The sequence below is a fragment of the Manacus candei genome, unplaced genomic scaffold (assembly GCF_025592945.1).
Source record: "Manacus candei isolate 608988 ecotype Guabito, Panama unplaced genomic scaffold, ASM2559294v1 h1tg000017l, whole genome shotgun sequence".
NCBI lineage: Eukaryota > Metazoa > Chordata > Aves > Passeriformes > Pipridae > Manacus > Manacus candei.
Window position 1 is genome coordinate 16,219,406 of NW_026138065.1, and position 72,089 is coordinate 16,291,494.

A 72,089-nucleotide genomic window follows, 5' to 3' on the forward strand; every position below is an offset into this window, starting at 1 on the left:
GAGATCTCATAGAGATGAATATGACACTGCCATTTTGTGAAGGTCTTATTCTGCTGATCATTACCTCAGATACCTCACACCAGAATACTCCTCTGCTGAGATCTCATTGAAACTGTTTGTCAAAATGGGCAGAATATGTAGAAAAGGGTGGGAGAGGATCACCAGGGCATATGTGTTTCATGACACATTGTAAAGGTCTTTGGTCTTACTATAAAAATCTGCAGTTTCAAAATAAATCTTAAAATTCTTTGCATATCCTTAAAAAGACCCGTGTGCTCTGTCAGATAGTGAAGCCAATGCCAGATGGGAATCTGTAGGTTGTGGCTTTATCCATTGATTAGCAATATGAAGGAAGGCATGGTGTTTCCTGACTCTCAGTTTCCTTGTGTTGAGGCCATACTGTTTAGTTGGCTAGGTGTTAGGCACGGACAACTGAACATCTCAGCACTGCATCACTTGCATTGCTGGTGTTCTCCTGCCAAGTGGAGTTTTAAACTTTGGTTTCTTAACCTCAGTTAGGTGAAAATCCCTGGTACCAAAAGTCAGGTGTCCCAGAAACTGTGACATGGAGCCAGCGGATGGCTAAACTAGTCAGGCAGAATTATGAATCAAGAAATAAGGCAACTCAGAAAGACTACCTCAGAAACCCATCTCCAAAAGACAAAATCTAAGGCATTAAAGGAATTAGGACTTACCTAAGTCACTTGCTAGAGGGTTGTGGCCCATCCAGTCAGAATTTTTTTCCTTAGGTTGGACTTCTGTCACATGGAAGTAGAAGGGTTTTCTATGGCTAACTGTGGTTTGGAGTAAGAATCAATGCTGAGGTTTCTCACATTGCAAGAGCCCATGAAGGTGGCAGTATTTTTAAGATGATAAATCACTACCCCCCAAGTGAAGTCCTACACTTGAGCTCTGGAAAGGGATGCTTGACCTGAGGCATTTGATGGGCCCAAGGCCCAAAGTTTCTTGACGCAATCAGACAATTGCTGTACACTGTGTATCAGCAGTGTGAGTGTTACGGAGGCTTTACTGGAGGAATCGTAGGAACCTGGGTCACTAATCTCAAACCTCAGTAGTTAAGTGATAGTCAAGACCTCAGTGGATCTGCCCCAGGCAATCTACAAGTGGAAATCATAAGTATTACTCTATCAATTTCTCCTAAACATACATTCTCTGAAGAAGTTATGTATATGGTATGATTTTCATGGGATGAAATTACTAGAAGGTGTCATTATTTCAAATCAGCAGTCATTTGGAAATAAACAGACAATGTGAGATGCTACCTTAGGAAAATGCTGCTGCTAGGAAAACAAAGTACTTTCTAGAGAAAGGGTTAACAAAACACAGATAAAGCCAAACTGATATTACTTATGTAGTATGGCACACCTCCTACCATATTTTGGGAGTGGAGTTCAGATGGATACTGGAGAGGGAAAAGGGAGTGGGGAAAACTTTGGCACTGGCTGCCCTTAAATATGACTGGTAATGATACAGGATATGTAAACTTTTTTTCCTGCAAACAAATGATTGTTCTTCAAAGAATATCTTATTAGGATCTCTTAGCACCAAAAATATGAAATGACTGCCTTGTTCGTATAAAGCCACCTTACACACAGAGCTGGAGTCAGCAAAGATACATGCACATGTTTAGTTCCAAGTGGTGAGTACAGCTCCAGTAACTAAAAGAGTAGTCATTCCCTATGCTTAAAATTAATGGCGTATGCAACCTCCCAAGTGCCACTGGAGACATTATCATGGTTTTTCCCATTAGGTGCATTTCCCACTGCACCTAATAGACCATTTTCTTCTCGGCTGTGAGAACAGAGGGAGATTTTGGGGATGAAGGGCTCGCTCAGAGCCGTGTAACCAGTAGATGGCAGCAAGAACACACTGAAAACGCTTTCCTCGACCAGCCGCGCAGCCTAGTAAGCAGTACAACTTTAAATGGATTCAGTATTTGTCTTCCATATTTGGAGAGTGAAAAGTATATGTGACAATTAGAGGGTAATGCAATATTACAGTGCAAATAGGAGAGTGAAATGACTGTGTAACCACTGAATAGTTCCCTGATTTAATTTGTTTGTACTGACCTAACTTCTCTGCAATTGCAAGTTCATCTCTGAGAGACTTGAAAAGAGGGATGGAGATCTGACTCCTGCCAGTCACCAGAAGCTTCCTCAGGCCTCCTTCTCTGTTACACTTTCTGTGCAGGGTAGAGGTAATTAACACTGCTTTTAGACTGAAAAGTCACAGCAATCTGCAAATGAAAGAAATATCTCTCTTTACAATTACTCGGCCTTCATAGGGTATTCTGCTCTCCGCTACAGACCCTTCTGGGGAAAAAAAAATTAGTTAAAGCATAAACACAAACCCCAAATATGTACATACACAAGTATGACTTTTTTTGTGGTTTTTATCAAAGGGAGCTGGAGTCTGGGCTGACTCACCATGTATCGTAGTAATTGCAAAGATGGAATGCAACAGCTTCAGAAAACTGCCAAGAAGCAGACACAAAATCTAGGCATCCGGGAGGCAGCTGGGCTTCTTAATTATTGGCAAATATATTTATATATAAATATTTTGCCAAGCGTGATTTGGCTTAAGAGTTCCTGTGAAGTGACCTTTTGCTTTCCTTTGTTTTGTGTCTGTACACATGTCCTAGATAGATACATGGGGAGAGAGACAGAGACGCACAGACAGAGATAAATGAGCGGATTTCACACAGCCCTTCGAAATTCCAAATGATGCCTAAATTAAACAAAGAGGGATATGAATCAAGGCATAAGTGCAAGCACAGATTTCAGAACTGTGAAAATATGTCAGCAGAGCATCATTTTTTGGTTCAGGCTGATAATCACTCCCTGCTCTCATTATAAGATCAGAAGGGCCATCTGTCCTCTCTGGATAATTTGGATCTCAGATACAGTGAGCACCCTTGTTAGAAAATGACCCTCCTACTCTCTGTAATCACAAGCGTTTGCAGCCCTGGGATCCGCATGAAGCTGGGGAGGAACAGATTGATTCCAGATCAGTATTGATTATGTATAGATTTGTGGTTTATTTAGTGCTTTATTCTGGTGAGGAGGTTTTTATTTTGAAAATGTGATGGGTATTATTTTCTGCCTGCATTTTCCAAACTCTCACCTTTAGTTCTTCGGACTTTCCTCTCCCTTCTCAAGGTGTAACACTAGGATGTTGCATGAGATGGAAGAGTATCTTGATTTTGTAAGGAGAAAAATAAACATCAGTCTGAACAATACAGCTCGGGAAGCTATTTCCTAATATGCAATCCCTATTTGCAGGGAGTTGTTTCCCCTCTGATACACGATAATTCTCTAGTGAGCAACTGACTCATTCACAGCCGCAGCAGAGAGGTGTACAATTCAAGAATTCTTCCATGTTTGCTCTGGATGTGCAGATAAAAACAAGTCTTAGAGACTTCACTGAAACAGGACAAAGTCCTGAAGGGAAAGGTCTTGCCAAGGGAGCATAAGCTGCCTTTCTCTTCTGACCCAGATTCAGTGACAAAGTCCTGTGTCCCCACCATGTTTCCAGTCAAGAAGACAACTTGGTCATCGGAAGGGCATTACCGGAGTGAAAGTACCCCTTTTCGGAGAAGGGTCTTTGCAGGAATTCATTCGGGATGAAATCATCCCATTATTCTTGTGGGGACCGGTGCGCATGATATCTCTAATAGCCGAACAAGACGGACAGTTTCAGGACATCAGGACGCAGAGAAGTCGCAGGTGGGAGGAATCCGATTTTAGAGCTAAGAGCTTCGTCGTCTCTAATGACCCGCTGTAAGAGACTTGGGGTTTCAAGAGGTAGTTTATTCTGACGGTAGCGGTTTCTCCTCATTTGTAAGACAATGATGTTTAATATTCACCGAGGAGCAGTGAGGTGGCATTTGAACACCCCCACCCGCCTCCTGCCCCGCGCCGGGGGCAGAATTCCCATTCGCACAGAGATGCTGCTGGCAGGCTGCGATGCGCCCACGGGGGTCGGGTCGCCCGGCTGGGTCGGGCCGGACTGGGGAGGCTGAGACCCGGCGGCAGCCGTGGAAATGATCCCTCCGGGCCCGAGCCGGGCACCTTGCTGAGCGGCTGCAAAGCCATCCCATCCGCGGAGGCGGACAGGTACTAAACTACATTTGTAAACTCAACCGAGTTTCAGACCACAGTGTTAGCTCAGTCGGTGGGGACAGGCGCTGCCCCACCAGCGCCGTCGTCCCCGGCTTTCCTGCGAAGGGGGAGCCCAGTGCCCCCGGACTGGGAGCGGGCAGGGTCTAGGTACGCTCGGGGGGAGATTTAGCAGGCATCCCAAAATCGCTTTGTTTTGCAATTGACGTCCATAAAACATCTACGCTAAAAATCAGAACAAAGCAGAACCCGGGTAACTCTCTCTGTAGACGCTGGCTGGCCTTAAGGACAGGTACGCTTTTGGGTGATCAAAAAAATGTCTCCGTTGACTCCAAGTAAGTCTCTTTGCCCAGCAGATAAATAATTTCAAGTGTTGTTTTACTGGTTTGGGGGGGACGGAGTTCTGTTTGGGTTGGATTTTTTAAAGACTCCGGAACTACACAATCTTTCGTCTCTAACAACAAGTAGCCCAGAATATGTGAATGGTAAGTATATGCTTCTTCATCTACTAGGCAAGGCGTCGGGTTCTGCATCTGCCCACTTCTGTGTAGTTCTGTGGAAGAAAACCCAGTGAAAATGCTTTACGTGCTTGCATATGTGTGCGTACGGCCATACAGATAGATAGGTAGATAGGCAGCGCTCACGTAATCTGCCCGTGTCTACCTAGCTGGGAGGATTAGTTATCTCTGCATCTATTGAGAATTAACAAGGGCGAGAGATTATGTATCAACGTACAGACAACGGCTATGAATATTAAACCGTACGTACATAGGTAAGACGGATTCTGTCAGCCACTCAGCTGCAAAGCTCGTCTTTAAAGCTGCTCTGTCTTATCCTCCCAAAGCCCTCAGACAGTTTGCTCTGCGTACCTCCACCAGGGAATAAGGAGAAGGCTCGGCCCTGCACGTCCCTGCTTTTCACATCCGAAAATGACAGACATGTCACCGCCGTGCCTGGACTTTGCTGGAAATGGAACGCCTCCCCCCCACACACCTTTTGTTCCAGGCAAAATAAACAATTCAGATGAGCTGGTAAAGGGTGTTATGCCAGAAGGTGAAGGACGGAGAGAGGGCTCACTGTCGCCCCGTCCCCGGGGGCGCGGCTGTCTGCTGGATCCCGGTGGGAAGGGCCCGGGGGTGCCTCAGGGCAGCCACGGTCCTCGCCGCGCCCAGCCCAGAGAGCGGTGGCGGAGGGCAGGGCAGGGCAGAAGGCTGTCAGGCCGGGCCTGCCGCACCTCCAGGTGCAGGGAAGGGGCCGGGGTTCCAGCCGGGGGGCAGCAGCGGCAGACGGGGTCTGAGAGGCGGAAGAAGGGTAGCTGTGCGACCGAGGAGGCCGGGACGCGGGGCCGGAGCCGGGGCAGGGGTCGGGGAGGCGCACGGCGAGGTCTCTCCGCCGTGCAGGACTGTATTTTGCGGCAGAAACTCTCTTGAGCGCAGACAATGGAGCGGGATGTTTACTGCGGGCGGGAAGACAATTAGCAATTCATCGGGAGAGATGTGTCACCCAAATGTCACGGGGAAGCTAACATGACATCTGTTTTAATGGTTCCGTGCTAATAAACTCCTCTCGAAGGGCGGCTTTGTGGGGACGTCAAAGATTATTTACAGAATGAGTCAGTTTCCAAACGGGCTGAGGCGCCGTCGGTGCCGGCGGGAGCGCGGCGCGGCGGGGATACGGCGCCCGGGACGCCGGGGAGGGAAGAACCCACCGGGAATGGGGGCACCTGCGGGCAGCGCTCCGGCACGGCTCGGCTCGGCTCGGCACGGCTCCGGCAGGGCCCGCCTGTCTGGAGGCGGTCCGAGCGGGGCGCTCCCCGAGCCCAGCCTGGCCCGGAGCCCCGGCCCCGCGCAGCCCCGGCGGTGCCCGGCCGAGGGGAGGCGGCAGCCACAGGAGGGTGTCATTCCTTCCTTCCTCTCCCCTTCATGGCTGGCTGTGCCGGGCGGGAGCGGGGCCGGTGCTCCGCAGGGTACCAGCCAGTGCCCCCGAGGGAATGAACGTCCACCTCCGGGGCTTGCCTTCTGGCTTAGCTCTGCCCGGAGGATAGGGGAGTCCCAGTCCCGGGAGAAACCGCGCGGTGCGGAGAGCCTCGGAGCAGCAGGGAGAGGGCTCTCCGTCCTGGGGCCTCAGTCGCGGGGCACGGAGTGGCCCGACCTATGAGATGGAAGTTCCTCGACACTGGGAAGCAGCGAGGCCCCAAAAGAGCGGCCGGATTTTCACCGAGTGTCACATCCTGCGTTATTGAACAAGACACGCTGCAGTAAAACACATGAGTAGACAAACTGAGAGAATCCATTTAGAAGTTAACACAGTCTGACTCTCTCACAAGCACACAGTGGGGGGAGACAATTTAATTTCCCTCAAATCCATCCGAAGATTTTTATGTTTAGATTGTTGTTTAGATGATATAAAAGGGTTCTTTAAAACACGAGAGGGGGAAAACCTATCGAGTCTCTGGTCATTGGTTTGTGTTCCTGTGCCTCCTATAGTTTTGTGTTCTGTAAGGCCAGACTAGGGAGGGTGTGTGTGGAAAATACGCAACTGTCCTTGCAAACACGTATGTGTATAAAGAGAAAATGTGCTTCTGTCTCTCTCTGTATACACATATATGTGGATCTCAACTGCAGAGAGAGTGGATACTGCACCTTTTTAAGACAGGTAGAGCAAGCCAATCCGAAAGTCTTTACTCAGGCAAACCCAACACTGAACGTAATAGCAGGTTATTGCAAACCTGTCCTCGTTACTTATTAGTCGTCCAGATCAAACAGATTAATGGATAGTGAGAATGAAAATAGGCTGAGAACCCTCCGTCGTCCTTTCAAGGGCAACAAAAACTCGGTACAGACAGTGGGTTTGAATGCAACAGCATGCTCCATAACCTGGAGAGGGAAAGGAGGTGGGCCAGGAAGTAGATGGGTAAGAGGAAAATTGCCATTGTCAGGAAAACTAAATGCAATTTTATGTGGTCCACACCTGAGATGAGTAAATAAGCCATAGATCTACTTTGCCTCCTTCTGTCTCTAAGGCCGCTGTAATCTCAAAGAAACGCTAGGGCAGGCGGGCGCCAGTCCCGCACGTGTGGGATGACCCAGGGGACAGAGCTGTGGGAGCAGGGGCTCATCCGGACGGGGACCCCGGTGTCCCACTTCCCCCACTCCCACCGGGGTAATTCTCTCGCAGACCTGAACACATCCTCACAGTTTAATAGAAACCTCGTGACGCAGATCTGCTTCCTCGAGCTTCGACGGGAGCGTCGCTGTCTTCCGGGCCTCCGGATGAAACGCACCAGCAGCCTCCCGGGACGTGGACCCCGGAGGACCGAAGGGGTGAGAGAGAGTGTGGACACCGAAATTGTTCCTACTTGTCCTTTACTGACAGGCTGTTTGTACCCATCTACCCGCACACGCCAATTCTGTGTAGCTGTCCCTCGTGTGTGCATCTGTGCCACCGACTTTTGGGAGAGCGGGGAAGAGCCCCCCTCTCCTCTCTCCGCTTAAGCCCTCGCTGTTGCGCTTCCCCCCCTGCGCGGAGTGCCGGGCAAAGGCTGCCGGCTGCGGCCCAGGGGGACAACGGGGCAGCCCCTGTAAGGCGGGAGCTGCGGGGAACGAGCCCCGGGGCGCGGCGAGAGGCGGGGGGAGGCCCTGCTTTGCACAGCCTCCCCGGCGGCAGAACCTCTGGGAGTAGGGGGAAGCAGGGGAGGGATCCCGCTCTCCATCCCAGCTATTTTCAGAGCTTGGGAGGCCAGTAAACAAAACCGTCTTCCTATCTCCTCGCGCAGATAAGGCAAGAAGTGGCTTTCTTTAATAATATGATTGAAATGTTAGGTGTATGATGCCTCCTCGTTAGTAATATTGGCTTTGCATGCAGAGCACAATCCCATCCCTCTAGACTGCTTAGCCAAAACAGAGCGTAAACTCTGTAATTAGTAATGTGTTCCATCATTAAAGAGCCCTGCTGAGAATTTCTATTTAATAATGGTCTTAAATTAGTTATGATGGTAAATACTCATCTGGAAATTCAACATCTAAAACCATCTACAATCTGGAAATGCTCCAGTGTTGCCGTAATCTCCTGTAACACAGAAATGACTATCACATTCAACCATCGCATTAGAAATTCGCCGTACCGCTTGGTCCACTAGTATACAGTATGGATGTGTTAATTAGGTTAACCCATAGACTGTCTGCTTCACAAATATTTAGAAATAAACAATGAAAGCTCCTTTTTAATACGATACAGCCAGGGAAGAGAGGAGGAGGGGTGGATTTGACTTGCAGTTGGAAAGTCTTTTGTTTTCAGATAAGGTGGAACTGCAACGTCAGGCCTAAGAGTTGACCAACACACACCCACGGATACACACTCACGGGCACGCACCCACTCCCACGCGCACACACCACCTCGGCTGTGCTCAGGAGCTCCCCGTGACAGGCAGCAGCAGCACCCACGGCTCCTCCTGCAGAATGTGGCTTTTATCATTCACCTCCCGGCTCAGGCAGATCAATTCATACCACACCCTTTCTGTTTGGCTTTATTATTATTATTATTATTTTTCCATTTTAGAAAACAACTCGCTCCTTATCCGCCATGTGCCTTATACAGCAGGGCTTGGCTCCAGTAGTTTTCCCGGAGAGCTCTAAAAGCGTTCAAGGAGGCACACGGAAGAGGTAGCAAAAGAGTAAATAAATAAATAAATCTGGCTTCTTCCCAGATGCAAGTGGAATAAAAGTTTCACAGGCAGACTGTGATGCAGGTATAAATAAGTCATTCAGGTACACTTATCCCCACTGGGGATATAAAGGAAAGTTATTTGCAATAACAATAGAAAATCAGTAACTGAGATAGTTGGGGGTTATAGTAGGAGTGAAGGGAGGCGAATGAAGAATATTTCTGTATTTACCTAGACATCTAAACGTTTATCCTTTCTAGCACTAACCTTTCATGTTTAATGAATGAATCTGCATTGCAGGTTTTTTTTTTCCACTCCATGTGCCGGCTAGTTTTAAATCTGCAAGCACCACAAAGAGGCCGTGATCCCATCTGCCTATGATTCCAAATTAAAGTTCAAACGGATGGCTTACACACTGCTGATCCTGTATCATAGCCTCTCGCGACCCTTCAATTACTATTTAATAGAATTACAGTGTAAAATCCCAATAGTCTTAAAGAATGTTTTATCACAGACTGAAGAGAAAGAATATACAGACACCTCCAATGTTATTGAACTGTATTACTGACCTATTTAGATACTAAAAGGGAATATTTAGTGTTCTACAAGATATTACAAGAACTACTTTAATCTGAAAACATGCATATGTGTGTACACATATACATGCCTCTCTGTGTGTGGACATTATATACATCAACTCCATCCCATAAGCGAGTGCACACAGCCACACTGTGTGGATGTGTGGGTTCACCCTTGTGCACACACCCACGTGAATACACGCACTCCTCTAGGTCCATCTCCAAACTGGGGTGTTCTGGTAAACAGCAGCACTACTTTATTTTTGCCGGATATTTGTAGAGCGGTTAATCCAGTAGGAAAGCAATTTTTCCTTCACTCATTTAAAAATATGCTTCAATTGACCTTATTATCAAAAAAACTTTCCCTTATGTTGTTTCTATGGGGACAAAAAAAAAAAACAACCAAAAACAACAACAACAAACCCCACCAAACCAAACCCAAAAAAACTCCACAAATATTTGCAGTATAGCTAAAAGTCCCTCTAATAATTAGGACTGCAATTAAGGTCAGTCGCAGTCTGTATTTGGATGTTGTAAATCTTGACTTCTAGTGTAGTTCTTGTCTTTCTTTTCTACCTGTTCGGCAAAGGACCTGTCTGCTGCACAAAGAGATGATTCTGACGCTTCAACTCGCTTAAAGCGAGGTGATTCTAACCACACTTCCAGGTATTTACATCTATGTTTTCTTTATTCGATACTCTTCAGCAGCTTTCTTCTCTTGCAGAATCACGAGGTGCCAAGCCGCTTTGAAGCCTCCTGGTCTGAAAACACCTTACTTTCAAAATAAAAAAGAACAGCGTCGAAAACAAAACCTCGCAGCCGTCCTTCCCCCAGATACGGGAGCACAAATCCCTTTCGTATCATTTAATCACAGCTATAACCCGACAGCCCTTGCCTTTTGTCATTACCATGCTAGAAGAGAACATTTAGCATGATTGTCGGTAATACCCTTAGTGCTTTCTCTTCCCAACACTTTCTTGCACACAGAGAGACGCAGAGACTCCCCCGTCCCTGACTTCTCCATCCCTTGGTCAGTTTACATCTGGATGGTTTGGTTCATTTCTCCCTTTTTTATACACCCTTTAAAAACTTCTGTGTATCTGGGCGCTCTGCAGGGTAGTGATGCGGCTACAGGCCACGGGTGCCCTCTGCATTTTGGATTCGTGTGTGTGTGTGTGTGTGTGTGTGTGTGTGTGTCAGTCTGCACATCCATGTGCGTGTGTGTACTCTAGAAAAAGGCAATGTTTGTCTATCCTCTCCCTACACGCGGAATCCAGGCCAGTGCGATGTGGAGCTCAATAAGAAACTGCATGAATAAACACGAATAGAAAGTTGTGCTCAGCTAACCGAGGAAATCAGAGCAATACTAGGGCACCAACGTCCACATTTCTTTTCACTTCGAGCCGGGGCAGTAACCTCATCTGGGTATGCTAAAAATTAAGGGCAACGGGCAAGCAGATTCAAGTCCCTCGAAAAGGCTGGTGTAATTGATCGGACAGAGAGAGTTGGGGGTCACCGAAGCCCACGCCTGACCGTGGAGGGCCGGCAGCAGCCGCGGTCCAGCAGGCACACAAAGGACCCCCAGCCACGCTAAAGGGCTAGGGCTGGCCCTCGGGCAGCGACTAAGGGGAGGAAGGGAGGGAGGCAGACAGGTGGCTTCGGTGGTCCCCAGTCCTCCCCTCCGGTGAAACCGCAAAGTGGAGTTCGTTGGGGCTGAAGGCAGTGTTATAGCCCCACGGCGAGAGAATGGGCGGTGAGGGGGGTAACTACCGTCTCCAAGCTGCTCCGGAACCAGCTGGTCTCGGCCCGACTTCCGACGGGCGGGGCTGTGCCCCCCCGGCGGTGGGCGAGAGGCCGCGGTGCGGGACTTGGGGAGCGGGGCCGACGGGACCGGCTGCCGCGGAGGCAGCGCGGTGGGCGTCCGGGCTCCGGCCATCTGCCTCCCGTTCTCCGGTTTTCTCTTAAATATTGATCAAACGCACTTCAGCTTCCCAGTAATTTCATCTTAATCAACGGCCGGTCTCGGAGAGGATAACAAACTAGTACTGGAGAGGGGCTGTGGATAATGCCGGGCCAAGGGCAGGAAGGAGGCAACCCTCCAGTTTGGCGGGGCTCGATAGGCCCTATCTTCCCGGGGCAGATGGACTTAGTGGGTGAGAAGGCTTAAATGCAGCTTTTCATAGATTTACACCTCAATCAGCCATTCAGGTTTCTAATGCAAATCCTAAAAAACCATCATTTATCCATTACGAAGCCCGGCTTTGAAACGGCATATCATTAGCTGCACCCTTGGCACCCCGAAACCACGCAAGCACAGGCGTCCCCCAGATGAGTGTATGTCTTCCCCACTCGGCCGCCCCGCACAAAGATCCGCGGGCTCCCGGCAGAGGGAGACACCCTCAGAGAGGCTGAGGCAGCTCCCTCCTTCGGGACTGGGCTGAAGATCCGACCAAAGGAGCAACATTTTGGGGATGGGGGTGACAAATGGCTTGGGAGGAAAGGCCCTGCCCTTAAGCTTAAGCTGTCCTAAAGCTTAAGTCTAGGTACTGGTAGGGCGAGGCTAAGGGCGATCTCTGACATCCCCTAACTGCCACGGCACGACAGGGCGATCTTCTGGAGGGTTAATCAGAGAGAAGAAAAATCCAAACCTATCAGTGTGAGGCTGAGCTGAGGTAGATTACTGCTGCCGGCTTGACGCCTTCTGGCTGCAGCTTCGAGACGCGAAAATGAAGAGAAAGAAAAAAAATATATCCCAAACTTTCATGCCTTCGAATCCTGTCAGGTATTAAATTCCGTTTAAAATACTGCTGGATAAGAACGACATTGCTATCAAGAGGAACAGAAATACTGTGCTTCAAAACAATGTACCGACACAGAAAATCTTCCTACCGAAACCTGGGGGTGACTGGGAGGCCGGAATTTGTTGTTCTAAAGGCCTCTCCACTGCCTCGATGCCAGGGAAGGCGGGGGAGAGAAAAAGCAGCCCGAGCTCTAGGGTGAGACTCGGTAAGGGTGACGGCTACTGGGGAACCTTTTATCCCCTCCGGGGTAATATTTCTCCCCTCTAAAAAACCGCGTGGGGGAGGGGACGAACTAGGTCCATCACACCACCCACGCAGAACACGGGAGCCCTATTGTGTGTCTGCCTCCAAGCAATTCCCGTCCATTTCAGTTCCTATTAACTCCCCACTCGTGTTGGTGGCGGGGCAGTGACACCGCAGGAGGTGTCCGTGGGGAAGACCCCGCCTCGGAGCCGCGCGTTGAGCGAAGCCCATGGGGCAGGGCAGGCGACCCCCGACGCGGCGGGCGCTGCCTCGGGCCATATGTGTCCTTCCCCGCGGTGGCTCCCGCCACACGCGGGGCCGTGTTCCGTGCGTGCTGGCTGCGCGCACACGCACGGCGTGTCCTCAGGAGAACCAAAGGTGTATGAGCGTATTCGCACATCAGCTTATTTCTTAAAACTACCCATTAGTGGCTTGGTCTAAGATCTCACACTCCATGGGGGTTCTCCCAAATCCACAGGTAACCTCTTGCGGCGGAGGGGTAGGGGGTGGGAACCCAGGCACTTCCTTTGGCTTTCAGTAGACCTAGCTTGGACTTCACTAAAGAAGGGGGAGGAGGGAAGAGGGAGAGAGAACTCGGGCAACACAAAGGTAAATCGGAAGTCCAGAATAGTTTGGAAATGGTCAAGAAATTCCAGGCACGTTTCTATCTAAATCCCTGGTAATATTTAAAATTGTGTTTTCAAGTAAAAACAAGTTTAGAATTTACTTCTTGTTAATGCACATATGAATAATCTGCCAAGGGCAAAGAAAAAAAAAAAGAAAAAAAAGAAAAGAAAGAAAGATGCTGAAATACTGCTAGTCATGCAAATAAAGGCTTCTTTCAGCACATTACAATATACTCTGGATTCGAGGGGAGGAGCTGCAGCCCGCTTAGGGCGAGGAGTTTTTGTTTTTGTTTTCATTTAAAGCTACAAAACAAATCCCGAAATGTTTTAACCGCTCTCTGGAGACACTCGGCCCTACAGACAGGCGGTCGGGGGAAACCTTTTAGCTCACAGTGCACAAAAAAATGACCGAGGTGGGGGGAAACGATGGAGTCCGCGGCAGCGGAGGGGACACGGAGGGACACAACCGTGCCCCGCGCAGCCGTCGCTGTCGCAGCACTGTGTCCCCGTTGCCGCCCGCAGCCTCCTCACAGGGTCCCTTCGTCCCTGCCAAAATCCCTCCAGGGTGTCCCGCCGAGCCGGGAAAGGCGGGGACCGGCGGGGCGTAGGGGTCGCGCAGCGCTGCGTGCCCCGTGGGATCGCGGCGGGGCAGAACGCGGAGCGAGGAGCCCACGGGGAAGGCATGATTTCCCGTGGCGGACAGAAACACCAACATCGCTGGATAGATAAGAAAATGGAATACTGTATTTGATTTAGAAAGTTTGTACATATAGATAAACACGCAGTTAAGGAAACAATAGTTTAAGCGTCCTACGTGGAGTTTAAGAAGAGACCCCCCAAAGCTGCTATGAAATACTCAAAATAGCTTTTGCATAAGATAACTACAGTTGCACCCTAAGCTTTTTTTTTTCTTTTTCTTATTTTTTTTCTATCGCTGAGGTCCCTTTTGAAAACCTAGCCCGTCAGATTTTGACAGCTAAGTTTGTGCAAGGAACACCGAGTCAAGGAAAATAAAAAGGAGAGAGAGAGAAAGAGTGGGAGGGAGATAGACAGAGAGAAGGGAGGAAGAAAGAAGAGAGCAAATATCATATACAAGCATTTCTACACATATATTACAAACTGGGAAAATGACCGCATCATTAAGATATACATAATTCATATAAAATTTTGAAATAAAAATAAAAATCTGTTACAGTCATAACTATTCTTTTTCCACATTTATAACCAGTACCCACACAGGCAGTGACAGAAGTGTAGAAAAAAAGGTGCTTACGAATAAAATGATTGTCTGCTGAACAAAAAAACAGAAAATTGCATCTTGGCTGGACCATCACTTGGACTAAAAAAAAAAAAAAAGAAAAAAAAAGAAAAAAAAAAGAAAAAAGAGAGAAAGGGAGAGGAAGAGAGAAAGAGAGAGAAATAGGACCAACAAAAAGGCGATAAACGTTTGTTATTTCCCTCTTCAAGGAGTTCCTTTTAATTTTTTTTTTTTATTTTTTAATTTTGTACAAATTCGATCGGAGTTTGCATTTGTTTGTCTGGTTTCTGTTTGTTTTCCTTTACTATAGAGAATATTTTTTCCCAGATACAAATTTAATCATCATCATCATGCAAGTGGGTGAAATGCGTCCATGGAAAAGCGCAAAGGAGAAATCGTGCTTGTCCTAAAAAGAATACAATTGTCACTTTTGCTTTGTTTTTTTTTCTTTCTTCTTATATATATAATAATTATTATTTCCCTCCCCCCCCCACCCCTCCCGCTGCAGCACCAGCGTTTGTGACTGTTGAAGTTTTAGCTCCATCTCTTGGTGGTGGTGTTGGCTGACGGTGGTGGTGGATTCTCTGATCCCTGTCTGTTTGTTTGCTATTATGTTTGGGTCGGGCTTGGCCTTTTCTTTCCTCCCGGCTGTGTGTGTGCGTGCATGCGTGTATGTGTCCTGATTCTAGGTTGCCTCGGTTTGTTTTGCTCGGGACGGGGAGAGGGTGCTTGGCTGTTTGGATTTGGATTTTTTTTGTTTGTTTGTTTTCCGATATCATACATCACATTCCGAGTCGCTGGAGGTTACCGAGAGGATGGAGGTGCCCGTCTCGGCTCTTTCTGTCAAACTGGAGACGCTGGTGGTCGGGCTGGCCGCCGTGGACGGAGACTCGGCCGAGCTGTGTGTCGGGCAGCCGGGCTCTGCCAGCGACCGCATGCCGCTCTGTCCTATCGCCTGGTGCTGGAGCCTGCATCGCGCCGGGAGACAAAACAACAGCACAGCTCCGCTCAGACACCAGCAGCCGCCGAGGGGACGGCACCCGCCCGCCCCAGCGCCCGCCCGCCCGGGGATGGGCCCGGCCCGAAGCGGAAGGGAGTGGACCCCTCGGCTGCAGTGCTGCGAACCCTGGCCCGGCCCGGCCCGGCCGCTTTCCCTCAGCGCCCCGCGGAGCCCGGAGCGGTGGCGGGATGCAGGACCAAGCCTCTCGCCCGGGCCGCGCTGCCCTCGCTGCCGGGTCAGGCCGCCTCGGGGGGCACAGCACCCAGCGTAGGCACAGCTAGAGGGGCCACGGACGGAAAGAGGATGGGGAACGGCGGGAGAAGCAGTTCCTGTCCCCAGGTTTGGAAAACACGAGCATCGCCTTCTCTTTCCCCGGACTGCCAATCATTCCTCCCCGCAACACTGCAGGCCTAGGAGAAACCGTGTGTGGGTGAGCTCCTTAACACTTGGCCACCGCCATAAGCTGCAAGGAGCATTCTGTAGTGGGCAATAATCGTATTGGATCCCCATTTTGTGCTCTGGACAATATCTGCCTAAATATTCCCCAGTGCACAAACACTCTGGGGTCTGAGGCAGGGCTGGAGGGAGGTCCTGTCCCAGGGACGTGGCGCTATGGGTAAAATAAAAGAAGGAGACTGTGGAAAACAGTGCTTCTCTCCGTTCAAAATTTTAGTCCTTTTTTCATCTGAAAGCCAAAATCACCTTTAAAGTGCTGGTCCTTTCACCGTCAACGCTTAAGGAAATATTGCCTTTAAACATTTCTTTAAGAGGCAATACATAATTTTTAGGTTCCCTAGCGCGTTGCGAATATTCCTCTGGGCCCGCTTATTCCGCTTGAAACCCGAAAAAAGCCTGATTCAGGGACAAGAGCTAAAAGTCCTGGGTTGAGCAGCCGGCCTCAAACCGGCTAGCTAGCACCTAGCATTGCAAATGTGAATTAAAATACACTCTTCGCTCAAATGCTTCCCACAGGGGAATTTTCTATTTAACTGCCTGCAAAGAGCAGAAAAAAAATTATAGCCGATTTATTCTACATTTCTCATTATTTTAAGTTGTCTAATTTCAGAGTCTTTGATTTTTTTCTCCCATTTACAAGTCCTGATGCATTCATTTGCTGTCAAAAGCGTTGAGTCAACAAAAGCATCCATAGGCAACTTCTGTTTATTTACAGTCCTAAGCTGATCTGTTTTCCATTTAATGGAAATTAAATAGCGAGGCACTTTTAGGTTGCATTTTTCCTACAGACTTGTGAATCAATAGCACCAGTGCTATAATTAGGAGGAATTTAAGAGACAGCATTTACAAGAACAAGAAGTTTTGTTTACACGCTTACAGTGGTAGCCAAACTTAAATTAAAATAAAACCAATGAGTCAAGCTGGATTAAGGGTTCATTTTCATTTGCAAAATAAGTTTTACGGAGACTGACAAGAAAGAAAGAAAAAAGAAAGAAGGAAAGAAAGAAAGAAGGGTGCCCCGCTTTTATCATGGCAAAGCAGTGGGGAAAAAAAAAAAAAAAGACACCGAGAGACACGCAAATAAATCCAAGCATAAATGCACAGGAAACACACGACCAGGAGGCCAGGTCGCCATGTGGTGTAAACATGGGAATGGAGACGGTGGGGAAAAAAGATTCTCGGTCTCTTAAATATTTTTTCCCTTTTTCTCCAAGAACCAAAGAGCTCTGAGGTATGCGTGTGCGTGTGCTGGTCCCGCCGCGCATGCAGAGCAGCACGAACAATTGGAGCGGAGCCGCTGGCTCTGCCGAAACACACTCTGAACCGCACCGCCTGCCTCGGCCCTTCGCCGGGGGAACTGCGCCAGAGCTCGGCCAGCAGCAGATCCCGGCAAGCCGAAAGCCAAACTGGAGCCCACCGACCCGGGGCCCTGGGGTTTCCCGTCCCCCGCGACAGCTGCCGCTGCGGGGATGGAGGCCGGGAAAGCCGGGCGCTGCCCCCGCCGCAGCCGATGCGCCCCGCGCACATCCGCACACACACGCGCGGACGGAGCTACCCGCGCCTGCCCTGTCCGCACCCCGGGAGCCTGTGGGGAGCTGGGGCACTGCTCGAGGCACGTCAGGCAACTTTGAGCCTCGCCTGTCCTCGTCGCATCCCTGCAGTTGCCTAGAGGAGACATACTCGCCCGGCGGGGGGACCGATTTCTCCCGGTGGCGGTGACGGAAAAGAAGAGGAGGGAGAAAGGGGAGGCAGAGGCGCGCTGCCGCCCAGGCGGCTGCCGAGCCGCGGACTGAGGCCGTCCGCCCGCGGGGTCCTGCCGCCCACCTCGCCTCCCGCCCCGAAGCTTGGCACCGCAGCCCCACTGACCTGTTTTTAGCCGCTGCTGCTCTGTCTCTTTGCCTTCGGTTTTTGAACCAGTTGCCTACTTGCGTGGGGGTGAGCCCCGTGGCCTGAGCCAGTTCCCTTTTCTTGCTGGGGTTGGGGTAAGGGTCCTGCAGGTACCACTCCCTCAGGAGGCTGCGAGTCCTCTCCTTGAAGCAGTGCGTCTTCTGCTCACCATCCCAAATGGTCCTGGGCAGCGGAAACTTCTTCCTCACCCTGTATTTATCAACCGGCCCCAGCGGGCGACCCCTTAGCTTCTCGGCCTCCTGGTAGTGTGCTTCGAGCCACATGGCCTGCAACTTGCCGTGGGACTCCTTGGTGAATTTGTGGTTCTCCAGGATGTGGTAGAGGTCTCGGAAGTTGCCCGTGTGGAAGGCCACCACCGCCCGGGCGCGGAGGATGGACTCGTGCTTGTTGATGGCCTCGCATGCCCCCGGCGCCACCGGCAGCGACCAGAGGAACCTCCCCAGCCTCTCTATGTCTCCAGTCTCCTCCAGCGTCTCGCAGACACTGGCCACTTGCTCCGGGGAGAAGTTGAGTGTGGGCAGCTGAAACATTGACAACTCTTCGTGGGGTGCCCGGGAGCTGCCGCCTCCACCGCCGCCGGCACCGGGGCTGCAGCCCGAGCCGCTGCCGCTGCCGCCGCCGCTGGCGAGAAGGAGGGAGCGGTGGTGCGGATCGGCGGCGAAGTTTGGCAAGAAGAAATGGGTGGGATAAAGCTCTAGCGGGGACCTGAACACCATGGGATGACCGGGGAGAGGGGGAGATAAATCAAGGAGAAAAGAAAGAAAGGGAGGAAGAAGGGAGGAAAGGGCACACGCACCGCGCACGCATCCACACCCGCACACGCACACACAGCCACATAGAGGCACGGGGGCACACACACTCACACGCACACGCGGGCACACGCACACGCGCGCACACACCCCCCCCACACGCACACACACTCACACACACCCGGCCCCGCGCCGCCGCCGAGTCAGGATTCAGTGATTCAACAGCGATCGCCCTAATGACAACAGCCTCATAATATCTCCCCTAAATCCACAGTGAGTGCAGCGCTGAAACATTTTGTTTCGCTTTTCTATTGGTCTTCTGAGTGTCGTTGTGGCGTTGCCATGGCAGCCGCTGCCAATCACTGTCAGCCCTGCCAATCATTACGGAGTACGTAAGGAAGGTTTTTACCACTTCGCCCAAATGCACGGGGGGGAGGCAAGCGGGGCGGTTGGTGGAAAAGCCCGGTTTGTTGTTTGGATTTTTTTTTTTCCTCCTTAATCTTTGCAACTCCTAATCTCAGCACTTCCCCTTCTCCCTGTCTCTTCCCCCTCCCTCTCCACACCCCTCCTAAATAAGGGATCAAATAATGCGAAAAGCAGTGTGCACATATTTGTTGAATGGGATGAGCAATTAGAGGGTGGAATATTATTGTGATCTTAACGAGCCTCGTTAAAGCTAAAGGAGATATGGGGGAAAAGTAAATGGGCCAGGCTGGGATACACGTTCGGATAAAGGGCTCCTAACTGAGACAATTTACACATGATTTGCACGTAGTTTCACTTCATTCTGCCTATCTGAGCACTAATAGTGCCGGGGAAGAAAAGAAAGATGAGATCATTAGACCCATCCTCATGCCGGTGACCCTCCCAGAAGCAGGCACATACAGTACAAGCTGGGTTTAGCTCTGGTTCACCGAAGAGTCTCTCCTCCCCTCTTCTCTCCCTGCCCCTCTCCGCGAAAGGAAGGATCCGCTGGCCGCGGAGTTCCGCGGCTGCTCCGCCGGGAGCCGCCCAGGGCGCCCAGCCCGGGCCCGCTCCGGCCGCTCGGCTCCGCGCCCGACCCCGGCGGCGCCCCGCTCGCTGCCTCCCTGTCCCACTCCTCGCTTCCCCGCCCTCCCACTCCTTCTCGTCTTCGCTTTCGTTCTCCTTTCTCTTCCCTCTCTCCACTTTGTTTTATTTCCATTCTGCCTCTCCTCCTCCCACTCACCTCACCTCCTCTCGCCCCTTCCTTTCTCCGGAGCCCGGCGACCTTGCGAGGCTGCTGCTCACCCCCAAACCCGTCGGGGCTTGACACAGGAGCTCTCTTTTTCCCCGCAATTTCTACCCCGAACTTGAAGGGCTCTTGTGCGGGCACGAGGAAAGAGAGGAGAGCAAAAGCGGGTTTGAGCCCAGATTTTTTTTTTTTTTTTAATTGAGAGTAGGAAAATCTCCGTGTTGGTGGTGGTTTGAGTCCATCCCTCAGTAAGACATAGCTGGATCGCTAGACCTTGCTACCATGCAACTATATTTATTATTAGGTGTGTTGCTTTTAAGAAGATTTAATCAGCATCTTGAGCTGGTAACTCTTTTGTTTGGTTTCTGTAGCTATGGAAGTGTGATTTACAGAGATTTGTACGGGTCATGGACATCTTTCCAGACTTACTGTGTATATTTAGACAGGACTTTGCTTGGTGTTAAAAAGTGTATATTTTGAATAGGTTCACACACAGTAGCAAACAATACCGACATTGTAAAGGCATGTACAACGAGTATTGAAACGCAGCATCCAGACTTCAACTAATCTGCCCTCAATAAAGCTGAAATAATTATCCTAAGCCGCCTTTCTAGAAGAAAAATCATTGAGGAATTCAAAACTTTTTTAAAGATCTTTTCTGCATTCCGATGGAGATCGAGGGGTGAGGCTTGGAGCCCAAACTACTTTCAGACATCAATGGAGGGAAGGAGGGGGGGAAGTGAGATATTACAATTAAAATGTGAAAACATAGCGTGACTTGCCCTATCCGAAGGATAATAATAATACTGCTATGGGTGGTAGAAGTTCTTTTGCTGCGCTCCAAACTGGTTGTGATCCTTTCACAGCGCACTCCTCGTGAAATAATTCCAAGTGGCAGATGAATAGGTCCAGTTGGAAGAGCTGCTGGACTGGAAGAAGCTCGCTGTATTACACATTCATCTGATTTCCACTAAACTGTCATCGGTGTGCTACATGGCTTCATAGTCCTAATGGAAATAACTCGCCCTCTTAATTTTTAGTGATCTGGTTAAGCACTTCTGTTAACAGACTTGGGAAAAACTTCTTTTTACCCTCCCACCTTCCCTGGCTCATATTTCCAGTTGTACAGCTAAGAAGGGAAAGAGACTTCTCAGCCCCTCTACAAATCGACTTGGAGGTATTAATTGGACAACAATATGTTTAGCCAAAGATTTTAATACACACACACACACACAATCTTTTTCTTTGTAATCCTTTCCTTTTATGTAAAGGATTACAGAGGGGAGAGTGGGGGGAATTCCTGCGGGAGTTTCTTAATATTTGATTCCATTTTTCTTCAAGCTGCAAATTAAACCCCCTTAAAATGTATTTCCAGAAAAGCATCCAAACTGCCTCTGTTTTTTTCTTTTTTTAATCTCACGGACTATCATACACTGGTCATTCGCCTATAGGTTGCGACCCCTCTATGAAGATTCCTGATGAATCTCTCAAAGCTTCTATATATATTTTCTTTCTTTCTTTTTCTTTCTTTCTCTCTCTTTCTTTCTTCTTCTTTCTTTCTTTCTCTCTTTCTTTCTTTTCTTTCTTTCTCTCTCTCTTTCTTTCTTTCCTTCTTTCCCTCTTTCTCTCTTCCTCCCCCTCTTTCCCCCCTTTTTTCCTTTTTTTTTTCTTTTCTTCCCTCAGACATATGAAACATGTAACAACTGTATTTCTGGTGAAAATATTTCTTCCAAAATATCCTTTTGTAGGGTATTTCAATGCTTCTACGCCATGCACTGGCAGGTTTAAAACCAACCAAACCCACAACCTTGCCTATTAGCTAATATCAAGGTCTTCCTGAAACCCACTCTCCTCTCTGCGCCGCGAAAGTCCAGCGCATGAGCTCTGCTAGCCAGAAGCTTTTGCAAGGACGGAGTCAGCATCCTAAAATGTTTCCGCCGGCTCCCGCGGCTCGAAGACGGGGGTCATCGAGGCGCGGTCGTCGTCAGCCAGACCTCGAGGAGCGGATCCTGCGCTTGCCCAGCCCGGCCGGGGATTCAGCGCTCCCCTAAGCCTGTTAGGGACACACTCTCATGTCCTGAAATGTGCAAGCAGATAATTGTTGGCGCTCCAGCTTTGTGTGAGGAGGCCAGGGTGTAAATGGCTTTTAATGACTGCAGCTGCTGGCTGCAAACTGTCAATGGGATCGGCTAATGCCGAGCCGGGACCCGCCGGGCGGGCGCAGCCGCCGATCCCCGCGGGCGCGGAGCGGAGTGGAGCGGCGCGCGCAGCGGGGCGTCCCGCCGGGCGCGGAGCCGGGAGCGGAGCCGGGAGCGGGCGGCGGCGGCAGCGGGAGCGGCAGCGGGAAAACGGCGGCAGAGGCGGCGGACGGGGCAGGGCAGAGCAGAGCAGAGCAGAGGCTGCCCTCTCGGCTGGGGAAATCCTTTCCGGATCCTGTAAGTTTGTTACGGGCAGGCGGAGGTCCCGCGGGGGATCGCCCAGGGGGTGCGCGGCCTCGGTCCCCCCCTCCCCCGGCCATTCCCCACCCCCGCGCTGGGACCCCGGGGTCCCCCTGTGCTGACGATAGCCGCCTTCTCCAGGCCGGGGAACCTGCCGTCCGTTTCCAGTCAATCTTACTTGGTCCCACATGATTCATTGTTTCAGCTGCTAGAATGACATGTGGCTCTGCAGGGCAGAGGAGCAGCTCCCCCCCAGTTCCCTCTACCTCCCCCTGAACAAACCCGGGCAAACCAGTGGTTTCTTATGGAGGGAGCCCTACGAAGTTGTGAGCGTCTGTGTGTGTCGGGCTGCCAACCTGGAGGACTTTTCTGGGGAGAGGAAGGGAAGCAGAGAGAGAGGCTCTTTTATTTCACTGCTTGTTTTGATGGTCGCTCCCAAGAGGCTGCGATTTTCTGCTGCCTAGTTAGTGCCCCTTAATCCTGACTCGGGAGTGACTCAATCGACGCTTGCAAGCGCTGATTATTTTTTTTATCGGGGGAGGCAGGGGTTCAGACGGGGCTGGGGCGTAGCGGTCGAGGTACCGGCGAGAGGAAAATACAGCACTGCGGCCGCGGCGAGGGGGAAGGCGAGGGGGGGGGAGAAGGGGAGAGCCTGGGGCAGGTAAAAGAGAACCCATCGTGTTGGTCTTATTAGGCTTTTTGATATTGTTATTATTATTATAACGATTTAATTCAATTTTTGTCAGTCTTCAGGGGCAAGCGCTGACTAATTTTCACTGATGCCATCTTTACAAACACATCTATCTTCCCCCTTCCTTCCCTCTTTCTTTCTTCTTCTCTCTCTTCAGTTACGATTTTCCGGGATAAATGAATGAGCATTTGATGGGTGTGTAAGATGTGGCCCATCCGGCTGCCGTAACAGAGCCCTGTGAATGCGGTGCGTGCTGTACCGGTCGTGATAAGAAACAAGTGGGCAAGTGATATTTTTTAGCAGTTTGGATTGGCTTAAAAAGACGAGAGGGTATTTCATCAGTGGTCCAAAATAGTGCTCCAGCTTCCAAGTTAAACTTTTGGGGACCCCTCCTTTACTTAATTTTGCATAAGCACAGAGGCTGGAGGAGGAAAACGTGAGATACTTGTTATTATTATTACAATAATTATTATTATTTAAAAAAGGGAGAAAAGGAATGCATCTCGCCTCTGCGGCGAGATGCCCGCTTGGGAAGCAGTGAACTTTCCGGAGGAGGTGAGGGAGCCACAGCAGCCTCCCGGCTGAGCTGGGCTGCTTCCCCCCATCCCTCCGGATTTGCCGGCAGCTCCCACCAGTCGAAAGTTACCTGCTCCTCAGCAGCAGCAGCCGTACAGTCGCTTGCTCCTGAATTAAACACAACTCTTAATGATGTAGCATTATCAACAAGGGACACTTGATTGACTGATCTAGGTATGATATATGTGCTGGGCGTCTAAATTAAATATTAAGTGAAATACTTAGCTCTAATTAGAAATCGTAACCTAGCAATGAAAACTTGAAGAAACAATTTGCGGGGGGAGGAGGGGACAGCCTTTAAACGCGGCAGCGAGGAAAGTAGCAGTGATGTGTACAGAGTCTGACATATTAGCAACAAGCAGCAACTTTGAAATGATTGACGTATCATTAAAGCCATCAGGCTGATTTTAATAATTCTTCTTCAAGGAAAAAAAAAGGATAGAAAAGGAGAAAAAAAGCGTGGAACCTCTCAGACAAGTTATTTATTAGGCAGCACATTAAACCCGAGAGAAACAATATTAAACCGGGGGAGAGCGAGGGAAGGCGGGTGGAAGTCTGTTGACGAATTTAACAAATAAACGTCCATAAAGCAGCGACCGTCCAGCTCGGTGCTTCTTCGTGAGATGGAGATGTCAGAGCTAGATGCTTTCTCCCCCGAGTGTGCCTTCTCAAGGTAAACATGCACACAGTTGCTTCAACTTTCTACTTTAGTACAAAGTTCCTGGTGCGACAGAAAATTTGAATATTTTATCAGTCTCTTGTAGTGACCCTCATTAGGTGGGCATCCTGCTAAGGCCTTGGCGTTACAAGAAAGCTGCCCAATCAGAGCATTTGCACGCCTTGTTAGCGATGGTTAATGAAGCTTCCCCATGCACTCAAAGAAAGGCCCCCTCGATGTAGATTTACCTTATGTCAACTCGTTACTTCTAATGAATCGCATCAAAATTCTTCCCTGAATGGGGCCGAGACGCCCAGACCGGGATCCCCCTCCCCGCCCGGTGGAGCCCACCCCTACCACCGCTGGCACTTCAGCGGAGAGTCCGGGGCCAAGGTGACCAGGCGCAGTTTGGCGGTGGGGAGGGGGAGAAGAGGCCGAGGGAGGGGACGGAATGGAGCGTGCGGCCGGCAGCGGCGGGGGCACTGCGGTCTGCGGGGGGGCCCATCCTGGCCGCGGCTCCCGGCGAGGGCAGTGGCTGCGGAGGCTTCGGTGCTGGCAGGTAGACGTTTGCTCTTCGCCTCTAATTTCCAGGCTCCCCCCACCCCAACCCCCCACCTCCCCGTCCCTCCGGGCTAGCATTTTAAAATCAATTAGTATTTTCAATTCTTAAGGTGAATTATTCAAACAAATGTTTGGGAGACCCTGAGGGAGAATTTGGCCGTGACAAAAGGTTTGATTAGCTTTATTTCCCCCCAAAAGCAACAAAGGCGCAGGGCTGCGAGAACAATCCGCTACATCAGGGCATGTTCAATTAAATGAAAGTCATTAGCTTCGCCGTGAAAGCACTACCTTTAAAATCAGATGGGGCGGGCAGGAAGGGGGGGGTTTACTCTGATAATTGTGGCAGGAGGATTTAACACTCCCCTTCCCCCTATACACACAAAGCCCTCCAAAAAGAAGAAGAAGGGGGAGCTGGGGGGGAAGAGAGAACGAGGACTCAAACCCAACACTTCACCCTTTGGAAATTTGTGCTCAGTCTAAACAATAGGAAGCCCATAATGCAGATTATAACACTCACTGACTCGAATCCATTATCTGCCCTCCACACTGTCTATATATTGATTTCCATATACTTTCTATTGCTCTCAATGACTGAGCAAAGCTCCAGTTAAGAGTCCGCGACACACAGGAGCGCTGCTTGAACTACATCTCACCAGTACAAGCCGGAGCCGGTTGTAAACACGAAATGCTCCCACTTTAGCGGTGTAGCTGTGAACAAGCACACGACCACCCCACACAACCCCCAAAGAAGCGGGTGGTCGGGCAGACACGGGGCGCTGCCCCGGGGGCCCTCTCCCGCCACAGGGAACACGCGGATCCCCCCGCGGAGCCGCGTCTAGGTGCGCACTCCGAGTCCGCTAGAGAAGTCCCGGGGTCGGTGCCCGGTGCGCCTCTGTCCCGAGAGCTCTGTCCGAGAGCGTCGGAGCCGCCTGCGGGGAAAGGGGGTCTGGGTCCTCGCGCCCCTCGGGGCACGGAGCCGGCGCAGCCGGGCTAGCAAAGCCAGGGAGCTCAGCTCCCTGCCCGTGGCCCTCTGCCAGCATCCCCTCTCCCCAAGCCCTGAGCTCTTAACGAGGGATGACGGTCGTTTCTTTAACTCTGACACCCAACAGAGCAGAACTTTTCCCAGGCAGGATCCTCCGGACGGTAAGTTTGATATTTAGATTAAGATCACTTCCTCAGGGGCTCCTGTAGCGTGAGTTCGAGTGTGAGGAAGAAGAGGGGAGGGAGCAAGCTCAGCCGAAAGTGGCCATAAAAGAGAGAGAAGAAACCACCAAGAGCACGACCTGGTTTTTTTTCGGAAGTGCTCTTAAAGGGAGGTGGGGTGGGAGCGAGAGGCCGCTGGGGCTGAGACCGAGAGCTCAGCCGAGCTGCCCCTGCCTCTTTGCAACCTTCCTCTGCGGGGCGTCGTTCCACACGGAGGGGAAGAAGGTATCGAGAGGGTTAAAGTGCCGGGCGAAAAGTAGAAATTTAGAAGTGAATGTGTGTTGGGGGGAGGGGGAGTAAAGCGATAATTCTGCTGCTATAAAGACCCCAAATAATCCACTCGGAACATGTATAGATGAGAGAGATCCCGGACAGCGTCTTAAATGGTCACATCTCCCCCGCCTTTCCCCCCCTTTACTTTAATGAAGATTGTTAATTTGCTTCAGGGCAGTGCGCTGGGTTGATAAGTCCTCCCCAGCTAATATGTTAAAGTTTAAATACCAGCAGGTGCAAATTCATTCTACTTAAGGCTATAAAAATAATAGCCGAAATTCAGGAGCACAAGAAGTCAGCCTTTGTATTGTGATTTATAAAAGGGAAATTGCGCTATACATAGCCAACTATTTACAAAAAAAAAAAAAAAAAAAAAAAAAAGAAAAACCCAACCCCCAAAGCCTTGAAAGTGCTAAATTCTTCTTAATGATGCCGAAGGTGAAGTTGTTTCATATTGGACAAAATGGGAATTATTCTTTGTCATGTAAATCACCCTTCACTTGACCTCAGGTTAGAGGATAATGTTCATTCTTGGTTCACACTAAAACTTATTTAAATTGGAGAGCTGAAGAATCATTTCACCAAATCCGCGTAATAACTTGAAGAGGACTTAGGGATCTTCATTCAAAAAAAAACCCCAAAAAACCCCAAACCACCAAAAAACCAACACCCATGGATTAGGAACATGTACTTTAAAAAATTGCATTTGCTGAAAAACTCGAAGATTAGGAGGTTTTTATTTAATAAAGTTATGCTCCTTAGATTTCCTGAGAAATGTGTATATAATTTTGCATAACAAGATTAAAAGAAAGGAAAAGATATGAATCAAAGGAGCTATAGATACACAAAAGACCTCCAAGTAACAATTACTGTAACACATATTTTAAAATAGGAAAAGAAATGAAAAGATATTTTACAATTGGGTAAAACAGAAATGAAGGTTTGATAAAGAAGATGCAGCTTGCGGTGCTGTTTCATTCGATAAATATACTTTTGGCGTGGAGTGACAGGATATGTTATTTTGACACAAAATGAAAGCATTACTGCAGATATAGAGACACAGATATACACGAAGACAGCTGTATACACTCATTTATAAATTAGTGGGTGCACGTGGAAGGAAATCTGAGCGTCTCTACTTTCCTAAGCAACGCTGAAAAACACCTCCCATAGGTGAGGTTCTGTGCTGAGGTAGGTTTAATATTGAAGTGCTAGAGATTATTGGAAATCAAATAAAAATTCGACACTCACTGACCCATTAGAGGATTTAGTGGTGAGGAGGGAGAGATTTTCCAGGGCTTTTGTTACTAATGTTTCAATGCTAGGCGCTAACTTTAAGAAAAGTGTCAGTAGAATAACAAATTGAGGGCATGAAAGGCCACGGAGAGAAAGCAAGCAAGGATGCTCTTGACTTCTTAGTAGTTGCTTAGAAAGGATCTCGAGCTTAATATGGGGTCTCAATCAGCGGAGAGCACAAAGCTGGGGAGAGGGAAGTTGGGCTCAGCACGTGCACTTTGGTCAAGTCGCTCGAGTGAACACCGGAGGGGGAGCCGCGGGCGCGGAGCCTCTCCGGGCTGCACTCCCTGTCCCCCAGTCCTGGCACCGGGCGGTCGCGGGCACCGCCCTCCCGCCGCCCGTCCCGGGGCTGCCGCCGCGGGGGGCGGGGGGCACCAGCACAGTAGGGCCGTGCTGAACGGGGACCCCTCTTTCGCCTCTGCCGGAGGGCAGGGAAAAGCCGCCCGCCCGGGACAGGCGCACACCGGTCCCCCGGCACACCGGCGTCCCGGTGGCCGCCGAGATGGGGGACTAGATAGAAGGTAACTTGTCCCTTTACCGGAGCACCAGCAGTAGATTTTGTTAAAAGACTCCGTTATCGAACTCGGTCTTTCCGCGAGAAACAGACGGTTTTAAAGCGCGTCTGTAAAGATTTTTAACAGCTTAACGAATATCAGAGATAAGGGAAATCTGGAAGATGCTCCCGGGACATCAGACCTTAATGTACTCCTTCAGCGGCGGAGTGAGCTCCATTCTGTTCCCTGTGCGTATTATGCTGCAGACAGGATTCGATATATACTCTATTTAATCTTGCTCTATGACAGAGCTGTTTAAGTGTATACCATGCCTACATTCTTTGTATCAAGACCAAAAGGATGCCTTGTTGAAAGAAAACTATTCAAAATCTTTCATCTGATAGAAACGATCCAGCAACTGTGAGGCAGCTACAGCACAATGGTTCTGTCTGCATAATAGGTATCTCATAAAAATACAGCATGTCATTGCAACAAAAAGTTAAAAGTCTTAAATGTATCCATCTTATATATTGCATGAAGTCAATAATATTCTAACCTCGCCTGCACCCCGCCATTAAATGGTACACGGTACTTTAAAATCGAGGGCATTGTGATTGAAATCCCAGTCTCTAGCAGAGAAAGAGGGGGAGTAAGGTAAGTTAAGCGAGGACCATTACGGATGTAATGACCTCAGGGTAAATATTCATTAGGAAGAGGAGATTCCTCTTCTAATACCCAGTCTATTTTCTTTGGAATGCAATATGACGGAGCCTAATGTGGTAGCAAGACCCAAGATTTAAAAGGAGATTATTGCCAAGTGTGTTGGGAAGAGTTTGGGAGATTTGGTTTTTTTCGAGACACTTTTCTCATGTGGGACGCAAATGCCAAGAATACGTTGGGTGGTTTTTGTTTGTTTGTTTGTTTTTTTATAATATTTCTAAATTTATTCGGGTAGCTAGAGAAGCTTATTCCTTGCTTAGCCCCCGGTAGGAGAAAACATTTAAGCTGCGCGGTTAGGAGCCCTACCTCTCTTTTCCCTTGGTAGGTGCACTTAGACGGCGGAAAGAGCGTCTGCACACCCTCCGGGGACAGAGTTTGCCTCCTGAACTACGCTTCTCTTTCTGAAGAACAGTAGCTCCGACCTCCAAACCAACTGAGACCGGTGCTTTAAAGTAGCTGCGAACAGTGCTCCTGTGTCTCCACACGGTCACGTAGGAGACTTGAGTCTTTTAATTTCCTGACATAGGGAAAAACTCCCTCGGAGCCCCGGGTTGGTTTAGGTTGTGGGATTTGGGGTGTTTTGGTTTGTTTTCGTGGTCTTTTTTCCCTAATAAGACAGAAAGGTAGGCTAGCTACGATTCCCTTATAGACACAGAAACATAAAGGGTAGGAAAAAGCCGAGCCTGGGCACATTTGGCTGTAGGAAATCTCCCTGTGCTCCTGGCCGCTCTGTTGTCCCCGGTGGGATGGCGGTCGGGGGCTCCGGCGCTGTGACCAGCCCGGCCCAGCCCAGCCCAGCCCTGGACCTGCGCGGCAGCCAACGGGCGCGTCGCCTGGTGTGACCTTCAGGGAGCACATTTCAACTGCTAAACACCGAGGAAAGTGCTTCTCTCGCTCGCAGGCGCCATATTACCGCTGGGAGCCGGAGCTGGGGCGGGGAGAGTGAGGTTTCGCAGTTGGTCTAGGTTTATGCAGTTGTTAATTCGGACTGGATGACCTCTCGATCGTTCCATTAAAAAAAAAAAGTACTTTGAGATTATTCTTCTCTTCTTCCCGCCCCCCCCCCCTTTTTTCAGTTTCCCCTGAGGGGATGCGCTTTATAACATTGATTTCTGCTCTGGGACTTTATGGAGCATCCTCCCCCTCCCCGCCCACTGGGGAAGGGTGCGGACGGGGGACGATTCCCGGGAGCTCGGGATGTCACGGGGTCCGACACTCGCCTTGCCAGGGGCCCCAGAAACCCCCGGGCAGCGCCCGAGAGCGCCCAATTTCCCCCATCCTTCTCCTTGCTAGGGAGGGGATTGGGAAGACTCCCTAAGCCTCGGTCCCTCCGGTTTGTGCTGGGAAGGCGACGAGGAGCAAAATAAGCAAATCCCCGTCTCCCGTCTGCCCTTCGTGCGAAATGATTTCCCGAGCTGTGGGTCTGCACTCGGCTGAGCTCTCTACTCCCTCAGCTCTCACTGAGACCTGCTGCTTAGTCAACGGCGCTGTTTTGTCTTGTTTTCCCGCAATTTTTTTTAATGTGAAAAAAACCCACAAACCCCAACCCCACCCAAAACCTGACAACAACTTTTGCAGAGGCGCAGAAGTGAACGAAACAACACCGTGATCTCAGCAGAGACACAGAGAATTCGGACAGAGCCTCTCCTCCCCTGGGCCGCAGAGCCGGTGCCGTCCTAAAAGTTCAAGTCTTATCAGGATTTCGGAACAAAGGCAGCCCAGCCCAGCTCCACTACGCACGAATCTCCAGTAATCCTGTGCTTTTCCTTGTTTTCTTTTTTTTTCTTTCTTCATTTGCCCTGTTTTGCAGCCTGCGGTTCCTGAAGGTCAGATGGGGAGGTCATAGCTCTGCATCCCCTATAAATAGATTTTGATATTTAGACAGCTATTGCTACTCGATATTAACTTACAGGATAATGGCGAGAGATACCGTATGCGCTGAACCTGTTATTCACGAGTGAGCAGCATCTGTCGAATACAATTCTCGTCTTTTTGCCCTGTTTGGCTGTAGCACACATCAATAGGGCGAAGGACGTCTTGAGGCTGGGGTGGGAACGGGAAGCAGGACGGCTCTGCGGGGCCACAGTTGCTCGTACAGCGTTGAAACTATAGAAGGACTTCAGACAGCTGAAGTTATGAGCCAGGTAGGCACAGATCGGCTCTGAGCGAGCGCAGGACCAATTCAAGAGCCGCTGGAAGAAAGATTCCAGCGGGCTTTTGACACTTTACTTTAAAATATGATGAATGCTGCTGAGATGGAAGGGTTCTTCCCTCCGCACATTCACAGCTCGATTTCCTCTATTTCTGAATTTTAAAATCATGGGTTCCAGGTAGACCCGAACCAGAGACTCGGAGCTCACCACTAACCCTTTTGCTATTTACAGAGCATTCAAGGGAAGACAAGGTCTTCAGCTGTGGGAAATACTTGGAAGGAGCACTAAGAATTATCGTTTCCATTTCACAGAGCATCCCCTCTTCTGCCTCTCCCCAAACCCTCCTCTGCCTTCCGCCACCTGCGAGGCAGAAAGGCTTTTACACACTCAGCGGTCCCTGGTGTCGGCACTTTTCTTGGCCCTGCGATTAAAATGAAATTCACGGCCGGGACTCTCCTTGAGGCTTCAGAGCACACCCATCCGCGGCTGGGTACCTGCCGAAATGCGTCAGGCAGAGACGGCCAGCGCTTTGGTAGCTGGTGGACCCCCCGTGTGCGAGCTCCGAAGGGCAGCGGCGGTCATTGCACAGGGGAGGGCGGGGGTGGCATGCGTAGGTGTGGGGGTGGCCAAGCCCCCGCGGGACGGGCAGAGGAGAGGGACATAGGCTGAAAATGCCACTTCTCCCTCGTTTTGCTGTCTCAAGCGTCGGTCCCGTGCCTTGTGCAAAGCAGAATCCCCGTATCACTGGCCAGACCGCAGCTCCAGAAACTAGTTGTAGTCAAGAGCTTATGCAGCAGGACGGGAAAGTACGCAAGCGTTTTCATCCACTTACCTGGGCATGGGGGTGGAGGAGGTCGTGAAGGTCGCCGATTGTGTGTGAATTTTTTGGTAAAAAGAGGTAACCTGGGGAAGTGGAGGAAGGAAAGAGGAGCTGAGAGGTTTAATTTAATCAATAAAGTGTCTGAAAGGGTGGCTCGAGATTTGATTCTCCTCTTTGCTCGTTTAACTCGCTCTTTAATGTTCATGTGTAACATCTGGTAGCTGTGCGTGTGCAAGTGCGTTTCGGGGGTGGCTTGAGATTTGTTTTAAGAAAACGGATTGTTGCAAAGAAAGAGACACAAAAGAGACGCTGCGCCTTCTTAAAGCCTTGCGGTTTTACAACCAGCCGGCCGCAGTGAAACAAACTTGCTGTGAGAAGTTTCCCGGCGCTCAGGAAGGACGAGCAGCCGGGGAACCCGCGGGCTTTGTTCCGCGGAGAGGGAAGCCACGGGAGCTGCCACCGTCCCCCCCGCTGTCCCCGGCCGGGCTGGCCCCGCCACGCCGGGCGGCCGGCCGGGACACTGGGTGGAGGACTGGCGGATCACTCAGCCGGGCAGGCAAGTGTCCTTTTACGGGGCGGCCCGAGGTGAGCGCCCTTTGCCTGCGGAGAGAAGCGGGAGCGCCTGTGCCAAGAGCCCAACGGAAGAGACAGACACGACTTTTCTGGGTGTTTGCCTGGCTTGCCAGGGAGGAAAAGTGTCGCCTCTTTCCCCGCTCGGCCTCCTCCGCCCATCGCTTCTCCCCGGGAGCTCCGGAGGGCGCCGGGAGGGGCCCGGCGCTGCACAGCCCCGGGCACACAGGAACGGTCCGCGGGGCCAGCGCAGCCCCCCCGGAGCGGCAGCCCGAGGGCTTCAGGGCGAAGATCGTGTGGTCCCCCCATCTTGGGGCGAGGGCTCTTACGGTAGTTGTTCTCGTAAGTGAAATTCGAGTTTTTGTGAGGTGCAGTCCCCATGCATTTTTAACCATAGTGATTACTAAATTAATAGCAGGCCCTAAGACAGATGTCAAAACGTCTTGAAAATGTTTATCTGTGAATAATTGAGAAGGTGGTAAGACGCATTATCTGATTGTATAATGAAATATGTATGAGGAACAGCTGTTTGCAATAGTCACCTCCCGTTGTTTCATTAGCCTAGAGCTTCCTCTTTAAAGAAGCACTTCCCTGAAGTTGGCCATTCATCATCGGTCGCTTCCACCGGCGCCGGCGGCCGAGCCGTGCCCGCCGGAGCCACAGCGGGGAAGTGGTAACCCGGTGTTTTCTCTAGGCCGGTCCACGGGCTCTCCCCGTGGTATTTCTCACTAGTGGTTTGCTCCGAGGGCGGGAGGGAAGAGGCGCGGATGGGGTCCGAAGATGTCTTGCTGAGCAATCTTAACCTGAAGAGGATGCCCTGAGAGGAAAGATCCTAGATGCTCATCTAGGAAGTACAGCAAACAGCCATTTATTATGATTTCATGCCGAGCAGCGACAGCCTCCTCAACTGCTTAGCGTTGACATAAACTTCCAGACGTCGAGCATATGCTGTTGCACAGCATTGTTTATCTGTGGTACCAGATGTTGCTTTGCATCCTATTGTCTGGAGACAATGTTTAGTTCAGGTTAAAATATCTTTACTTAAACTGCTCAGTTGGCCATTGTGTGAGCATTAGTGAAGTGTCATGGAGAGGTAATGGGAAGTCCGGAGAGGTTAGCTCTCCGAGCGTGGCCAGGAGGTCCTTGGTTCATGGTGGGGTTACAGCCACCACTGTCATCTTTTGTTTTCCCTCCTTAGAGAACCCTTGTCCTTCCTCTAAAAGGATGTGCCCCGCTCTCTTTCCCTTCGGAGTTTTCTCCACCGTTTCATGAAACGGCCCGATGTTTGTTTTTCTAGTTCCCCTAAATCGCCCGAAAGAGGAAAGGAAAGCACGTTTCTGCGTCACCGCCACCCGAGGCCGGGCCGGTCCAGGCGGAGCGGGGCGGCCCCACGACTCTGCCCGGGGATGCTGGCGCCGGGGGGAAATCGGTCCCGGCCGCAGAGTTCACGCTCCAGCCAGTGCGGCGGCTGCCTCCCCCCAAAATGCCCGGCCGAGCCTCCCCCCAGGCCGGGTGGGCGGAGGGGGCCGCTGGGCCGCCCCCCGGCAGGGCCCGCCGTTCGGTGGCAGCCCCCTCCTGTCGCCCGGGAGGGAAGTGGCCCGCCTGGAGCCTTTTCTTCCCTTTAACCCCGCAGTCTGGGCCGGCTGCGGCAGCTGACCTGTAGAAAGACTTTTGCTCCGGGAGAGAGGGGGGGAAAAAAGCTATAGACTTTAATCGGATTTCTCCCCAAACACTTCTGGTATGTTGTTGTTATGCATCTATATGGAGATCATTATTTATAAATGAGCAAGTACGATCAGTCGCAAAGACTTTAAGAGCCCGGATTTGTGTCATTAAGTTGAGGGCGGGGTAGGGTGATTTAGCGGGGCACGGAGGTGCTGGCCGGGAGGCGAGCGGGACATCACCTGCCGTCCCGCTTTCCCTTTAGCCACCCTGTCAGCTCTGGCGAGATTCCCCCTTTGGAGACCCTGGAGGCCCGGTCTCAGCCCCCATGCCCAGGGGGTCTCCGCCGTCCCGCTCGGACGGCCCCGGCCGCGGGCAGCCCTGGGCTGCGGGTCGTGTGGCCGCCAGCTCCATCCTCACCCCCTGCAGTCCTGCTTAACACAATAGAGGCATATTTCCCCGTAAACCAGGTGCCCTGCTAAGACTGGAGAAGACGTGAGAACATTTCCAGCAGCAGCAGGTTTTATAGGTCTCTGACTCCTGCCTCCTCTGCTCCCCGACATTGTGAAGCCACTTCAGGATGTGGTTAACATCTCTCTAAAATCTCGAATTAAACAAAAAGCCACATTGTGCATTTCAGCATTGAAAGCAGAGGTTTTGCAACGCAATGATCATATAATGTAGATGTATTTGTGTTACTTTCAACATTTTTGCCTGTGCATAATCCCTTATGCCTTTTATTATAATCCTACACGTTACAGTTCATCTGTAAAGATACTGCTTCAGAAGGACCTGTTGCACACAGTGATGGTAATTAGTAACCTTGGTAACAGTTTTAAATAAAGATTATAACAATGATGTCAACTGTTTTTATTCACCATATTGTAAATGGGGTCTCAATATTACTGTGTCTGTAAAGGACAGAGTTTAAGAAACAGTTACGTGGTTCCACTTTACTTATTATGATGAGAGTTATCACTTTTTACCTTGGCCTTAAGTAAACATGATCATGGCTCCAAACAGTATGAAGGTTTTCAAACAGCTGAGGACTCTGCAAACTTTAGTTTTCTGAATGAGGTAGATATCATAATGAACTAGAGTTATTAGGATCCAAGTACCCTCACAAAGAACATTTTAGTCTTCCAGAGGAAATACCTCAGAATAAGTACTGCTTACAAACCCTAATGAGTAATGCTAACAGTGACTAAGGCTACCATTAGCCTTCTGTACAAGCTCTCCCCTCTATTAAAGCTTACAGTAAATGCTCACAAGCTGAAAGCAAAATTAAATATAATTGCTTTTATTTACCTATTGCTTTTATAGAATTAAAATATTTTTAGTTACATTTATCAAACAGCATCCACTTTGAGTATTACCTGCCATATCTGTTAATCCATTTTTCTGTATTAACTACACCACCATTAGCTATTAAAATATGTATATATACACATATACATTACATATATTTCTTTGTCAAGATATATTTCAATTCTCATTAACAAAAAATATTCTTGTGGAAGATTCTCTGAAGCATGTTTTTCATGCACACATTAATAATCACAGTTGTCAAGAATTAGATATGCACAGATTGCAAACGAAAAGAAAATATTAGATAAAAAAATGAAATATATAGTAGAATTGAGTATAACTATTTTTCCTCCTTGAAATAAAAAATTTACAGAGTGAAAAACTGAGCTATTAAGCTTACTTAAAAGATGGCTTTGTTGGTTTAATTATACTGTAGTTATTTTATAAATATGTTTCAAAGGAAGCTTGCCATATTGAATGTCAATGAAGCCTGTAAAGAAAAGACTTACAAAAGCTAATGCATACCAAATACCAAATTTTAGTCATTAGCATTCTTATTTATTACAAACTAAAGGAACCTATTAACAGACAAGAATTTCTGTTTAGCTAGCGTTACAATGTTTAGCCATTAAAATAAAAAAGGACCAAAAATTACAATCTTCTCCCTCCACCCTTTTGAACTGTGCGTTCTTTTTACTCAGAAAGACAAATCTATCAAAACCCCCTGACAGCAGAAACTATGATTCTTCATTATTACCGTCTGTACCAAAGCAAAACCTGTACCGCTGTATTCAGGCAAAATTTCTACTTTTTCCAAAGGACAAGATCTGTCTGATTAGGCGCTTCAGATATTTTGCACATACCTTAACAGCTGCATTGGAGGGACTTCAGGTTATGAGGAAGCATAGATTGGCTCTGGGCTCATGCAGGCCTACAGGGCCTGGTCCAACATCAGTAGGCACTTCTGTATCACATTCAGTAGTTTGGTTCAAGTGTGGGGTGTGGATAGCAGCTGTCATGCTTAGGATGGAGGAAGGAAGGGCTAAACCATTCACAAGTTAGGCAGGCTGCTAACCAGAAGCTTCTTTTCAGTCCTTGTCGTAAAATCAGCATATTTATTCATGTGCTGCCTATTTGTTCAAGAATTTCTTTAAAACCTCTTAGCCAAGCATTTCTATTTTTCAAATACCCTTTAAGAAATTGTATTTTTGCCTGTTTTGAAGATGAGTGTATGCAAATATACTACATCTCAGAACTTCTAAAGAAATGGTAAGCATATTATTATGTAACATTACATTTCACACATAAACAGTAAATAAACTTTCTCTTGCTTTTCACCAAACTGAACATTTTTATGTAAAAACAGAAGCTTTTGGGGACTCTGACATTCTTGATGAGGTAACAAACTTTTAGATCTTTCCTCCTTTGTTAAATCTGACACAGTCCTTGCCTTCTCAGCTTGAGAGCATCACTCCTAGAGACTCTGTTATGTCTATTCAAATTGACAGAGAAATTCAAAACAAGACCAAAGCAGCAGCACAACATCTACAGAGCTTCTGGATGACAGATGCTGTCAAATGCCTGTTTTGCCTCAAAGATTACCTCCGTTTTCAAAGAATCAGGGGGAATGGGGCGGGGAGCGGTTCACTAAAGTTCAACCCATCTGTTTAATCTTTGTTTTCCGATTTTCATTGTTCATTTCTAAAACAGGCTTTACATTTAATTTAATAAAGGGTTTGGCTTGACTAATAAGAATCACTTTTGATTTTGATTTTGCAAGAATAGAGTGAAGACTTGTACAGAGAAAATTTCCTGTATAAACATCCTGCCCAAGAAAGGAAGGTTCGTCCTTACTCCATCTACAGGATTTGTAAGTACAAGAAATTTGTTCTCTTCAAAGATTTAAACTCTCAGATTTTAGGATGCCCTTGTAGGGCTGGTTGTTTATAGCTTTTACATGAGCATATGGTGAGAAGGTTGACTGAAATATTTCTACTATCAGCGTATCTTAGCATGTATGAAATATTTTGAATAAAGTAGTTCCTGTATGACCCCATTTATGTGATCCATGTTGCTGCTTTTCACTAATGAAAACAAAACTGATGTGAAATTTGCATGAGTGTGATGTCTAGGGATAACAGTCCCATGAAATCAAAATGATTTGAGCTGTCTCTGACTGTGCTAAGATAAATTAGAACTTAGGAGGAAGAATCTTGTGGAAAATTAAATATAAAAGCAGACAGAGATTCTGAAATTTTAAGAACTCCTACTTTTCTTCGGATATATTTTCTGAATCAAAGATCTTCAGTTTATTATCAATGAAGAGCAGTGGCCCAAGAGGCTGCAGACAGCCCAGATTAAAATAAAACTGAAGGAATCTCAATATTGTCTCTCAAGTATTATAACTTTCACAAGGAGAGCTTTTTCCAGGTCAGCGTGTCTATAACCCAAAATGGAGCTGATCCATAGATCTACAAATCAGATGCTGCTGGAAAGATAGATGTCTTGCAGGTCTCTCATTTAAGCTTAGTTGACGTTAGATAGCTAGCACTAGAAGTTTTTCAGCACAGAAAACTTTCATTTGCAACATTTCTACCTACCAAACCCATACTGATTTAGCTTTAAGTCCTGTTGCTAGAGTGGCAAATGTATTTAAAGGAGAAATGTTAATAATGCTATAGTTCCAACTATGAAGTTCAGACAACAAAAAAGAGCAGCCCTATGGAAGAAAAAGAAAGCGGTGCGATGAATCACTTCTTTGTTCATACTGTCCCTTTAATACAAAGCAGAATAGAAATGCTTGAACAAAAATGCTGAAATTATTGCATTTTCAGCAATATTTTCCCTTTCTCACTTTAAAACATCCATAGTCCTTTGTAGCCATATACAGCATGCAACAGAACAATTTGGAAAAGATTAATCTATCAAGTTTAACAACTTTCTGGTGTAACTTCAGAGAGATTTATTGCTTATTCATGTGGAAGTGAGTACACCCAACTTGTTTTGCCTGGTTTTCCTACTTTTTCTGGTTTGCAAGGCTGTTCTGGTAGCTGCAAATGGCTTCTCAAGTGACATTTGCTGACATTCAGTGGTGTATATTTATCAGTATTCTTCACCTCACTTCTATATGTGTAATCTATTTTATTTTGTTCTTCATAGCAACCTTCTTTTCACTGTCCATACCCTGAAAATGATAAATGGCACAGTGGCATATTTCCCTAGGTGCAATAAAATGTCACTGTGAAAAATCTTTAATGGACTAAGTGTAGCTTTTCAGGTTATAACTTGTCAAGTTACGGAGAAATTCTAGAGTTTCTGCCTAATCCACCATTCTTTGGAACCATACCACTGCGGGCAGAGACTAATTATAAGTTACACCAGTCAGAGCAGGATAAAAATAAATGAAGTAGAAACTTTTTGATAAAGGCTCATTTTATACTTGCTTTCTGTACTTGCGCTGTGTTACCTGATGTCCTCTCTTCAGACTAATGCTGAATGTGCCTACTGCTTATGTATGAATATGGATGTATGCTGAAACCTATGTTATTTTAAAGAATTTGCTAATCACTGCAGCACTGAATACATTTATGCTGCTCCTACATCTGGGGTGCCAAAAGAAACCCTCCATGCTGGCCAGTATTATATTACACATTAAGAAAGAACACTAAATGGAAATGAATGGGTGAGAGGAAATAGTGTTACTACCTTCTTTTAGGTCAAGTACCAAAATAGAGCAAGAATGACAGACTGAGACTTTCAAGAGGGCTCAGAAATATGACATACCTGTCCTGGATTCAGGGGTCTAGGAGACTATCCTGCTTTTGGATTTCTGTTCCTTTTTTAGCAGTTCCTGATTAACTTTTTGGACTTAATGCTCAAGTCCACAATATATAAATGTAGGAGAAAACAGTTTTTGAGAACATTCACCCCAAATATGACTGCAGGCAGTACTTTGGAGTCACTTTTCTTTAGTCTTCCCTGCCTTTACAATGGATATTTAGAAGAAACATCTTAGTTCCTTGTAGCAGGAGAGCTTTAAAGAGAAACCTGCTTCCCTATTCTATGATCCTAAAGCATCCTCCTCAGATTTCCTTTCATTTCAGATCTAGAAAGCACAAAAGGAATGAAATGGTAGAACAAACAAGAACATGTGTTTTGTAGCAAATGGTGAATGGTGCATTTTATCTGACAAAGACTGCATTTTTTGACATTGAGCAATGACAGGACCACTTTAGTTCATGCCATGAAGTAAGAAGTAGCAAAATTATTTTTACGTTATTTTTTTCTGCTACTTGCATTTAAGTGGTATTTTCTTTATCACTGAAGACGAGGTTGTAAATTTTGAAGCAGCATAAATTACTTACTTGGCTTCTTATCAAGAGTGAGTGTGCAAGTGCTTTAGGGTAGAATTTACTTTCCTCTTCTCCCATTTTCTATACCAACTTCCACCCTATTACAAACATGCTATTACAAGGCCCGTGCACTCCTATAACCATACCAGTTCCTCAGGGCCCACATTTCACTCTTGGGATTTAAGTGTTCACATACTCTGTGATGACTTCCTGCAAGGATGTAACTTTAAATCCTTATGCCTACAAAATATGCCCAGTGGGGAAAAATCTATTTTCTGAATAACTTTAAAATCATGTCAGTCTCAGGAAGTGTTGTGAGTTCATCAGCTTTACTAATGAACATTTTCAATGCTTATTTATTGTGTAGGTATAGATCACCCAGTATTTTGGTTAGAGCAGAGCTCAGATCTCACTTTGTTTCCAAGGCAAAGTTTAAGGGAAAAGAAACCTCTTTTTCTATAATAGCTGATACCAATAGTTGGAGGAAGTCTTTTGTATACAGAAGAGGACTTGTGTCTGCAAGCTTTTTTCTCCCTGGTTAAAATGGGTGGTCTAAGAGAAAGTACTGCCTCTCCCAGCAGGCTTTTTCTTATCCTTAGACCATACTATTACAACATCTGCAGTATTACCATGCTTTGTCCTGTAGGTGTGAGCAAAATAAACTTATAATGTTTTTGAAATGAAGCCTTGTTTTTGAAATAAAGCCTTATCATGTCTTTAAGGGCTTTGCACTGCTATTTTTCTTCAGTTGACACTCCCCTGGAAGTCATTGAAGGCTTTGTGCTTGTATCTAGAAATTCTTAAATTTATAGGTTTTACCCTAATGTTGTTCCTAGAGGACAACCAAAGACTTTTCTGCAGTTCACTCTGCAGCCCTTAGAAGTTTACCCTGAGTTTGGTTTACTGCATTTACTACCTGTCATAGTGAAAGCCAGATGAGTCTTCTTGCAGTAGTTGCCAGGCTGGCACCTATTTTTTAGCATGGCATCACAAGAGATTCAGCTTTTCACATCTATTTATTTAGTTTGACTGTTTTTAGCCTTTCAAATGCAACTGTCTTTTGAGTGCCCAAATGCCATGGGGGATAGTTTGGCTTTGTGAAAAGATGGGTGAAAATGGAAATAAAGCAGCTTCCCTAAGGGCTTATTCATAAGATACACTGCTGCTTGTGGCTTGTTTCCCACGGAGGACAAAATTTATCCTAGTGTTTGACATATGTGAAGATACCACCCTGTCTCTTTGGCAGCATCAAAAGGGAAGATGTACTCAAGGACCTCAAGTTGCATGCAGAGACTATCAACTGCTTCAGTTGATAGCACAGTTAACATCACTGGGACCAAACTGGATATTGTATTACTGTCCTTTTTATCATCCTTTTTATTCTGGTGAGTATGCACAATAGTTCACTTGAAAAAGAAAACACTGAAATAAAAACTGCACACATTTCCTACTGTAGTGGTATACCTGATAAGAAAATTCAAGTACTTCTTTCTAAAAGATATTTTAGAAAGGGTCAAAGTTACAGTAGGAAAAGGAATATTCAGACTGGGCTTTTCAAAAACACTTGCCTGGTGCCCAGTTTTACAACATTTCAGAAGGAACAGAGCTAAGGCATAACCACAGTCCAGAGCAATTTCACACATGTAAGCACGGGTAGATTTTCTAGTGAACATTCAAGGGTGTTGCAGACCCTCTCCTGTATCCTTGCTAGATTACAGGCTAAATTGTGTCCAATTCTCTGCTCTGCTCCCTAATATATATTAAGGTGCAATCATCTCTGTGTAAATTCCTCTGTGGATCTGGGCCTGAGTGTTTTTGAAAATCCCACCCACATGGGACACCCGTAGGTCAAATGAAAAATTGCATAAGCTATTAACTAAAGCTATAGCTTATAAAAAGTTACCCACAAGAAAGGTACACAGGTTAGTGCTGCTCCAGGGCATCCTTAAGTCACACTTCAGCAAGTTATAAAGTTATCTTTGGAGAGCAATCATACCAAGTTGTCAGCCCTGTAAGGATAGATTTATGTGTCTCTGACATGTCAGTTGTCGTCTTTGCCACTTCATTGCAGCTATGATATTTCAGCAGGAGGTAACCACTGCTATTCCCCTGCCTGCAAATCCACAGAACTTTCCTCTGTAAACATTTATTACCCTCGGTATTTCCCCATCACAAGGCTGTATCTCTGAATTCATCTACATGTTTGCTTAACTCTCACTCACAGGTCAGTGCTTGTTTGTCTCAAATTTTTCTCTTTTTAATCTGAATTTATGTAGCAGAAGGTTCACGGGCAAACCTTTTCCCCGCAAAAGGCTTTGTAGTTTGCTGGGGCTTTTTAAGCCAAGTAATTTAAAAGGAGACAATTTTTTTTGTTTGTTTCTGAGGAAATAATACAGGTCATCATCCTGCACTGGAAGAGTTACTGTCTTTGTTGTGGAGGGGCCTGATCTAGTGGTTTTGTTAGTAATCTGTACTGTCAATGCAATATTTTTATTGAGCTTTCTTCTAGGATTTTACTTGTTTCTCCATATATTGTCATGGAATATTGTTCTACAAGTTGGAAAAAATATTGTTTCTAGTTGAGTCTAAAGTGAACAAATAGAGAACGGAAACTCACAGAGTGAGCTTGAGCTTAAGGTCTTAATTTTCCACCAAGGTGATTGATAACAGTGGCAATGCCAATGCCAGGCAGCAGACTGTGTCCTGATTGCAGTTACACTGGAGCCCAAGCCCTCACCCAAGTTCACAGCCACATGCACAGAATTGGCATTTGGTACGCAGAAGCTAGAGACAGAATAGTGGGTGGTCAAGTACAAAGCTGTAGCCTAAGTGATATGATACTCCTCATATTCTTAACTTCTGTACAAAATGCCCTCTGGAGACATGTTTACAGAGTTGCCATTTCAGCAAACAAATGCCATTTTGCATATCCTTTGGAGATGCCACATATGTAGTGCAATCATACTCAGATGCAAAGTGATCATGTAAATTGAATATGATTCAGCCACTCTCTGGATTATAAACTGAGGGTATTTTAGCCTGGCAGACAGTAAGAGGAGCTGAAGTGGGGCTAGAAAAGGGAGAAAAGACATCTTTTCTTCAGCACTGCCATTTTGGGATTGCTGCAGTGTTCCACACAGGTAGGAACTTACGCTGGTATATAGTGGGGATCTGCTTCATAACAACAGAGCTTTTTCTATAAAAATAAATTCTTTCTCATGTGTTGCTCTCTTTAGTGTGTTTCACCAGAATTAATATTCAGAAGCTACTAAGGAAATGTTTTAAAAGCTGTAATGGTATCACTTTTGGAAGTTCCCGGTTGTTTTCTTTCTCTCATTATAGCACATCAAAACTTACTAAAGCCCCATACCACTTTCCCCCTAATTCCTTGCTTAAAATTCCTGTTATCTCCACTGAACTTTTTACTGTCTGCTTTGGTGTACTGATCTGATTATTCCCTTTACCCACACTTGCTTACTGTGGTCTCCTTCCTCTTGCTGGGGACAATTTATTTTCACTAATCACCAAAAGGCCTTTTTATTTCACTTTGGAATTATTTTTTAAAATAAATTCTCTTTCTTTTTGTCATTAATGGTCCTCAAATATTTGATCACAATTTATTCTGAACTTGCTTGTCTTCTTTATATTGAAATTATTTTATAAGTTGAAATATGTCTAATCTCACTGTTAGCAGCAGGCAGGGTTCAGAGCAGAAATGAATAAATTTAGAGTGATACTGAATAAACTTACCCATGAAACTTCCCAGCATCCCACTGATGCTCAAGTTCATCCTTGTAGCAAACATAAGTGCTTTTAGAAGGTTTGCTTTTATACAAACAAACAAACACACACAACAGCCAAAGAGCATGTGATCTCCCCTAGCATACTCAGGTTCAAATTCCTGATCTGCTGTCTCTCTAACTACAGATGACTGTGTCGATTCACCCACAGCCTGATAGTTATCCCAGGGCGAAGTGCACTCCACTGTTCCTGCTAGAGATGATCTACCTCCTATAACAATACATTCTTCAGAGTCATTATCTGAATTTGCTTCCTCACATATTGGATAAGCATCCCCACAACTGCACTGCAGAACCACACTGAAACCGAGCTGCACTTCCTAACAAAAATTCATTTCATGGGAATATTCCCAATCAGCTCTAATTCGGAAGCCCCAGCTGAGCTCCTACTGTGAGACACATATCATAAGAGACAGATCTTACTGTGAAGGGCTGCCAGGTTGGAGAGGTGACAACTGAGAAGAAAAGCACAACAGAAAGGTGAAATGGCTTCCTCGGAATCATGCAATGGGTCAGTGGCAGGTTTGGGTCTTCTTAGTGCCAGGCACAGCCCATGCTACCTCTCACATCCTGAGCTTACAGGCAGTCTGTGCATTCCCCTGGCCATCTCTTCATTAACCAGATTATTCTTGCATGCAGATTAACCCATGGGTGCACAACTTCAGCAGTTTTGAACCTTACTGCTTACAAGGCATGGCATACATGTATGGCACCATCAGAAACAGGTAACAAGGATGTCATGGTAAAGTGCTAAAAAGGCAGATCCTATTACACTAGAACAGGCAAGGGGACAAAGAAAAACAAGCATTTTTCAAACTAAAGTGTGTCAGCTGCTCTGAAAAAGGTAAGAAATATCACTGAAGTTACACAATTTGGAAAACCTGGCATAAGTTAGTGCATCTGAGCCTGTACAGGTTGTCAGACCAGTGTCATAATCAGAATGTTAGCCTTACTCAAAATGAAACTTTTCCTTTCAGGCACTTCCTAGGTCCCTAAGACCCTTTGAGAATTTTCATTCTTAAAGCAATTTCTTTTTTTATTTCTGGCCTTACACTGATTAGTAGGAACAGATTAGAGACAACTTGTTGTATTTTATAAATAGCATAACAGTGTACTTTGTATATTTTTCTAAGAGTTTTCTGAAACTAAAATTTCTCTTTGAGGACAGCTGGTCCATGCTCCTGAGGAAAAAGATGTTATGGCAAGGCTGAGGTTAATGATTTTAATTTACAGTTTTTGTGGGAATATCATTTTACTTCTGCAGAAATCTGTCTTTCCATTGTTTTAGAAAAGCAAAGATACTTAAATAAGGCCTTACATTTTATTACCCCAAAACACATTTAATTTTGTTTGACTAGATCATGTCAGTATGTTAATAAAATAATTGTTATTCCAAACATGCTTGGTGAACTTGAACAGCAAAGCGAAGTTTATATGTTTAATCAAATATATTCAGTAATTCCAGTGGAAGATGCAGAAGTGTTTTCCGTCAATATTTCCTTGACTTTTGAAATGAATATACATTGCCCAAGTTCTCTTTCTTGTGCATCCATTTTCTATTCATATCTAAGCAATTCAATTTATTTGTATGAATGTTTACAATGGTTGAACGGGAAAAAAATCCTGCAGGGTCACATCGGCAACTTTTCTTGCTGAAGTGCTTTTACAGATATATGATCAAGGAAAGAAAAAGTCTTGCAGATTTTCAAGCCTCAGGTTGTAAGGTGGGTCATAAAAACAGTTGTAATTTCCAAAACCATACTGTATTTTTTTCAGAAATATTTGGATATATTATAAAAAGGCTGCCATTTCTCATTTTTATCCCTTATGCAACACTTCATCTTTCCTTCTGCATGAGATCAAGACTTAAACTTGTCTAGTTCCTTCAGAGAGTTTCAAAAGAAAAAATAAAAAGCTTAAAAAATATTGATTTCTAAAATACCTATCCATAGTGCTATATGGTTTGAAAACCAGACAGGGAACTATGAGGTGAGAGCTGCCCACGGACTGGTTTTGGGCAGGCGTGGGAAAGTGGCAGGATAGTGTGGTATGAACAGGAGCAGGAGCTTTGGGGGGCGGTGGAGATTCTGAGGGGAGACTTGAAGAGGCAACACAGAGGTGAGATACAAAATAAAGGAGCTGAGGAAGAACGATTGTGAGGACACAGGAGCAGAATAGGCAATTGCAAAGAGCCTGCAAGACCAAGGGGGAGTTAAGGGATCCTGCGAGGCTCCTTGCTGCTGTTAATCCAGCTGTCTCTCTGGATAACACTCTGGAACGATGCCCAAAGCAAATATGTAGAATGTGGTTTGTAATCTTTCTATATATTTATCACTAAACTCTGTAGTTTTTCTTCAAGCAGCTTTCTCCAGTAGTGACTGCTCAGGGTCCTACCCAGGACAGAACAACTGAGGATGGACTTTTGCTGGGTAGTTTGGCTGGCAGAGAGGAGGTGAAGTCAGTGCCCCAGAGCTCAAGTGTATTGTGCTTGCAACTTGTATCAGGAGTGACTCTGAACCCTTTTAGCCCCTGGAAGATTTTCTGTCCTCAGGGAATGTGAATAAATGGGGAGTCCAAGAGGGAGACTTGAAGAATTTCTCCAGGAAGAAAAGATGTAAATGTTCTTGTTTATTGGCTAACACTTTTTAAAGCTTTTGCTAAATACTATGGGTTTATTTCTGCTAATAGTAGAAAAACAAGCAGAAAAGAAAACGTAGAGTTGCTCAAGAGTCACAGTGTTCCTCAGATTATCTTAGCAGGAAACCTCAATTGAGATAAGACATTCCTCTTTTCAGTGGTATGGTTTCTGTTAGTTTATTATAGAACTAGGGATACGATGATTTTACTGTTAACAAACATTTGCAGCACATTTAAAAATGCTGTAGAATTGCTGATGGAAGAATACTGTTCTTGCTACAAGATAATGAACATCAAAAAAAAAGTTATTTAATATGGAAATTCACCTTTCCCAATACATTTACTTTCAACTTCTACAGTGTATTCAGAGTATTTTGTATATTTTCTCTGCTCTGAAAAATGCATGGACAAATTTTCACAGAGATATATACATATATATATATATTTAGGGGAAAGTGGCAGCTGAACAAAACCTGTTCTTTTAACCAAGCAGCAAGGCAGCAGTATAGGACCAGAGATGGAAGTCCTTCTGCTGTAAATCCACATCAATTCAACTAAGACCAAGCACTTGTGAATATTAAATTCACACTAGCGTAGCTAAGAGTAGAAATGGCCTTTCTTTTTGAAACCCTTGGAGTCCGAAGTGAAAAATGTAGCAGGGTTTAACCTTTAAACTTTTCACTGACCTTTAAACAGTACTTTGGATTATATGTGCCCTTGTTAATCTGAAGCCACTTGCAAACATAACAGGCATTCCTTTTTTTAAGTATACCTTACATGCATTATTGAATGGGTTAAGCATTTCAAAAGTTTGGCTCTTGTTCATTATGTCTTTATCACCTTTTTAAGTGATGTTTATCCTTGTAAACAAAATTTTATAGTTAGCAGCAACACAAGCAATGCTTTGCATCAAAGTGCGCTAAAGTGGTGGCCAGATGTAGATCTAAATTCTTGGAGGTGCAAACCCAGGTGTTGATCAAGGCACTAAATTTTGCAGAATTTCTGCATAAATGTAGAGCTCTATGAGGACCAAATATTTTAATATCACTTTCCATCACAGATGAGTAGAAAATCTTCCACCAGCATCTAATCAGGCCATTATTTTTTCCTCTTCAGCTTTTCTTTCTTTCACACTATTCACATCACTGCTTTGCATGCACTTTTTCCTCACATACCCTCCCCATACATATCTTCACTTTGGTCTATTAAGTCCAAACTACAGGTACAAATTATATAAAATTATCAAAGAATTTATCTTGGACAAAATTTCACTGTTCTCATACTCTAAGGAGTTTAATTAACACTAGAAACATCTACTGCTTGGTATAAATAAAATAGTCCGAAATTGGTGATTGTAATTTCCCCTTTTCATTCACACAATTATTGCAAAATGTCTCGCCATTCACATGGAAATTTGTATTCTAAGTATATCTGTCTTTAGTGGAAAAATGTCATGGTCAGAGCACAGATTTTTGAGAGGATGTATATGTATAAGAACTAACTGCTATACCATACTCTATGTCCATCATTTGGATCAAGAATTTTCCTACTGGAATGTTACCGTAACAGACACACTCATGTACTGTCCCTCACATTCAAGCTACTCTTCGAGCACATAAATACTGGGTTTAGAGATAGCCTAAATTTCAAAAAATTGTTTTGCAGTGAAATATGAAATGCTGAAAATTGCTGACACAACATAGCACAACAGAAGCACTCATGCTGAGTCAGTGGAAGAAACACCATTAGAGCTTTAGAAAACTAAATGTGTGGAATTTGTGTCCCAGCAAAGTTTTGCTAGCATCTGACATTGTAAAGACATTGAGTCTCACAGACTTTTAAAGAAGGAGAGAGTTCATAAGCAGAGATCAAACACTGAAAGGTCTTGTGACATAGCTGGTGAAAAGCATCTGTATTTTATGCTATAACTTTTTTATCATCTCCTCATCTCCTGCTGTTGCATTTTGGAGAATGACTAAATCTCTGGAGAGGGATCAGATCTATAAAAATTGTCAGTTGTTAAGACAAGATATTCAGTGAATAAATGAATTATTTTACTGAATTCCTTTATTGAATATTCCTGTGGCACTGCTTTAGTTAAGTATCAAGAACACAAGCATTTAACAATATTACTTGAAATTCAAAATGCCTTGAAAGGACTGAGATTGAATTTGCAAATGTAATCAAGAATAAAACATGTGCCTTGGATTACATGTCACTTCTCGGGATGTTTTGACATAACACATTTAGAAAATACTTTCCTGTGACAGAAATGATTAAAATAGATTTCAGTTATCTATAACTTCTAAGGGAGCCAGTCCAGTTCTTGGTTAATTTGTTCTCTGCATCACAGTAAGCAGCAACCGACATGCTCACTTGTATATCAGCATCGAGGCCAACTGCTTAAGGCTAAAGTGTTATTGTGTTACTTGTGTGAGTAATTCTATTAGCAGCAAGAGAAATAGCCATGGATAAATTGTACAATGGTCAAAAGTGAGAAAATAACCTAACTTCTTTCTCTTTTCTGAAGATGATCTGTGCAGCTATTTTAGGCAGACCTCTTGCATGATAGTACCCACATCTTCAAAGCCTCCATCTTTTTATGTCCTCTTAGGGCTACCAAGATCACACCAGCTTTTCAATATGTAGTCAGATAGGCACACTTAGAAAAGTACTGGATACATAAGCAAATCCATTTAATATTTTGTCCTAATAATTTCTAAAATAGTGTACCAAAATAGTAAATATAAGGATACACAGGGAGGTACTTCTCTCTGCATCTAGGGTGAAAAAGTACTTACTCAAGAAATTCAGTATATATAAGGACCACAGAGCACTTTCCCAAAGAGCAACCATGTCCATAATGGAAAATATACAACATAAATTTAGTATTAAAACTCTTGTTATTAAATTTATTGTTAATTACAGTTAATTTTCAGTGTAAAATTTTAGTATTAAATGTAGTGTTAAAAAAAAAAAAGTTTTAATCCAAGTAGACAAGTCCTATCATAGAATTATGCTTAAACTTGCTGCTCATGTTTGTGAGACTTGTAGGTATCCATGAATGGCAACATTGGGTTTACTAAAAAAATACCACACTTAAACTCATCCAAGAGAGCAGATAAGACTGCCTGTTAATAGTAACATTCTCAGAACAGCATGGTTAATTCGCTAATCAAATCACCTGCCCATCCATCTAGGTCAGGCAAATAGCAGAAACAAAAAAAGATTATTACCTTTTGCAATGTGCCTGTTCTTAGCACATGATGGGAGGATTGGGAAGATAGAATCCATCAAAAACATGTTGCTTCATGCTCTGTGACACATTTGCTGTAAAAGGAATGGAACGGAGAGAATGAATTTGGTTGTTGTGGTTATGAAATTCAGAACCTGGTTCTACAGCCTGCTGATGACATGGATCTCCGTTGTCATTTGGCACTGATTATGTATTTACTGTCTTAATTAATAATTATGGATATGTTAATAGTGCATGAAATTGCACCCTATCTGAAAATAAAATGAGTACTGACATGTCAGGGACTTAGCTAAAGGATGTTTTGATTTCTCTCTCCTTAGTGCTGGATCTCACTTTTGATCTGTTATCGTTTTAGCTTCATCAGATGAAACAGTAAGGTGGCCAAAGGAAGGTTCTCCTTCCTGCAGTGTCATAAGACTGGTACCAGCTGCACAACATGACTGACAAGAGGTAAGGTAAGGTTAGAAGAGCACTAAGGCAACCCTAGTACCAGCTAACCATTACTGACCACTCCTGTTCGGAAGGGTTTGAACATCTGAAGTATTCCCACATTCACTGGGTGACAGAGAGCAACAGCTACTCCACTCCTTAGGCCTTTGGTTAAGACACTTACAGGTCTTAACCTGTATCCCTCATGCATTTGAAAGCCTCATGAGGGAGAAGGAAGTAGAGCCTGAAACCCTAGGAAAAATGCTCAGATACCATATAGGTGGGTACAGTAGGGTGAGGGGCACCGTCACCAAGGTTTGTCAGAGAGAAACACATTTTAGGACTTCTGTGATGTCCCTGACCTGAGAAGTGTGGCCATATAACATTTCAGAGGCAGCCCCTTGGGTGAGGCAGAGATATCCCTGTTCTCTGCATAGGTCTCAGAGGGAGTTAGGCATGAGGAAGAAAGAGGGATAGGAAGAGGGTTGCCTTGCCCTGGAAAGCAGGTGGTCTCAACCTCTATCATAGGAAGCATCCTGGGAATATTAAGGCTGAAAATTGAGGAGCTTTAACCTGCTTAAGACCCTGGTGCACTTACACTTTTACGTCCACTTCTGCAGAGAAGAACAAAAGATTCGCAGTTCAAAATACAAGCACCTATAATACTGAGGTTTGGTAACCAGTTCCTGTTTTCTGCTATGCTTCTCTGGAAAAAAAAAAAAAAAAAAAAGGAGAAATCAAGCAAAACTCCCATAATTTAATTTTGTTATCAGACTTGACTTCATCCACTTAGAAATGTTAAAACTCAAGTACATTCCAGCAACACGATTTCAGGAGATGGTACTCAGTACATAAAAAGCTACACAAATAAACCTCAAACCTGAAAGTGCCAGATTTTAAAGCTTGGAATTTAAAACTGCAAAGTGCACAGAAATAAAACCCTTACGGAGATGCTAAAATGTCTAATTCATTATTATTTCAAAAAAGATTAAAAAATAATTTCTTAACATTAAAGTGCAATCAAGTACTGAAGAAATTATTTAAAATTTCCATAGGAAAAAAGCACACTCTAGAATGCTGCAAGGATATTGATGGCTATTAAATATTTACTTTTCTCTCTAGCTCACACTAGAAAGAGTAATTTGTATTTGGCAGAAACTGGCTGCAATTACATTAGTCAATCCAAAAGCCCAACTTGCTCATACAAAATGCAAACAAATTAGTTAAAATGGTCTAATTAGCAGACTGTAAAAATGCAAAGCAAGGCTGGCATAAAAATGTGTGCTAGACAAGTATACTTTTACAAAATAAACAGAAAGGCAAATATGAAATAGTCTAATAAACCCTAACTAAAGGACCATAATGCGAACCCAAACATTTAGAGATTTCATATTTTAAAGAAAAGTTTCTATGGACTCTTAAATATTTTCTTGCAACCTACATTCCATCATGAATACATGATTAATACTATAGCTCAAGTTCAACTGGGATTTCAGTTCAGTCCTGTGGAGCCCTGTGGGGCCAGGTTATATATACATTTTGTGTGAGAATATACACAAACACAGCTCCTAGTCAAGTTAATCAGAGTGCAAGGTAGCTTTGGAGTGCAAAAAGAATATAGGATGTGGCCTATGGAAGGAAGGTCAAGCCATTTCTTGACATGTAGTGTATTTGTTTTTGTTTCCACAATTAAGATAAATAACTGGAAGCATATGGAAATGTGGAAACGGTTTAGATAAAAGATAATACATGTTTGTACTTATGAGAAGTATAAACTGTGGGCATTGTCTACAAGGACTCAGCTTACTGGTTTAAAGAATGACTACAATAACTGTATTATTGTTGTCACTGATATATTAGACCACAAAGGGCTTTAGCATATCTTGCTTCCTAACACTGCTGCAATTTCTTAGTCTGTGGGGTTTTAACTCTGTAGTTTCTATACTATAAAAATAATAGTCCATTATGATTTGTAACCTAGCATATAAAAGAAGCTATTGTGAGATGATGATCTGAATTTGCCTCCATATCCTTCTCATCTCACCACATGTTCTCCTGTGTTCCTGTCTAGCTGTCTGGAGCCACATTCTTTCTTCTTGACACCTGACAGATGGCAGAAAATAGGTGGCTTTGGCAAAATTAATTAGAGATGCATTGAAGAAACAATAACCATGAACACCCTCCGGCAAAAATATGATGTTATTTGGCACAAAGAACCTTTGTGCAAAAGCATTGCAGCAGCAGAAGTACTCTGACTATGCCGAAGAAGAGCTCATCAAATAGAAAACAACCCTTGACAAAAGGAGAGCAGCATGACCACAAGGTGTGGTCATTATCGCCATTACCACTTCTAACACATAAGACTTGACTCATTCAGTTATTTCACTGAAATAGTTGACTGTGGCACCGTCACTCCCCCATACTCTCCCCAGGTTGCCTCACTGTGCTAGATAGGTTCAGTCCATCACTCTTTCTCACAGGAAGTATTTATTTGGTAGGAAGAATATCTCACTCTACAAGATGTCCCTGCTAGTTTCAGTGCCATTGAATAAGAGTAAGATATTGTGAATGTAAGAGCAGAGTTCAGTAGAACTGATATTGACTCAGTGCTTGACAAATGGCTTGGAGAATGGTGAATGTAACAAGCTGCATGACAGAAATTATCTTTTCCACTTTCTCTCCAATTGCCAGATATTCCCATCTCACAAAATTTTCCATATACTGAGAATCTTGAATTCCTAAGAGCTCCCTGGTGATGACTGGATAAAAAAAGGATGTTGGACATATGAGGAAGAAACTGCTGTCATCAAAAAGGGCAGTTAAGAGAATCAAAGCTTGAGGTATGAGGAAAGAAATCCCATCATGTGAGAAGATTCCATCATGTTGGAAAGTTTCACTATGGTGTCCCAATTGTGTTGCTCCACATGTTCCATGGGTGACAGACAGTTAGGACGACTGCTCTGTCTCTGCTATGATCATGCTAAGATACCTAAGCGCTGTGGTTGCTGCCTTTTTGCAGGAGTCATGAGACTGAAGAGCAAAATTCAACACATCTCTCCAAATTCCTGACTACAATGCTAGGTGTCCTGTGTTTTGCTGTTGTTGCCTCTACAGGCACCTGCAGGAAGCCAAGGTGAGTTAATCAACTTCCTGCACGGTGCACTGCTTTTTCTTTCTTCTCTATATGCACTGGCAGCTCCCTTATCCCTTGGTTGCTAAGTATTAGGAAAGGCAGAGATGCCTGAAATTTTGCAGTTTTCCTCCTAGAGCTATTCACCCCTCTCATGCAAGTCACCAGAGAAGCAGATGACCTGAGAAGAGCATGATGCAGCCTGGTACACCTCAACCCACTTGGGCAGGTCTCCCATTTTTATCATGGCACCCAAATCACCTGGTTGAACAGCCCAAGAGGAGAAGTGGCATATTTCCTATCACTCAACTCTGCTGTAATAACAGTTCAGTGTCTGTTTCTAAAGCAGCCTCATACATAAGTCAACCTGCTCTCACAGAAAGCTTGACTTCAACTCTGCTTACTCCAGTGAAGAGACTTCTACTAGACTCTGTCACTTTGGCTCATGCACAGATTACATTTTTAGTGAAAGAGGGATGGATAGGGTAAGGTGAGAAATTATACACATATGCAGATATTGTATCTCTAGTAAGCCTGCATAAAGAGATGTGAGTAGTGAGGAAAGTGAGACCTTTCAGGAAAGTTGAACAGGAGAAGACGATGTTGGATGAAGACGTGGGTGAATAAAAAAGTGAACACAAAAACACAGGGAAAGAAACTGATAGAGACAGAAAATGGAAGCAGAAAAGACATAAGAACTATATCAAGAAATAATGTGTAAAGAAAGTAAAAAGGCAAATGACAAGGAAGGCTAATTGTATATTCCATTGCCTGAAACAGTGCTTGTAGCTGCAATATGGCAGTAAAAATCAGGCTTGTTTCATAGATAAACACAGTATGTCTGAAACTGGGGGAAAAGTGTGAAGGAACCAAATAAATAAGAAAGAATAAATGGTCAGTTTTCTCAAGGAAAAGAGGGTACTGCTGGAGACCCACAGGAATCTGGACCTGAGATCTATATTAACACAGAATTACTCAAGATAGAAAAATTAAAACTTACATGAAGAATTAAAAAAAAAACCTCTTGATTTTCACCTCGATAGACTTCGACGTGCTGGAGCAAGCCCAAACAAGGGCAATGAAGATGGGAGAGGGTCTGGACCACAAGTCTTATCAGGAGCAGCTGAGGGAGTTGGGGTTGTTTAGACTGGAGAAAAGGAGGCACAAGGGGGAATCTTATCACTTTCTACAACTACCTGAAAGGAGGTTGGAGTAAGGTGGACGTGAGTCCCTTCTCCCTAGAAACAAACGATAGATCAAGAAGATATGTTGCACCAGTGGAGGTTTAGATTGGATATTAGGAAAAATTTTTTCATGGAAAGGGTTGTCAACCACTGGAACAGACTGCCCCAGAGAAGTGGTTGAGTTACCATCCCTTGATGATCTTGGAGGTTTTTCCAACCTAAATGATTCTGTGATTCTATTATTCTATGAATGTCTGGGTAATAAAATAATAGCCAATACATTCTAGTTCAATAATGACAATGCATGTAGGGAAAACAAACACATCTACATGGCGATGATCACTAAATTAATGATTTCATCTCAGGAAACACATCTTGGAGAGCCTGAAAAATATGTCAACCCAGTGCTCAGCAGCAGTAAAACCAGTTAAGAACACTAGGAAAATACTAGAAAACAAGTCAGAAACTATTCTGCTGATATATAGCCTGTGATGTACAGTCACCCAATCTCAAAAACAATATGGGTAAATCTAGGAAAATACACTGAAAGACAGAGACAATGGCTGGCTGCATGAATAGCTTCTGAATGAGGACTGTTTGAACAGAATAAGACTTCTGTACGGACAAGAAGTGACTGAGGGCTAACATACAGTGTTATTTCTTCAGGAGACACAGAGAAGGTAAATATGAAATATTATTGACTATTTATCACAATGCAGGAACAAGTGGAACACAAGACATTACTGGTTGACAAACCAAATGTAAGAGAGCATTTTCTTCACAGATTAGGTAGCTGAAGTGTGAGACTTGTTCATGTCCACAAGATGTTGCAAAGCTTTAAAGATAAGTAAACTCAGTAAAGACTCAGTAAATTCATGGAACTCCTATTGAATGCAAAATCTCTGTGTATAATAGTAGCAAGTAATGAACTACTGTATAGTTACTTTGGTTTTCTAGAGATAGAATATTGGGAAATGTTTTTTTGTTGTTTGATCCAATCTGGATAGTGATTTTGATAGTCTATGGGATATGAACTAGAGAAGAAGTGCTTTTGTCTTTGCAGGGGATACAGAGTAGCTTTAAGGGATCTGAGTATGATGCTGCAGGGTAAAAAGCTTGATTCATTTTTTTCCAGAAGAGAAGGCAGCTTCTTTACCTTTGGCTCTCATGTAGCTCAGGGAACTTGCTGTACCAGGCTAGTCTTACATCACTTCATGTCCTACTTTCACAAGTCCTCTCTCCTTTGTTGGTTTCATTAACTTTCTGCAACTCAGAAAAAAAAAAATCAGTCTAAAATTAGACTGACATATACAGGATAGTTAAATAAACTCTTGTTCCCTAGATCTACCGCACAATTTTTCCTTCATTACTGTGGATCAAGCAGATCTAGAATTTGTGAAGTGAGCATAATTTATTCCAGACTCATGCTGCAGTAATTTATGTTCTTGAGCCTTTGCAGATGTATAGTCACTAGAGAGCTGTCTATCTACAGGAGTTTTTACACATATTTCATCTAAATCAACACTGTAAATGCAACATCGAAGATGCAGTGAGTTTGTGTGGATTTGTAGCACTCCCTGGAGGACTCTGTGTCTAAAAACCAATAAACATTTCACAGTTCTCAGTAACTGAAGATTTTCATTATTTTTGATGCATGCAATATTGACTGGGTTTCTCATTTTAATTTCAGTATTATTCCACAGGTAATAAGTAATTGGAGAATAACTCCTTGCAAATGAATTATAAAAGTGAAAATTAATCTTTGTATATTTAGGTGCTGCTATTTATTCATTATAAACAAAGAAGCAAACCAGAATGTTCATTTATAAGTAAAATGCATTTTATATTTGTTGAAAACTGTGGCAAGACATTGATATTTTATTGATCAAAACAAGTAAAAAGAAGACAAATAAACAGTCATTTTATTTCTGTGTATATGTCTTTTGGCTTTGTACACCTGAGTGACACAGGTCTACCTCTGAAAGTTAAATCTGCATAAAATTCATTGTTACAACCTGTAAGCCCATGTGGAGATGAAAATTTCTAATTATTACTCTGAAATCAGGTGATATAAAGGAATGATGAATATGGGGTCAAGATCTCGAATTTATTCCTTAATCAGCAAGATGCCATTTCTAGAATGAAGTGACTATTAAATGTTTCTGAAAGGGTGGTCAGGATTCAACACTGGAAATGCAGAAGCAGTGGTGTGTGTGGTCAATGCTTACAGAGGTATATGAATAATAAATAATCTAGATAACTAACCATAGTTAGAGTTATACAAGCAAGACTTCAAATAAATCAAGGCCTCCTGCTCATGTATAGATACAAAAACCAGCACTTCTGTTTGTTTGGGTTCCTTTGGATGTTTTTTGGTTCTTTATTTAGCAGGTTTGCTTCATTTAAATAGGAGACAGCAGACAAAAATTTAATCAACCAAAATTTTTAAAGTTCAAAATGATTTGGAGAAAGGTCATGAAGTGTCTCTAACCCTCTGCCACAGTCTTGATACACACAGTCTCTAGGGGCAAGCAGGTTGCATCTTGCATATGTACACTGCCATGCAGATTGCATCAATGCAGTTCTGCAGCCAGCATAAAGCAACAGCACAAGATCATGTGTGACTACTAACATAAAATGTTGGAAGTAAAGGAGATGCAAGAACAAAAGTGAAAAGGACTAGGTTAGTGTATTTTTTTGCTCATGGGCATTTTTATTTTTTACCAAATCAAATATGTGGGTAAAAGCCCTTCCTTTAAATTGATACTATTATTGTGTGATGCATTAAGACAGAGAAGACAATTATTATGTGCATTGTTTGTATACGTGATTGTCTGTGTAAGCAGAACTTCATATGAAAAAAGGAAACACAGGGATTACATGTCAAATGCCTACTTCCTTATGTTATCCTGTCCAGCATTATTACTGGTTCTATACTAACAGACTAGTTATAAAATGATAATTTCAATACATAGATAAGTGAAATGAACTTATTTAATAATTTTTTATTTTATTTCCAAGAATTTCTCTAATATGAACCACTCAAATTTGCTATCCAGTTTATATCTAAATATGATATTATCCTTTTATACCTTGCGATTCTTTACATCCCCACAGATACCAATATATGTGCAGTATGATTCAAACACAAATAGTTTAGCATAGAAGCAATACCACTCTGTCCCCTACTCTACAAACAGCATTTTATACCCTGGTGCAGAGAGAAGTTTTAGGGAATCCTTACACACAATCTGAGCAAAGGAAGACAAATGTTTAATATGAGATATGGCTTTCTATTTTTGTGCTGTAATCTAAAACATTAGGCAACAGCCAACTGAATAATATGTAGCATTTATTAACATATTTTTCACATCAGATAATCAAGCACTTCAGGAGTACCAATGCACTCGTTGACAGATTTATTGTCATTTTTTAACGAGAATGCACAGCTGTGCAAATGGTCACAAGCAACAGTTTTCTGCCTACTTCCAAATGCCATCTCCTTTTAGGTGAACAAAACTCTCTTCAGGAATCTGTCCTCCCTGTGGCCAGTGACTGGTGTGTCCTGCTTCAGCTGGAAGTTTGAATGGTTTTTATCATGAAGGGATGCACAGTATTCCTTCTGCTGCATGGCACGGGAAAGGATGAATGATGCTCTTGGCACCATGGAGGTTGTGCAGTGGCACCAAGACTTCCAGATTCCACAGGGCCCTCCTGGAGGTAAGTGGGATAGTGCCTGCAGACCCAATAGTGTTGCCATGGCATGTTCCAATGGAAGAGACCGTCACCAGAGCAGGAATCACCCCCTCCTTTTCCCCTCTCTTCCCTTTGGTTATAGCTTTTGGTTTAAATCAAGAGACTCAGCAATATGCCTGCACAGAGATCACCAATCAATTAACCATTCAACACCACCCCCTCATTCCCCCCCTCTGCCAGCCCTGCTCAGAGCTTGCACTGGAAATGGGAACAATCACTACAGAGTTTGAGTGAGTCCTGATCAAAACCATGTAGTTGCTGTAGGGAAAGCATTATGTTGGAACAGCCTAGTGCCCTGGATAAGACCCCTGATGAAGTTGTTTGTCTCAGGATGCCAACCACAGCTTCTCCTTCCAGCTTGCCACTGGGGAGAGTTTTTTCCTTGTGCCCCCTCCCCTCTCCCCCTTCCTTTTTTTCCTCTGTCATCGTTGATATGTGCCATCAACTATGGAGCCCGCTAATAAATTTTCATTATATGAATTTGCCTCAACATCATTTCTGCAATACAGATTCAATCACGCCTACTCTCTCAGCAACTTAGAAATATTAAACACCACTTTTTGACCAGAAACTGAATGGAAATAGTAAGATTTTGATCCAGCAGATGACATCCATTTGTATATAGAAACACTTGAATGAAAGACAGTAGGCAGCAAGATGTCACTTGGCTGGGACAATGGACCTGAGTCAGGTGCTCAGGTTGGACACTGAAGTAAAAAAAGTCTCAGCCAAAACTAGGGGCAGTGCAGGCTGAGGTTCAAGTGTCCAAAATGCTATTCTCCGTTCAACATTCACGCATTCAACCTAGCCTTACAAACTTTGCCATGCTTGTTTTCAGCAGCTCCACTGCTATTGCAGAACTTCTCAAGGCATATAGCATTGGGGTAGCCTTCAGCAATGAAAGTCATAAGTGTGCCTGAGTTGTTTTCTTTACTTAATGCAGTTTTCATAATTGCGGATATAGTTATCCAATGACTTCCGAAAAGATTAACGCTGTTACATGACTAACAACTTGCCACAGTACATAGTATATTCTAAAACCAGAAAAGACATGTTCTACCATGTAGTTGCAGGTCTGAGATATCAAGAAATACTTTTCATCACCACAAATAAGAGTTGGGAGACTGGAGTCCAAATTACACCAGTCAACAAAAGTTTTTCCACTAACTCACAGGGTGGCAAAGTCCTCATTTTTTGTCATATCTTCTAAGTAGTGGAAAATTTATGTGCAATTCCTTATATTCTATATAGATTTTAAAATACATAGTTAACAGTCTGTTTCTTCTTAGATATAGGAACAACTATTACACAAAATGGCACACAAGAAATGTTGTTTTATGATATTTGAAAACACTATATATATCTGGGATTTATAGTCTTTTCCTTTGAAACTGAATATGGCTGATCAGTGGCTGAGGATGGCAAGTAAAACCAGAGACCTAACACTCTGAGACCTAAAAACCATTAGTCCCAAAAGCTACTAAAGTTACTAGGTGCTTGGACAGGCCCCTCTGAAATCAAAGGTAATTTTGTAAACATCTGTCACTGGAGATTGAGAGATTCTATTCTTCAGCTCTTCCCTTCTTTCCCTGTGCAGGCTGAGGGGAGGAAGCAGAGTGCTACAAATCACTGTCAATTCATAAAAACAAAAGTATTGCTCCCCAGTATCTACTTAGTATTCAAGTTAACTCACCAGTTTGGGAGGCAATAATGCAACCTGAAATGTATAATAAAAGTGTAAAACACACAAAAAATTGTTGGCATCCATTTATTAGCTTGCCCTACTCACCTGACTGGATTCAGAGTTGCAGAAGGTGAAATCCCATGGCACAGTGCACTTGCAGAACACTTCCTTTATTTATAGCAGATTTCACACTTGGCTACCTTATCTCCATTGACAGAATTCCTGCTTGCCCATTACAAGCCACTTCAGGCATATCAAGACCCGAACCTATATTTAATAGAGAAAGGGTATTTTTGTAACTTTGATCTCACATAGGAAGTCTTGGTTGTACTTTGACCAGTGATTTCTCTATTACAGTATCCAGTCCACTTCCAGTCCTTGATACATTTCAGGAACCACTTGCAAACAAAATCAACCACCATCATTTATTGTGCAATCAAAATTTTCCTTTGGATTATAAAAACAGATACTGTAGAGTGTTCCTTCTGCATAAAGCCCCCATTTTAGGTTCTCATCTCAATTCTTGCTAGTGTTAAAGCATCTGTATGACAATAAGGCTTTTTAAGTCTCCAGAGCTCTTGGTAATCATTCCAGGACTGTCTTTACTGTCTTTAAATTAAGACAGCTAAAATGATTTTAGTGTGACTCCCCATAGGGACTTCTTGATAGAAGATTGGCCAAGCTCCAACCCCAAATTATGAATATGTGTTCATAATGCACAGACGCAGAATCAAAGCTACATATTTGAGCTGCAAACAGAAAGCAAAGCTTCGATGGGATTATGCATCCCAAAATACTTGTGTGGTGACTGTCAGAGACGTTCAGCTAATTGCTTCCTGCACCTTACTGTTGTACTTCCTTTCAAGTGAAAGCTTCCATTCTGGAATTAGAACTGAAAGTCAATACCTGAAGTCTTGCAAGTAATTTTGGACTCAGCATCTTCCCTAAATGGAACTTGTGCAAAGCATGCTTATGATCTATTATGGCTAAAATACCTCTTAGAAATTTAATTTTTTTTTTTAATGGCCTTATAAGTGGTGCCATCAGCTCAAAACAGATATACCCACTGCTAACATCAAGCCTCTACTCTGCCTCCCTCTTGTGAAATATTGACAATTGTGGAGTCTACCGAATGTTTTTTTACCAAGTATTTTTATCTCAAATTGCAGATCATCAACAGTTACTCCTAAAGAAATCTTGAAAGCTAGGAGGGGAACCTTCTGCTCTTGAGCAATGTCAAAAGAAAAGTTTGCATATATCTAAAAAAAAAGGAGCTAATGGCAAGGAATGTTGTGCCACCTATGTCAAACTAGACCACTGAAGCCCTTATTTCATCATTACAGTTTATAATTTATTTCAGAGAAGGGTCCTTTCTCATTTATTCCAGTTTATGCTTATGCTGGAAAAGTATTCGAGGTATATGCAGAATTTTTCTATTAACCTGGCACAAAACTATGACCTCATCTCCCAGGAATTTAATACTGGAACTTAAATGTAGGACCCTGATTGTAATCAGGGAAGTTACATCGGGTGGAGCGGAAAAAACATGGTAAGGAATCAGCCTGGAAAGTTTACTGGATACCCCATCTGTTACTTTTTTACTACATTGTGGAACAGTAGTGAATGCAGTAAGAATTAAATAAAGCTCTTCTATTTACAAGTTATGTGAACTCAGACTTAGTGGAAAGGAAAAAACAGAGTGAAGTTTGGGGTTTCTAGTAGTCCTGGTCTCTGCTCATTCTGTATGTCCTGTATGTGAAAATGTGGAGGTGCAGCCCACCTCCTTTTAAATGGCCCCATGCAGGAGCAGCCAGCTTGGATCTCATACAAAGAGGGTGTTTCATACACTGTGGTGTTAACTGCAAAGCAAATTTTTATTACACTCTTTGTTTCACTAACCCCGTGCTTTGTGCATAGAGTGGTCAATAAAACTCCTCCACCAAAACAAAAAACCTAGCAGTTTTCTCAATATCTCCATGGTCAATATAACTAAATTTTAAGTAAAAGCTTCTCTTATCACCTCAGCTAGCTTGCTTACATATAATAAGCACTGCTGAGTAGTACATCTGGTTAATGATTATCTTTTACATATTGATATTAGTACCTGAAGTGGGAACAGCTCATTTCCTGAATATGATTACCATTTTGAAATCTTATGCACAGGGGAAAAAAACCAATTCTATAAATTAAACAAGAAGTTCTGAGAACTTATATCCCCCAGTTCACATCCAGATACTAATGCATCTCATTTACTTTGTTGCTATTCCCTTGAGTTATCTGTGTCATGCAGACCAGTCTTGCATGTCATGTTAACTATCCACTGAAAAAAGCTAGAAGTGTACTTGTAACAGTGCCCTAAGCTAGCATACCAGGCAGGTAGAAGAACATAAAAAATTCATCACTGTTACATTTCAAGTTCCTGGGATATTTTAATTCCAATAGGACAGAACCCATGTCAGCTAAAGATGGAGCTATAATTAAACTGATATGGCATTCACAATTGCCTCGAAACCCGCTGTAGTTGTCATATGTTTCTTTTCCCCATCTTTAAACTATATGGAAATCAATTATCTCAACAAACCAGCTGTAAGGACTGTATGCCAACCACTTACACTTGAAGTGAATAAATTATTTGAAATTCATTATTGATGTGAACAACTCTCCAAGACTTAAAGCACCAGTCCATTTTCTGTGCTGAGATTCACATGGAATTTTAACAAGTTCAGCACTATCCTCCGTCATAAATTCGTACAGCAAACTGTTATGCAAATAGCTAGAGTTCAGGGATTGGCGAGCTGTGCACAGAAAATTATGCTTCGGATGACAAAGTGCCCGTGAGTTAATGGTTCTTTACATTTAGTGACAAATTTGCTCCTGATTTACCCCAGAGTGACAGACACAGGGTAAAAGGGGGACATCAGAGACTGAAAATACCATTTGTGTGTCAAGGATGTTAGCAACCTGGAGTGGTGATAGGCACTGGTGTCTACAGGATATGAAATTGAGTTGATGTGATGTCATTTTGGCTCTACTGTAACCTGGTTATCTCTTGCCAAGACTTCATGTATGATTAGTCAGCTCGGAGAGGACAGCAAGCCTTATCAGGCACACTTCCTGACAATCCTGTCAACTTAAGAAATGTGGTTAAGGAATTTAAGATGAGGTGTCACATCTTCATATCAAATCCCATTGAATCACCACCTACAAGTTTGAAGATTCCTTCTAAAAATATTAATGAAAAGGAAAAATGAAGTTTGGGCTGGATTTGACCTTGTAATGCGCTTTGCATGCTACCCCTCCAAGGTAGTGTCTTTATTATGCAGAAAATAATTGTGGAAAAATAATATTAATACTAATGCAAAGGAGTGTTCTGAGTTAGCTGACTTCTAGTCTATAGAATAAGGCAACCTTATACGTGCCTGAGCAATTGCAAAAGAAACTCCTTGTGTAAAAAGCTTGCCATCCCATATATTTAACAAGGACTGTATTTGGAATGGTTAATAGACACATGAAAATACTAAGCATAATAATATTTTTTCATCTTTTCAAAGGAAAATTTTGTACATTGTAACAGTCACACTGTATACAGACTCTTTCAAGTTTCTTTTCAAAAGCAAGTTAGCAGCATGCTATTTTCATGCCATTACGTTTGTCCAACTGCACAATTTGTATTAATAGAGGCAGTTTTATTGTCTTCCTTGCAGTGGGGCTGAAAGTCAAAATTCATTGCTAAATCAAAAAGATTCCTTATATGCTGCAGACCAAAACAGCGCATAAACAAGGCACACTAAAGGGTCTGTCTATAGACCACCATCTGGAAGACTGAACATGCATAAGTTTTTCAGCCATTGCCAAGTTATTCTTCCAAGTATTTTAGGGCCTGGTAAAGTCCAAAGAGCCTTCTCAGGCAGCATACAATTGCTTCACAACCCTTAAAGAGAATTTTACACGGTCACAAATCCTGACACATAAGGTACACATTCCTTCAATAACAGTTTTTATGGTTAATAATTTTAAATATATCTGCACTGAATAAGCAGCCCCGGAAAACTAATTCTACATGGCACAAGCATTCATGTCTCCTTCATTTGGAGATGATCCTGGTGCTTTTAATGTAGGTCCAGAAGACACGTATACAGTGTAAGCACATCTGAGAACAGATACAGAAGACTGTAACTGGCTGCACGAGCCCTGTTAAAAGGAACATTAAGCTATAATTACATGATAACCTTTGCTCTTTCTGTTACTGAGTAGAGCAGTAACAATAAACTTATTTTTATACTTTGCCTTATTTATTTTGTTAATTTCAGTTTTCACCATTTGGCTAAATAGTCCTACAAGGGCTTTTTGCTTTTCCAGAACCAGTTTGTGACATCTGAGAATGTGTACCCTGAATTCTTGTTTCCGAATTTAAATGTGCTGCTTGTCTAATCTTAATAAGACACAAACAAGAAGAATAAGTGGGAACACTTTGAACAGAGCAAATGACTTAGACCTTTAACTATGTCCCTTTTCTCATGACAATAAAAATGCTAAAGCAAGAGCATCTGTGACCTGTATGCTCAGCAAGCTAAGCCCTTGAGGTTCAGAAATGTCCTCTGTTTGCCTTGAAGAACCAGAAGAATTTCCATTGAAGAAAAAATGGTACGTTGTAAATCTTTTTGTGCACAACAAGCACAAGGACAGATCACCTCCTCTTTACCAAACTCTTATGACTATTTCAGAGTAGACAAACATAAAAGAAGAAATGGTTTAACACCTCAATTTTCTTAATTTGAATTATAGAAACATTTGGTGATTCAGAGAGAAGACATTTATTGCTAATGTACAGACTTCAATCTGAAACTATATAAAACTTTAATTGACTCTAAAGATTACGAATCATATTCTGAAAGGCTTCTCCTGTGGAACAATAATTTAATTGTGTAGGTCTCTCAGTCAATAAGCAAGCATGAGAAGAGAGCAATCAATTAACTCTTTAGAGTAGAGCACTGCTTCCAAATTCTTCTAGCTAAACATTTTGTGGATAGACATCTACCTCTTTAGATGTTGGATACTTATGTGTTAATATCATCCTTGAAAGTGATATTCAACTACAACCTCTACAGTTCCTTGTCACCTACAACATTCATATTTCTGTCAGAGAAATGGATGTGCACAAGACCATTAACTGTAAAAGTTTGCACTCCCACAGGCCCTGGGATAAGATTGGGAAAAAAGAGTGTTCTCACTTCTTTTACCAGTAGGACTCTAAGCGTGTTTACCACTAGGACTCTAAGGACACCTACAGTTGTCAAGGTACACTATCCCACACATATCTCAAAACCAACCACTATTGTAAAATAACCATGCATCACCCAGCTATGGGGATGTACTCTGTGGGCATAACTCCCAGATTTTCATGTCTAATTAAGTGATTAAAGCAATAGATGCTTGGTTGTTAAATAATGAGTATCTCTCTTTCTTAAATTGTCCCACAGAAGAAGAAATTAAGAGTGTGGGAAGAGATAGAAGTTTTTTTTGAAGTTTTTTGTGTGACAGAAGAAAGGAAAAAGTGTATTAGGACAGTATATAGGACACTGATTAAGACATGGAAGGTGATGAACACGGGAGATAAAAGTTTCATAGTAGTGGAACCTCAGCTCAGGTTAGGATCGAGGTCACCAAAATGTTAGTGCCTAAATGGTTGATGCTGGAGGAGATAGGCAGCCCCAAACAGCAGAGCCTCTCCTAGAATGAGAATTATCCAAGACCAGAGGAAGGGATTCTCTCCCATGGATTGACTATTTTTCTCCTTTGACAATGGAGCATGTTGAAAGGTGTCAGGACAAACTATTACCCTCTGACTTCTTGCTCTAAGATTTGAAGGGCAATTTTTGTATCTGAACATCTGGCTTGGGCTTATCTTTAACTCTTAAAACAAGACCACTCATTAGAATGGAAATTATATTTCTTAATATTTGCATTTTTAAAAGTACATTTACAGAATAAAGTAGTTGATGATCAGTGCATGATGCAAAGCCAGTCTGTAGCACTTAGGTTTGTAGGAAACAACATTAAGAGCTTATATAGACCCTAGTCCTACTCTTGTTGAGGTCATGAAAGTTTTATTATGGGAGTCAATGAAAAGAAGCTCAGGGCCAGACACTGTAGCCATGGAGTCCTTGCCACTGTCTCAAGGGAAGAGACAGTTGCCTTGCAGCACTTTTAACATTGCTCTCTTTTCATAATTTATTTACCTTTATCACTGAACATTTTGATTTCTATTTCAGCCCCCAAATCATCCTAAAATAGCTTTCTTTTCTACCATTAGCCCCAGTGATTGCTTACGCACCTTGCTATGTCTTCAAGCAGCATTCAAGTCCCAGTAAATAAACAAACAAGCAAACAGCTACAGAAATAACAGATAATTAAATAGGACACACCAACTTGATCTGGAACTGGAACAGGTCGGAGCTTAATTGTAGTCAATGGGAAGTGTCATGATAGAAAATAGAAGAGCCCTTGCTCCAACTTATTTTTTTTGATGGTCAGGGACAAAGAAAATAATTTGACCTCATTTCCAACATACTTGCTCTTCATAATAACGAGTCAAATATGAATGTTCACATTACATTTCACTGAGGTAAGATTAGAATGAGGCGCCAGGAGTGGGGGCCATCTACATGAGACAGATGAAAACAAGTAAGCTGGAGGAAGAATGGAAATCACTGGAAAGTTTATGCAGATAGGGAAGGAGAGAGGGAGGGAGGGAGAAGCTGAAATGGAATTCTAAAATACGCACATAGCATCTATTTGGGCCAGGGACACATACTGGAATATGACTTTCTAAATACGCAGCTTTCCCCTTACTGGAATTATTTTAATTGACAATTATCCCTTTTGAAAATGGGCTGGAGTGCCATATGTCTTTACCGAAGAAGAAAAATAAGTTATTATACACTTCATAGTCACAAGCTACCCTGCAAATCCCTGTAATTAAATAAAGGGCTTTGTAGACTCCAAAAGCTTTGTCCTGCTCTTTTCTCTGGTAAAGGACATTTTTTTTTCCATAGATAGGAAAAGAAAAAACCTCAGGGTCCTGGCCAGATCTTATTATGCTGTTATCCATTCCTGACTCCTGATTTTCTTGAACAAGGTCTTTCAAGGGAGTTTACACCCAACCTATCCCCTCCAGCAATGTCGTCATCATGTGTGTGTCCTGTAAAACACACTAGTTTTTCCTAAACACAGTCTAGTTCTGCTATTTTTGCTGGGCCTTTGACAATGTGTCATCTTTGAAATGTCATTGCATTAACCTTTTGCTGTGTTTGGGGTGCCAGTGTCAACTTCAGGCGCCTCTGAAAGGATGTGCATTTGATTGGCAAAGACAGGATGATTGACACCGGGCTAGTATTCTGTCAAAGCTCAAGCGTATCATTGTGTGGCAAAGCTATTCTGCTCAATGCCACCCATCCCCAGCATATATATGCCATGTTGGGGCATTTCAACCCACTGTCAAAGGCAGCTAACAACTGGTACTGGTGATGTACGATAAAAAGCAAACCTACTAGTAACCAGTGACAGAAAAGTCTTTACTTAAGATGGTAAAAAAACACATTTTAATTCTATCTCTCTGCCTGTCTCTCTATATTTACACGTACATGCATGTTCCCAGCTAGTTGATTCTTCAGTACATAACTGTAAGGTTTGAATAATTAATACGTAAGGCCTGATTGTTCAGTCTTTATTTTCTTTTATCTGGGAAGTAAATGGGAGTTTTCCTAGATACCAGTCCTGTAGATTAGGTCCAATTATCAGCAACTCCGAATTGGATACCTGCAAAGTTTTAACATGTTCTAGCTTGTCAGTCTTACGTTTAACTTTCTGCTTTAAAACTGAAGATATGGCTGAGAATAATTAAGAAAATGTTTAAAGAGGAGGATAATTATTCAAGTAATTTGTCTTTTAAAATTAACAATGTGCTCTTATCTGTTGGCCTAAAAACCTTTGTGAAATTTTTGTACTAATAAAAGAAGTCATTCTATCACCTTCTTAAGTGAGAGGGTTCATTTGCATTCACTGATCATCTCATTACATTTTGCCTGTAGTCCTTCCTGCAATTTCAGTTGGATATGCTGTTCTCCTCTCTTAACACCTTGGGTGGCAGGCTGTGGCATGAAAAATGTGGTGCTTCTCAGTTGCACCCGACAACCAGTGAAAGAGTGTTTCCTTTCCGAATATGTGAACCAATGATGGAAAATCTATGGATTCCTGATTTTATGCCTTATAACTCAGTGTATTTTTAGAAGATGTGAGGTTATAGAAGCATCCCAGCTTTAGCTTTTAGCGTGTGTATTCATTTCCAATGAGAAGGAGTCTTCTACTGCTAACGCTGGCTGTGTTTTTTTTCTTTCTTTTAGAAGAAAAAAACTGTTTAAGGAAATTTCTTATAGGAATAAATTGATTTGTGGAGAAAATGTCAGGAATTCTTACAAGGTAGCAGTGAAGACATGAGTGAAGATTATCCACTTATGTCAAACACTGTTGCTATCAGGATATGTACTTTTCTTTATTCTTTCTTCTATTCTACCTCCGGATACCTTCTGCTCATGTTGTCTCCTGTCAGTTCTCAGACACAGTTACCATCTCCTTCCTTCCCCCAGTTTTCTGTTGACTTTCCATTGTATACTTCCTATCCATAGGCTCATCTCTTAAATACAGCCTCCAACTAAAAATTTGTGTTCCCACTTCTTGGCAAAATTTTATCAAAGGGTATTAAACGACTGCATCAACTTCTGCTTTAAGTCACTGCCCATGATACCATACTGAGATGTTTATGAATTTGCTTAATCTCACGGAACCGTTTTCAATAAACTCTTTGCTGAGCTTTTCTCATCATGCCCTTCATGTATTCTTGGAGAGCTTCAGACATCCTCCCCACCACAAAGTCACATTTCTGTTTGGTTTTATGATGTTATTATTCATTAGTTCTTTCCTTCTGTCTCTCTTTAGCATGGTCTTTTTCCTGCAGCCACACGTGTATTAAACCTCACTTCAGTGGCAATGGCTCAGAAATTTATCTCTGCTAAGTGCCATCCTGTCTTATCTTCATCCGCACAATCCTGTATCTTAGCCTGTCTCCAAAAAAACCAAGCCCCTCATATTTCCTTAAACATTTTTGACCTCTTCCACATTACCTGCGCCACCATTTTCACTGACACTGAGAATTATAATATGAGGATTGTCTTTGACTTCTCTCTGGTCACATATCCAAGCTGTGTTACAATTCTGCCACATCTGTCTGCAGATCATATCTAAAATCTCTGTTCTTGACAAAATCTCACATCTGAGGAAGCTGGGCCTTTTCAGTCTCAAGGAGGGAGGACTGAGAGGAGACCTCAGCAATGTCTATAAGTATCCAAAGGGAGGATGTCTAGAGGATGGAGCCAGGCTCTCCTTGGTGGTGCCAAGCCACAGGACGAGGCAACAGGCAGAAACTGATGCGCAGGAAGTTTCACCTGAACATGAGGAAGAACTTTACTGTATGGGCGACTGCGCACTGGAAGAGATTACCCAGGTAGGTTGTGGTGTCTCTATCTCTGAAAACATTCAAGAACCATCTGGGCACAATTCTGTGCAATGTGCTCTAGGATGACCCTGCATGAGCAGGAAGGCTGGACCATATGACCTCACTGGTTGTTCTTTTCAGCCTTAACTGTTCTGTGATTCTGTGATCAAAACCATCTGTGATTCTGAACCATCACCTGCTTTGACACCCACTGCACCCATCCTCCTCCTCTTCAGTTCTCCTCACATTCAAATCACTACTTCTGCATCACAGGGTAAATTGTTCTCACAGTTTGGAGTCTCTGTTTTAAATCTCTTTGCCAAAGTCCTCCTTACTCCATATCAAATTCCAATTGTTCCAGTCTTTGCTATCAGAGCCCAACTGATGCCTTAATTATCCATCCTAATTTCTTTGCATTGCCCACACTGTACCCTATTGGTTGCCAAGTGCCATTGCCTCCTCTGCTTCTAATATTACCTCTGTGCACGCAGTGGATGCCTGAAATGCTGTTCAGAGTCAATACCCACTTCTACTTTGAGCAAATAACTATTTGTGGCATGGTTATTTGATACCTAGGGATAGTCTATTTACATACTGATAGATAACTAATTGCTTTCCTACTTACTGGCAATAGTTCTATTTTGCCTTTTCTCATCTCTCTCTCTATTTTACCTGCTCAAAATATCTCTTCCTTGTGAAAGGGCCTCTGTAGACCTGTAACTTCAGAAAGCATTTTGTAAATTTGAAGTAATTTTGTAATACTGTATTATTAGGTAATTAAACTATAAGTTTGCATCATAATTTATCATGTTTTTAATATATTCTTACATTTTCATCCCTTCCAAAATTTTTTCCAAAGTATTTTGCCTTAAATAATTAATTTATGGTTTAAAATATTTATTTAAAAAACCAACATGAATAGATAAAAAATGTTTGTGGTTATACTTACTAAAGATCTATAGGTTTATTATTACAGAAATTACAGTTACTACTCTCATTTGTATGTAGTACTTATTAATAGCATAAATACAGATTTTGTCAAAATTTTTCTGTGCAGAGAGCACAGATCATTCAAAAACCTACAGAAAAGTGTTTGTACTGAAATAAAAATTTTTAGTGAATGCTGTAGAGAAACTCTAATTCACTTTACTGTTCACAGCAACTGCATGATGTTTAATTCACATTTAATGGTGTTTAGAGATATTGATTGAGCACGGCCTTACTGTTTAACAGTGGCATCTCTGAAAGCAACTGTTGTCTGATGTGTCGAGCCTGCAGTTCTGACACGGAACATATTCAGTTGTTGTTCCACTGATTCAGGTAATTTGGAAGCAGTTAGTATGAGCAATGGAGTGGGTAGTGGGAAGGATAATCTCTAGGTCTAACAGCTTATCACTGCTAGATAATTTTTCAGGATTCAAACAGTCTGTCACATTCCAACTAAGAAGCTACTTGCTTTTACAATGCCATTCATAAGAGTGTATTGCTGTGCTGATGGTAAAATACACACACAGATGATTAAGGACTGATATCTATGTATAGGGCAAGATATCATCTGTTGAGGCACTAATAATGATGAGCTCTGTGATAATATGACAGACTCAAGATATCTGCAAAGACTTCCTGGAAAAGAAATGCAGTGTGGATGCAGTGGCTCTAAGGAGATCTCAGATAGCCTGTGATTCAAGAGCAGAAGGTCTGTGCCTCTTAGGCATGGCTGTGTAGGGAGCCAAGGATGTGCTTCCCAGAGCAATAGCAGGGGCAGCAGAGTTTTTGTGAGGGGTTTGGTGGGTTCCTGCTGCTAGGTCTATTATTACTCACATTTTAGGGAGCCCATAGGACCTTCAAGTTCTCTTATTGTTATTTAAACACAACTAACAAAAGCAGTTCCTCCTTTTTCCCCTTCCTACTTACTATATATCTGACTGAGGAACAGTACAGAGTGCTTATACATGTTCATCCTAAAATCGATTTTTTTCAAGATCCACAATAATTGAAGCTGATGGAAGGTGCATTTTGTGTTCTAGAAGGTGATAAAATGGTTTAAAAATTTCACCTGGTGAATAATACAAAATATTCTGTGTTTTAGTGTGTTTTCAGTTTCTCGTGTTTAATTGTGCCATAGAAAAAAGCAGCCTGCATGCTATTCCAGAAGAGATTTTCATATACAGTTCTGTATAAAGTTGTTTAACACATATAATGTTTCACAACATGGAAAACACTTGCTTTATCAATCACATGAACCAAATCCACCTTCAAAAGGTTTAACACATCTGAATAGTTCCTTGTTGTGCTTTAGACTAACATTCATACTATCAGGAATCAAGATATGAAGAAGTTTAAAGTAAAGTGTAAATCAAAATATACTCAGGTAGTTAAATGGCATCCCCAAATTAATATCAGCCTTCACATACCAGCTGTTCTGGAACTCTACCACTCACTGAGTGATGCACTGTTTGCTGCTCCTTGGGCAATTCTTAACAGCCAGTTCCAGAAAGGAGAGGAGCAGAAGATGCTTGAGAAGTCAGAAGTGAAAGTTGAATATTGCAACATAAACTTGGGTCTTTTTTTGGGGGGGCTTTTTTTCGTCCATTGCTTTCTTTTTGTAGGATAGATATCTCCATTCTGAATTGTCTCTGTCATACTTCAAAGTAAATCACATCTACTTTTGGCATTCATTCACTGTAGGCTTGTTGCCTGACTGTCGCCCACCTCATGGCACACCTTTGTAGAATGACACTCCTTGAATATATTGCAACCTTGTCATTTGTGTTAAAAACTCTTCGTCTAATCCTCTTTTCTCCATACCTCACTTTCCTCATCCCCCTATGTTTTCTGCCTTCTTCTAAACATGTATGGACTTGCTGTCCCATGCATATACTGTGTTGCACTCTGCTCACCACACCAGTCTCAGACTTTGGATTGCTGCTGTTGGTTTCTCTAGTTCCTACCTGCCTGTTTCTCAATCCTGTTACTGAGACTCCACATGCCATCCATACACCCATCATCCGTCCACCTGTCCCATGCTAATATCCCGCTTTCCCTGCCACCCCACGGAAAGCAATGGGTGTCCTTAGCTGCAGTTACAGTTTCCTCCACGGAGCCTTCCTATTCTGTGTGGCAACTCAACCCCCACCTCCTCCCACAGCCCCTTGGCGTTTGGCACTCAGCTGCAGCTCAGGTTACTGCATATTTCCCAGCAGGGAATTAAGTTCTTCAGAGGCAACTGCAATTGCACATGCCAAATTTTTTTC

The 72,089-nt window shown here is 43.9% G+C and overlaps 1 protein-coding gene across 1 annotated transcript; it reads right to left on the reverse strand.

The window, feature by feature from the left end:
• Positions 1-14,818: 14,818 nt before the first annotated feature.
• SIX3 (SIX homeobox 3) lies at positions 14,819-18,787 on the reverse strand. Its single transcript, XM_051783766.1, has 2 exons — positions 17,631-18,787; positions 14,819-15,276 (listed from the first exon to the last, which is right to left on the reverse strand). Exons 1-2 carry the CDS (start codon positions 18,386-18,388, stop codon positions 15,084-15,086), a joined length of 951 nt encoding a protein of 316 aa, XP_051639726.1. The 5' UTR covers positions 18,389-18,787; the 3' UTR covers positions 14,819-15,083.
• Positions 18,788-72,089: the final 53,302 nt, after the last annotated feature.

Excerpts from the sequence above, each read along its gene's own strand:
- SIX3 (XM_051783766.1), bottom strand. The coding sequence starts at position 18,388 with ATGGTGTTCAGGTCCCCGCTAGAGCTTTATCCCACCCATTTCTTCTTG. Across the intron at positions 15,277-17,630 it reads GCAGCAGCGGCTAAAAACAG|GCTCCAGCACCAGGCGATAG; the intron begins GTCAGTGGGGCT and ends GGCGCGATGCAG.